Source organism: Microtus pennsylvanicus, chromosome 7, assembly GCF_037038515.1.
Source record: "Microtus pennsylvanicus isolate mMicPen1 chromosome 7, mMicPen1.hap1, whole genome shotgun sequence".
Taxonomy (NCBI): Eukaryota; Metazoa; Chordata; class Mammalia; order Rodentia; family Cricetidae; genus Microtus; species Microtus pennsylvanicus.
The window spans coordinates 124,768,268-124,829,215 of record NC_134585.1 but is presented as its reverse complement, the minus strand read 5'-3'; the positions used below and the strand labels follow the sequence as shown (position 1 = coordinate 124,829,215).

General features: G+C 42.5%; 1 protein-coding gene and 1 long non-coding RNA gene across 6 annotated transcripts; one reads left to right on the top strand and one right to left on the bottom strand.

Annotated features, from left to right (window-relative positions):
* Nucleotides 1-11,459: 11,459 nt before the first annotated feature.
* LOC142853504 (Fc receptor-like protein 5) lies at nucleotides 11,460-37,469 on the top strand. Of its 5 annotated transcripts, none has more exons than XM_075978685.1 (13): nucleotides 11,540-11,622; nucleotides 15,454-15,518; nucleotides 16,156-16,176; nucleotides 16,869-17,114; nucleotides 18,406-18,657; nucleotides 19,439-19,723; nucleotides 21,073-21,354; nucleotides 25,177-25,455; nucleotides 29,751-29,864; nucleotides 30,515-30,542; nucleotides 31,805-31,887; nucleotides 32,079-32,129; nucleotides 35,967-37,469. In XM_075978685.1, exons 2-13 carry the CDS (start codon nucleotides 15,494-15,496, stop codon nucleotides 36,080-36,082), a joined length of 1,782 nt encoding a protein of 593 aa, XP_075834800.1. In that variant the 5' UTR covers nucleotides 11,540-11,622; nucleotides 15,454-15,493; the 3' UTR covers nucleotides 36,083-37,469. The 5 variants fall into 5 exon arrangements, with proteins under 5 accessions (XP_075834797.1, XP_075834800.1, XP_075834799.1 ...); XM_075978684.1 differs by having other exon boundaries at nucleotides 11,553-11,622; nucleotides 15,451-15,518; XM_075978683.1 differs by lacking the exons at nucleotides 11,540-11,622; nucleotides 15,454-15,518 and adding exons at nucleotides 12,042-12,156; nucleotides 32,487-32,558 and having other exon boundaries at nucleotides 35,967-36,054.
* Nucleotides 12,133-58,737, bottom strand: LOC142853511 (uncharacterized). The gene is made up of 4 exons (XR_012911217.1): nucleotides 58,688-58,737; nucleotides 22,711-22,912; nucleotides 19,408-19,660; nucleotides 12,133-13,223 (listed from the first exon to the last, which is right to left on the bottom strand). It is a non-coding gene; the product is annotated as an uncharacterized LOC142853511 (long non-coding RNA).
* Between the last annotated feature and the right edge of the window lie 2,211 nt (nucleotides 58,738-60,948).

The following is a 60,948-nucleotide window of genomic DNA, read 5'->3' as shown; positions in this document are numbered from 1 at the left end:
ACACATTTATAAAGAAGTGTTCAATAAAACATATAAATATATATAAAAAAATCAATACTTACAGTATGTATAGAATTTTATTGTTGATACTTAGTGGGTCGTAACTATTTTCCATCCATCAGTAATTAAATATTCAGGGTCCCTTAAATTCTTTGAAGATGAGTATTTTCCTGTGGAGATAAGAAAAGAACCCTGCCCCCAACCGATCTGTAAACCTTACCCTCAGTATGCTTGCCATCCTTGTGAATGAATTGTTATTTACCTTTTCCAAGTGACTTCTCTTCTTCAAACCGAACCTTTATTAATTTTGACGGTATCCATAATTTTTCTTCACCTGTGGAGATAAGAACAAAACCCCTTCCCCAACGCAGCACATCTCCTGGCTTCCATTGTGAGGTCAGCACATCCTTGAAATAAACTGATTGATTTACTTCAGCAGACTTTTCCATTATCCAATGTCTTCCTGCAGCCGTCGTTCCCTTCTCATTCGAGTTGAGAAAATTCAAGGTTAAAAAAGCATTATGTAACCTATTTCTGGGGGTGTTTTCCACCCCTTTCTGTTTGCTCAACATATCCTTTATAGTTCGATTTGATCTTTCTATGACTGCTTGACCTGTAGGATTGTATGGTATACCTGTAACATTCTTGATATTGTAATAATCAAAAAAACCGGTTCATTTTCCTAGAGACATAAGCAGGACCATTATCCATCTTTATTTGTGTAGGTATACCCATGATAGCCATGACTTCTAATAAATGAGTGATTACTGAATCAGCTTTTTCTGAACTTAAAGCAGTTGCCCACTGAAAGCCTGAATAAGTGTCAATGGTGTGATGAACATATTTTAATTTGCCAAATTCTGCAAAGTGGAACACATCCATCTGCCAGATTTCATTCCTATGGGTGCCCTTCGGATTAGCCCCTGCTGGCAGTGGCATTTGGTTATAGAAAGAGCAGGTAGGGCATTTCTTCACAATCTCCTTAGCTTGTTGCAATGTAATAGAAAACTCTTTCTTCAAACCTTTGATATTAACATGATGTTTTTTATGAAATTCAGAGGCTTGTAGCACACTACCAATCAATAATTGATCAATTTCTGCATTACCTTGTGCTAGAGGACCTGGCAGACCAGTATGGGATCGGATGTGTGTTATGTACATAGGGCAAAGCCTGTTCCTGATCAAATCTTGAACCTGGATAAACAATGAGGTTAGTTCTGTATCATCAGGTATAAATTCAGCAGTTTCAATATGTAAAATTACTCTTTCTATGTATTGTGAGTCAGTAACTATATTAATAGGTTCTTTAAAATCTCTTAGTACCATAAGAATGGCATATAATTCTGCCTTCTGGACAGAATCATAAGGACTTTGTTCCACCTTACCCAAGTCTTCTGATTTGTAACCTGCCTTCCCTGATTTATTGGCATCAGTATAGAATGTACGGGCTCCAGTTATTGGAACATCACGGACGATTTGAGGAAGGATCCAAGAAGTTCTCTTTATGAAGTTAAGCTGCTTGCTTTTTGGATAGTTGTTATTAATGTCTCCCAAAAAATTAGCACAAGCTCTTTGCCATGGTTCATTATCTTCCCATAATTTCTTTAGTTCATCAGCAGTGAAAGGCACTATAATTTCTTCTGGGTCTATGCCTGCTAGTTGACGAAGTCTCAGCTTGCCTTTTATAATTAACTCAGAGACTTTTTCCACATAAGTTTTCAGTTTCTTACTTGGTTTATGTGGTAAAAAGATCCATTCCAAGATAATATCATCTCTCTGCATTAAAATTCCTGTAGGAGAAATTTTTGATGGTAATATGATGAGAATACAATCGAGCTCTGGATTCACCCTGTCCACATGTGCCTGTTGTAACTTCTCCTCAATCATTGTCAGTTCCTTTTCTGCTTCAGCTGTTAATTCTCTGGGACTGTTTAAATCTTTATCACCATCCAAGGTTTTGTTCAAATGAATTATTAGATCAGGTGTTATCCCAATAGCTGGTCGTAGACTGGAAATGTCTCCTAACAGTCTTTGAAAGTCCACACATAGAAATATCAAACTAGACGTTGGATAAAAACTAATGGCAAGTGGATTAAAGACCTAAATATGAAACCTAAAACTGCTAGAAGAAAACATATGCAATAACCTACATGATATATAGATGTTGGAAAAGAATTGGACTCCATTTGATCAAGAATTATGAGAATTGGGACTTCATGAAACTAAAAACGATCTGCACAGCTAAAGAAGCAATCAATTGGGTGAAGAGGAAGTCCACAGAATGGGAGAGAATCTTTGCCAGCTCTACATCCAAAAGAGGATTAATATCAAGAATATACAAATAACTCAAAAAGCAAGATTTTTTTTAAAAAAAAAATGACACATTCAAAAATGGACCTGGGACATAAATAGAGAATTCTCAAAAGAAAAAAAAACATGGTTTACAAATAACTCAAAAATTGTTCATTATCCCTAGCAATTTTTAAAATACAAACCAAAACAACTTTGAGGTTCTCACGCCTCCCAGAAGAGTAAAGATTGATGGAACAAGTAACAACTAATGCTGGAGGTGATACAGGAAATGTGATCCAGCACTCACTGGTGGTGGTTTGCAAAGTGGGACCACCACTATCAAAATCAGTGTGAAATTTTCTCCAAAAGCTAACAATAAGGCTACATATGACAAAGCTTTACCACTCCTTGGCGTATGCCGAATGGCTCCACATCCTTCTTCACAGGTATTTGCTCATTTGTGTTCATTACTACTTTTTTCTCTCTTTCCCAAGTCTACATACATCTTTTAAACACACTGTCTCGCTTAGTGGTCAAGTCACTGAAGCAATTGTAATAGTAATAAGCAACTGTGGAGGTCTCTTGCTGCCTCCAATTCATAATAGCTAGAAAATGGAAACAATCTATGTGGCCTATAACTGATAAATGGATAGCAAAATGTGGTATATATACACTGTGGAATACTATTTAGCTGTAAATAAAAATGAAATCATGAATTTTGCAGATAAATCCATGGAACTAAAAAAGATTACACTGAGTGAGATAATCCAGACTGAAAAAGAGGAATGTCAAATGTTCTCTTATTGGAGGTTCCTAACTGCAAATCCTCAGAGGTAAATACATAGCCTATAGTAATTAAAGAAACCAGGAATGTAAAACTGGCCCATTGCCAGAATGGGGGGGGGGGTTCAGGAACAAGAGGGGGGATTAACAGGTTATTAGTAACCAGATCAGGGAAATGGGAAGGCAGTCTTAGGGAAGGGGAAGGATGTAAATGCAGGAGAAGTGAGGCAGGTAAAATAACAGTATGAATGTCTGAAAAAGTCACAAAGAATCATACTACTAACTATTTACTTTAAAATTTTTATAATGCATATAATTCAGTGTATAAATATACATATATAATTTTAATAAACTTTTCTCATCTAGACTGATGTTGCTCCCTCCAAGAACCAAAGACCATCTAACAAAACCCCTATTACCAGACATGAGAAGCCTTCTTTGAACTGTCACCCGCAGCAGTCAAAAGGACTCCCAAAATGTACAGTCTATTGTTGGTGCCCTTGGGTGCCCCCCAGAAGTAGAAGTTACTTCTCTATTTTTGAAGAAACCATGTTCTTCAGACACAAGGATCATAGGGCTTAGAGATCCTTGATCTGGAACTGACCTAAATGCCCCCCTCTTTGAGGATTAGCTTTCATAATACCAGAAGGCACCATGAAAACTTGCAAAGGAGGCAGGCAACCAACAGTCCCACTCAACTATAACCAACTATATGGAGCAATATACCTATGGGTGCAGTATTGGCACATGTACCTTGGCAGTAACCAACAGCTCTCTTATTGGACTTGAGACTTACTCAACAATAGAGATACCATGTCTGATACTGAAAACCTAGCTAACTACTCAGTGTGAGTGAAATCATGGTTTCACTGAAGAATCTACAACTGTAGAACTCTAAAGTAACTCTAAGCCATTTCTGACAACTCTGAGGCCTCTCAGCAGTAGTGCCCCCCTCCCCTGGAAACCAGGAATCTAACATTACCCACACATGTACTGAAATGTTGAGAAATTTAAATTTCCCTGAGTCTTTCTGAATGTTCTCCAGAAATTGGGGCAAGATAACCTTTAAGATGTTGACTCAGTTCCTGATGTACGTGCCAGGTGGGAGGCCTCCCAGAGACTTGATTTGGCTCAGCCCCTGTTTCCTCTGACCTGGCAACTGCTCTCTAGCCAATTATTGGTAATCTAATAAAAATAGTTAAAGAACAACCCTAGACACCCCCTTGCTTCTGTGGCTTTTTCCTTTAAAAGTAGCCTGTACCAGCTATTTGGGGTCTTTCTGGCCTCTCTAATGCTGAAAGACCCTGTCATGAAAGAATTAATAAAAATCCTCATGCTTTTACATCAGCTGTGGTGTGAGGGATGGTCTCTTGGGGTGACTCCTCCTTGGTGGTTGGACTCTAGGGTCCAACACAACCATTCATTTACTAAACCAGCATAATCTCAAACAGTAAACTTTAAATATTTATTCTTTTTACCCACAGATAATTGTAGTCTTTACCCCCACATCAAAGAAACTTCTCTTTGCAATAAAGGGAGATTATTACAGAAAACCACACCCAATCAAAATGCAGCATTGTAGAGCCCAGTATCAGTGAATACATCTCCAAAACACTCCCACACCTAACACTCAAGGAACATGTCAGAAAGCAGGGCAGAAATATGGGGACTTTGCTGTGAGATTGTGTCTCCTAGCAACATCAGAAGCTAAACCCAGAAAGTCTCACCAACATGACCACCAAAGCAGAATCTGAAGAAGGATGACAGAGGTAGACATTCCAGACTGAGGGGAAAGTCCAGAGGGCTCAACCCTACCAAAAAAACTGTAAGCAACAGAATAAAACTGGAAGAGGGAGAAGCAGTTCTCCCCAGGGAAGTGCACACCAATTGGTTGTCCATTGCTAAATGGTCATACAAGTAACATTCTATGAACTCAACAGGCTATACTTAGGAATAAGTATGTATATGCAAATACATATGTGCATGCAATAACAATTAATGAAAAAAGCCATTAATTTGAAGGAGAATGGGGAGGGGTATGTGGTAGGGTTTGGAGGAAGAAAAGGGAAGGGAGAAACATCTTAATTAAATTATAAACTTGAAAATAAATAGAAATAGAAAGGACATGTCAAACATCCAGGAAAGATAACTATTTTAAGTGTCTTCACATTTCACAAAATAACTTCAAATTTTAAAACAAAAGAAAAGGTATAAACAAAGAGAAAACAGAAAAATTCACAATTATGTTAAGAAACTTTAACATAATTTTCTCAGTTATTAAATAAAAGTTAAAAAACAACTGAGTACAGGATATTGAAACAATGTCATACACAATAAAGGATAATATGGTTAACAAATGAAACTCTGCACCAATATTTAATTGATATTCTTCTAAAGAAAATACAGAATATTTAAAAATCTATGTGCTAGTCCATAAAGCAAACTTTGATGAATTCATACACTGAAATTGTAAAATGTGTTCTCAGACCACAGTGAAATTGAACTAGAGATCAATAATAGAAGGGAAATGTTCCTAAGATATAGTGTTGTATTTTAATAAATAAAAACTGCCTGAAGATCAGATAGTAAAAAGTTCCACTGGTCAGCCTTACAGACCAGATTATGGTAACACACACCTTGAATCTCAGCAGCCACAGTGACACACACCTTTAATCCTAACCCTAGAGAGAAACATAAATAGGAGGGGGACAGTTCGCAGACACACAGTCTCATTCTGAGATTCTGAGAGGCAGGATTGCCATTTTGGACTAAACTCAAGATAAGAGCCTGTGGATAGCTATTTTGCTTTTTCAGATCTTCAGGTTGAACCCCAATTTCTGACTCTGAGTTTTTATTAATCGTGCTTCACTAAGAGTTATAAAATGAAACAACAGCTCAGGCAGTTTGTGGAGCACACCTTTAATCCCAGCACTCAGGAGGCAGAAGCAGGCAGATCTTTGTGAGTTCGAGGTCAGCCTGGTCTACAAAGAGAGTTCCAGGACAGCCAGGGCTGTTACACAAAAAAACCCTGTCTTAGAAAAACAAAAACAAAAATAAGTAAATAAAATGAAATTAAACAATACACTTCAAATTATCTCATTGACCAAAAAGGAAATCTGGATGAAATTTAAAGTATTTTGAAGAAACTGATCATAGAAAAATAACATCTCAAAACTGATGTAATTCAGTTTCAAGCCACACTTATATCAAAAAAAAAAGTACAACATAAGCACATATATTAGAAAAGAACATGGATTAGAAAAAACAGAGATAAATGTCTCTATATTAAGTTCTTTAAAAACAAATAAAATTTTTAAAGGAAGAAATTAAAAACATCAAAGATCAGAAATTAATGAAACAGGAAAAGAACTCACAGCAGAGGAAACCATAAAGCCAGAGGTTCTTTGAGAAAGCTGACTCAACTGAGGAGTTCCTACAGAGACTGATTAGGGGCAAAGGGAGATTTTTACAGACAGGACTAGCAACTAGGAATGAAAAGGGGAAGTCCTGCTGTGTCTAGGTAAGGCTGCAGACCTCACAGACACTGGAGGCACAGCAGGACACTGTGCTGAGATTTAGAGACATAGTTAAGCAAATTCCTGGTAAGACACAATTTACCAAACCTACCCCAAAACAAGGTATATGAATAAACCCATATTAGTTTTAAGATTTAAATCTGTAATAAATCATTTTCTCTACCTCCACACCAAGGAAATAAAAGGCTAATTACCTTAAACAGTAAAATCATCCAAATATTTACATTAATTTTACAAAAAACTCTTTCTAAAAGATCTGTTTTATAATATAATAATTATTATAATAATAATTTTTTGGTTATTCGAGAGGGTTTCTCTGTGGAGCTTTGGAGCCTGTCTTGGAACTCACTCTGTAGACGAAGCTGGCCTCAAACTCACCGGGATCCACCTGCTTCTGCCTCCCGAGTGCTGTGACTAAAGGCGTGCGCCACCGCTGCCCGGTGAGACCACTATAATTTTGATACAGAAATTGATAAGCATGTGAAGTATAGATTCTTTTTTCTTGTGGAAACAAATGCCAAACCAAACTTTTAAGACATATCCCAGACAAGCTGAATGCAGAGTAGACCTTACATTTGTAATGATCAATTTTTTTTTGCCATATTGACAAGAAAAGAGAAGAATCATGTAATCATAACATAAATGCAAAACTGATGCTAACAAAAACTCAATATCCATTATTTAGGAAAAAAAGTCTCAGTGAACTAAAAATAGAAGACAATGTACTTAATCTGATGGAAAAATATTTATCAAAATGCTGGCCCAGTGTTCAGACATTTGTCCCCAGCTGGTTGCACAATTTGGAGAGGGTGTGGAAACCTTTGACATGAGTGACATAGTTGAGGGAAGTGAATCACTTGTGGGACAGCTCTTTGAGGACCCAGAACCCCAGGCTGAAGCTCTCTGCTACCCAAACACCTTCTCCAAAACTGCCAGACCAAGGCCATGCAGCTCCAACTCCTTCCCCACGAGATGGGCTCCATTTAAACTTTCCACCCTGAAGTTGGCTTCTGTCTGATATTTGGTCTCAGCAAGAAGAAAGGTTACTGCGGGGTGACTGACCTAAAAGGCTCAGGTGCTCTGGATGAGAAAGCTGACTAATAAGCCCTGTAGGCTGTTCGGAAGCCTCTGACAGGACGGACATCCTTTGAAACGGCCCTGGAACTGCCCTGCAGGCAGACTCTTCCCTCCACATCCTTTTCTGCGTACCTCTCTACTCCCACGTAGACTGTGGTCCCCGGTCCCGATTAAAGGATAAATCTGCTTCTGGAGATGTTTGTCTCTTTTATTTTCAAGTCGCCCCCATCAATCTAACAGTTGCTAGAACACTCAACATCCGTTACTGAGGAAAACTATAACTGAATTCAGTACAGGAAACTTACTCGCGTTAATGAAGAGTATCTGTAGAATGTGCTGAATTTCAACAAGTCCAGGTGCATGAAGAGTCCAAATCATGGTTTCTAAAGCTTTGTTTACTCATGATCCCAGGTATTAGATATTTGAGCCAAATATATATGTCAAACATTTACTGGTAATAAAGCATAAAGAAATGTATTTTAAAGCACTTCTTCTATATATCGTTTACCACTTACTAACAATTAAAGCAAATTTGAATAATAATGAGAGGATGTGCTTTTTTGTTTTCACATAAAGAATTGCCTCTTGGCTGAATATTTACACACATTCAATATTTTCAGAGCTTGTTAATACTTTTATAATCATCAGTGTAGCGAACACTGCCTCGCATAGCTATGTTGTCCAAAATATCAGAAGTATCTTGGTGACAATTCAGAACCTGGAAAAACTGCACTGATCCCAAAGAGGCATTCATTCAATGAATCAGCAACTCAAGCCGCTATTTAAAAAATATGTACTTACCTCTGGGGGCCATGGAGCATACGTGGAGACCACAGGACAGCCAGCATGGGCTGGTGTTCTCCATCCACTATGTGGGTCCCATGGATTAAATTAAGCTCTTCAGATAGAATATAAGTACCTCTCTCTACAGAGCCATTTGCTAGCTCCTTTAAATAGTGTTGGTTTTTGTTTTGTTTTTAGTCAAACTTCTCAACACAGTACAGTCCAAATGTGTGCTAACCTGACACATGCTGAAGGATGAGAGCAAGAAAATGTCGTATTTTCCGTGATTAAAGTGTTACTTATGTACAGTAAAAACAAATACCGCAGTTTATAATACATAACAGTCTGGTTTCTAGGGTCCAGGAAGAGCTCATTGGTTCTGGGTGGAATGGTAGCATACACAATGTAAGATACAAGAGTTGTGTGTTCAGTACCAAGGCTACATCATGCAACACAGGCAAGCACTGCCAGGAATGTTCTGTATTCATTACATGTTTATTTTATTTTGAATTGATTTGGAGACTGTACACATTTAAAAACATTTTCCTGTTGACCAAGATCTGACAATCCCCACAACCTGTTACATGATCCTACATGAAACTGTGGTACAAATTCTATGCACTAAATGTAAATAAACATGTTCACTTAAGATACTCAAGAAAGTTAGCTATAGTGACATTATAGCTATCTAGAGACAAGCTGAGAGTACCCTCACCACCTTGGAGTATACAAAATTTATGAAAGGGTTGTAAAAATCCATAGTCATAAACAGAAAGACAGATGAATTGTTCTATACAAAATCTGAAAGGGCGGTTTATGAGAAGACACTACCAATGACCAAGAAGGGAAGCCAGAGTAAAGAAAGAAAGACATTTCACAAATATGTCCATAATATTAATGACCAGTATTTGAAAGAACTACAAAGAGGTATGAGAAAGACAGAGATCTAAGCAAATATTTCACATTTTAAAAGTGATCTAAAATACCACTTAAATATGAAAAGTCTTTTAGGTATAGTGGATCACAGATTTAATCCCAGAACTTGGGAGACAAAGACAGGCAGATCTCTATGAGTTCAAGGCCAGCCTGGTTTACAGAGTGAATTCCAGGCCAACCAGAGATATATAGTAAGAGCCTGTCTCCAAAAATTAATAAACCATACAATATTAAAAAAACTAGGATCTCATAATTCATCAGAATGGCTAAAATGTAAATGAGCTCTGTAGCTGCTGAGGGTAGGAGAGCAACGAGGCTCCTGGTGGAGCCAACTCAGTCATATCAGAAAGTTGGTGCAGAATGTTGAACTATCAAAGGTGTGTTACATTTGTTTATGATGCATTTGTTTAACAATGTAAAGATGTGTTGCTTTGCCTGACTAAGGTACCTAATTGGTCTAATAAAAAGCTGAACAGCCAATAGCTAGGCAAAGAAGGGATAGCTGTGGCTGGCAGGAACAGAGAATAGGTAGGAGGAGGAATCTAGGCTCAAGGAGGGAGAAGAGAATGAGGGAGACACCCAGGTCCTGCCAGTAAGGCAGCCACCAGACAGACAGACATGGAGGAAAGAGCAAAAGTAGGACATACAGCACGAAAGAAAAGGCCCCAAGGCAAAAATGTAGATGAAAAGAAACAAGTTAAAATAAGTTAGAAGAACTAGCAGGCTGGCATGGGGCCGACCTAGGCCCTCTGCATCTAGATGGCAGCTGTGGGTCTTGATCTTTTGTGGGGTCCCTAGCAGGGGGACCAGGACCTGTCCCTAATGCATGAGCTCACTCTATGGAACCTATTCCCTATGGTGAGATGCTTTGCCCAGCCTTGGTGCAAAGGGGGAGGGGGGGAGCTTGATCTTTCCTCAACTTGATATGTCATGCTTTGTCGACTCCCATGAGAGGTATTGCCCCTTCTGAATAGAGACAGAGGAGGAGTGGATGGGGGGGGGGGGGGGCTAGAAGGGAGGTGGTGGAAGGGAACAGGAGGAGAGGAAGAAGGAGAACTGTGGTTAGTATGTAAAATAGATAAAAAGAGCAAGTGGTACAAACATAAAGTCGAGCATTCATAACTAATAAGTCTCCATGTCATGATTTAGGTGCTGTTTGGAGGTCTCAAAGAAACCTGCTACAGAAAGTAATCCCCACTTTCTGGATACAGTGTTACATAGTCTACAAGCTAGGAATTCCACCCCAAGTGATGCCCAGTAGAAATGGGTGTGCATATCCACAGGAGACACACAGAACATGCTGTCTGTCTCAGTCACTTTGAGAGTCCCTCCTGAGCTGGAACAGATTAATCTGATTATCCCTATGTTTTTCTCAGGGCACAGGGAGAGTGATGTGACATAAATACCTGAGGCACTGGTAAATATGAAATTAATTATGGTTTTGGGAAGGCCGAGGTTCGGGTCCAAAAAGAAACGATGGGGAAAGTCATCTGTAAGAAAAGAATGAGGCCTTTTATCACTTCTTACTGCAGGGAGCTTTGTTGGCACACTGTCAGTCTGGAAGCTCAACTTTTAAAAAATTAAATTTGAAAGCAATCCACTCACATAAAAATTTGAAGGAAAAAACAGTACAGAAAGATATAATAAAAGCCTACTTCCCCCTTAGTCTCTCAAATACAACTGTTGATTTTGTGCACGCTTCAAGGACCACGTATCCTTAGAGACTGTCACAGACACGTACCTTCCATTGCTTACCTCCGTTCCCTAAAGGGTGACTGCAAATACCAATCTATACCTCAATTTCTCTCTCACTCCCTTTGCATACGTGTAGCTTCACTTCACCACTGATGGTGTCATTGTACAATCCCACAGCCATAATCATGTTTGATGCTTCCCTGTTCAGTGATAAATGTAATTTCCCAACAGCCAAAATGTGGGGCTGGGAGCACATGATTCTTAAAAACCCTCACCTTTCCCCTTTGGCTGTAGGAAACTAATTAAGAGTTAGATTTCGGTACTCCTACTTCCCTTTTTTGGCTGAAGATGCACTCGTGTTTTAGAAGAGCAGTTCCCCAGATAGTCTCACTGGAGCTGGTGAGAGCTGTGCACTGGCTACTGTGAAAGCAAGAGCCAGCTGCTACCTGTGAGGAAATGCCTCCATCAGTCTCGCCCTGGGTGGTCTTCACGCTGCTGTGGCTGACTCCACCGGTTGTGAGTGAGTAGACACTGTGGGTCTGGAGTGGGTCGGGCAGCATCCATCTCTCCCAACACAGGCCTGGTTGTCTCCTGCATTTCAGAGCCACAGAGTTCCCCCATGTGAGGCTGTATTCCCCAACTTTCTACACTGCTCAGGATTTCCCCTCCTGATCTCAAGGAAAACAGTCCCGGGTGAAAAATGCTTCAGCCGGCAGAGGAAGAACTATGACAACAGCAATGATTAAAGTTTCACCTGGTTTTCTTTTCTTTCACGAATGCTTTGTGAAGAACAGAAAGTGACTTGCGCTTGTTTGTTCACTCTTACGTGACAGCTTTATTCGACTCCCTTCTGTGCCGGGCTATTCCTGGTCTTGTGTGTGAGCTGACCAGGGATTCACATAGAGGACAGCTCCGTCTGCACATTCATGCCGGCCAGAAATGGACTGGGCACAGAGAGAACACTGTGGAAGTCAGAGGTGGCCACATGGGAAATCAGGAAGGGGAGGGCACCTACAGCAGCTGACAATGTTACTGCTCATGGATACACACTTCTGTCAGTTCATACCTACAAAATGTTTGCTTTTTACTAAGTTTTAAATATTGGAATTAAATGTGGGTCCACCTAGTAAAAAAAAAATCTTAGACCCCCTCTATGTGCAATATTGTACACAATGCTGAAGACAGTGGGATGTTTCATGCCCACGAAGAAAGCAAGAGCTTTCAGCAAAGCCAGTGAGGGAAAAAAAAAACAGTTGGGAAATGTAATTCCAATTAAACAAAGTCCCAGTGGGTGGCAGAGACAGGCAAGTATCTACACACAAATCAACTGGTAAATAGCTCCTGAAACACAGGGGCTGGGCGGTGGATGGGGCAAGGACCCCACAGCTGCAATGAACTGTTATCTCAGAAACAGAAGCACATCCTGCCATGGCACAAGAGGGGCAGGAAAGGAGAGGGTAGAAGAAAGAAGGGGAGGGGTAGAGAGTGTCACTATGGTGCACGGGGATGCGGGGTCAGAGTTTGGATTCAAAACTGTGTTACTACCTACTAGCCACTTAACCATGTTCTTGCTCCCTCTCTCCCTGCCTTCTTTCCTTCCCTCCTTCCTTCTTTCTTTCTTTATGGAAGATGGATCCTTTTCTCACATATTATAACCTGATTATGATTCCCCCTCCCTATATTCCTCCCAGTTCCACCCCATCTCCCCTCCATGCAAATCCACTCTCTTTCTGATTCTCATTAGAAAAGAACAGGTTTCTGAGAGATAATAATAAAGTATCGTAAAATAAAATACAATAAGGTAAAACAAAAACTATTACATTGAAGTTGAACAAGACAGACCAACAGAAGAAAAGACCCAAGAGAAGGCACAAGAATCAAAGACCCACTCATTCTCATGCTCAGGAATCCCATGAAAACACCAAACTGGAAGCAATAATATATACTCAGAAGACTTATACCCAGTGTAGCCCTGTGCAGGCCCTGTGCGTGCTGCCTCAGTCTCTATGAGTTCATATGAGCTCTGCTCATGTTGATTCAGAGGCCGTGTTCTCCTGGTGTCCTCATTCCCTCTGGCTCTTACACTCTTTCTGCATCCTCTTTTGCAGGGTTTCCTGAGTTCTGGGGGGAGGAATTTAAAGAAGACATCTTATTTAGCGCTCTCTCTCTCTCTCTCTCTCTCTCTCTCTCTCTCTCTCTCTCTCTCTCTCTCTCTCCAGGCTGTGGGTCTCTGTATTTGTTCCCATCTACCGCAGGAAGAAGCTTCTCTGATGATGGCTGAACATGCACTGATCTACGAGGATAGCAGATTACCATTAGGAGTCACTTAGTTACTACATACATACATACATACATACATACATTCATACATTCATACATACACACACATACATACATCCATTAGGAGTCATTTAGTTACTACATACATACATACATACATACATACATACATTCATACATACACACACATACATACATCCATTAGGAGTCACTTAGTTACTACATACATACACACACACACACACACACACACACACACACACATATTAAGGCCAGTAGTATCTCTGGACAACCTAGTCTCTGGTTCTTGGTCACCCATGAAGTTCAGTGTTGGGTATGGGTTCCATCTCGTGGAGTGGGCCTTAAGTCAAATCAGTTACTGGTTCATTACTTACACAAGTTTTGAGCCACCATTGCCCTAGCATGTCTTTCAAGCAGGACACCACTGTATATCAGAAGGTTTGTGGATGGCTTGGTATACACCGGGAAGCGTACCTTCCTTTACCAAAAATGCTAGAACATTGGAGTAAAGGCTCTGTAGGCACCAGTTCAACATCTCAATGTTCAATGAGTTGTGTGGGTATTGTCTTCATCAATGGGGCCTTGCTGCCAGATTGAGGAAAGCAACCTATAGTCTTGTCAGCAGCCTGGGCTGTTTGGAGATTCCCATGGGATCCCTTTGTCCAGCAACTCAATTAGATATAACCCAGGCCTAGTAGTAGAAGCTTTGCTTGGTGACAAAAGATGGCCTGTGGGACTCTGTCTCCCCCATTAGTTAGTAATTTCACTTAGACTGTCTCCATATATGTATATATTTTAGGAAGCTTCTACTGCATTAGTTTCTCATACTACCCCTTAAATGCCATTTAATTTTAATTGTCTCTCCCTGTATTCCCTCCTTTCAACCTCCTACCCCTCCCTCTCCCCACTTGATCCTCCCATTCCTTCCCCCTTCCATCCATCCATCCGTAATACACATTCTATTTCCCCTTCCTAATGATATCTATCTGTATCCTCTAGTCCCTTACTCTATACCTATACACTGTGGTTCTATAGATCATAGCTTTGTTATCATTGACTTAATAGTTAATATCCACATATTAGTGAATACATACTCACTCAAAATGATTTTTTCTAGTTTTCTCCATTTGTCTGCAAATTTCATGATGTTTGTTTTGTTGTACTTTGTTTTTGTTCTTGTTTTAAATGGATGGATAAATGTACCACATTTTCTTTATCCATTCTTCTGTTGAGGAGTTTCTAGATTGTTTCAAATTTCTGGCTATTTTGAATATTTCTGGCAGTGAACATGATTGAACAAGTGTCTGTGTGGTAGGATGAAGCCCAAGAGTGGTATAACTGGGTAGTGGAGTAAATCGATTCCCATCTTCCTAAGGAACAGCCACACTGGTTTCCACAGTAGCTCTACAAGCTTGTACTCCCACCATCAACGAATGAGTCTTCCGCTTATTCAACATCCTCACCAACATGAGCTATCAGTTGCTTTATTGATCTTGGCCATTCCAACAGGTGTAAGATGGAATCCCAGAGTAGTTTTGGTTTACATTTCCCTGATGGCTAAGGATGTTAGACATTTCTTTCAGCTAAACAACTTTCTTATCTATGAAATGGCACTTTAAGTTATAAAGACTCTATGAAATGATATGTGTAATTGCAAACCAAGTAGGAAGTCCTCAAATACAAAAGCTATGGTGACCATGGCATGTGGGTAATGGCGACCACTCACTTGGTCTTAATAAAATACTAGGGTTTAAGTTACCCTTCCATCATCTCCAAGGAGACAGGGGATGTGTCTGTCACTCACAGATGGATTTTCATTGCATTGCCCAGTAAACGACTGGCATTACAGAAAATTCTTTCAAGTGAAAGAATCAAATCCATCCTTTCTCTGGATCATTTATAAATTAATAAACCCGCTAAGTTTTGCCACCTTTCTCTCCTCGTTACTCATGTCTCCAACCTGGCCTGTTTCTACCATCACTAGCCTAGTTTGTTTGTTTAACTGAGTCATTATTCCAAAAAATCTCATAGCTCTTCCGTTCCACAGCAGGCCTTCCGATGGAGAGCAGCCTTACAAGTGAGCAGTGAGCATGCACACAATACAGATAAGCCTGGGTAAATACTCTGAAGAAAGTTAACCTTTGCATCACCCAGCTACAGTATTTCCCTTCCTCTCTGTGGAAGGCTTCTTTCTGCCAGAACACTCCGTCAAAGCTTCACCTTCTGACTTCATCACATTCCTGTGAGCTCTTTCTATGGTTCCCCGTGGCTTCTACAAGAAAACGGGAGCTACTCACGTGGCCCTGCCTTCCTTCCCAACTATATTTCTCTCATCACTGCTCACCTGCCACAGCTGCTCAGGCCACTTCTGAACACCAACACCCTTTCTCCTGTGCCTCTCTTGCCTTGATCACCCTCTCTGTGTTCTTAGGCCAGACATAAGCATCAATCTTCACTTGGATGGTTCCCGTGTTCTTGGTCATAATTTCCTTTGCTATCATTGCACCTACCTTCTGTATTATACTTGTTGCCAGAAAGTAGCACTTTTAAATTTATCTTTAAAGTTTAGGGGAAATATCTTTATATATACAGACATATGACAAACAGTTGTCAGCATTTTTATAAATAAATTTTTCATGAGAAGTAGTAAAATGGATATGGAAAGACATTATCTTTTTGAATAAGAAAAAGAAAGTTCTTACTTGTACTTTCATCTCTAACTCTTGACTTTATTGTTTATTTTTGTTTCCAGCTCCTATCAGTAGACAATATGGTGAGTCCTTTCTTCTGCTTTGTGAGTCCTTGGTAAGAGTTTCTCCCTAATGTCTTGTATTTTCCAGCTAATGATGATGGGTTTTAGTGAAATCGTCTTCTAGGAAACAAGGCAGTTAAGTGCATGATCTCTTGGGTTTTTCTAGTGTCAAAACCTGATCATAAAATTACTTTTTTTTTTTAGGGAAAATGCAAAGCTGTGATTTTAATGATTCTGTAGTTCTTTTTGGGCTTATGAATGATGAGATGGCAAAGGAAGAGGTGTTTTATCTAGGGCCCTCTTCCAGAGCAGGCTAGTGAACCACTGATGTTACAGTAAATCCTGCTATCTTTGCCCCCAGAGATTGTCTTGCCAGATTGCCATCAATGGGCAATCACTCTTCCCTGTGGGTGATGACATTAAGCAGCCTTCAGTCGTCAGTGAACTTGGGGGGTAGGGCTCTTGGAAATGGCCCAAAGCTAGGTCCTCCCTGTCTATCCCACAAGGCCATCAGTGAACTTGGGGGGTAGGGCTCTTGGAAATGGCCCAAAGCTAGATCCTCCCTGTCTATCCCACAGGGCCATCAGTGAACTTGGGGAGCACGCAGCTCCGGGAATGGCCCAAAGCCAGGTCCTCCCTGTCTATCCCACAGGGCCTTTCTGGGGCTGAAACTGTGACTTCTCTGCTACAGACTAATTTTCTCTCATCCTCAGAAACTGTACCCAAATCTGTGATTTCTCTTGAGCCTTCATGGACCACTTTCTTCCAAGAAGAGACAGTGACTCTGACTTGCTATGGATTTGGCTTCAACTTACCCCAGAAAACAAAATGGTACTGGAATAGCAAAATAGTAGAAGAAATCCAAGGACACACCTTCAAAGTCCGCATGTCTGGAGTGTACCAATGCCAAGCTGACAACTTTCATCTAAGCATCCCTGCGCACGTGCGCTTTTCCAAAGGTGAGATAGAAGAGAAATAAAGCTTCCAACCCCATTCAGTGCAGTTTTCTCTACAGGTTTAATTACCGCTCACCACAAATGAACAACCCGTTCTATTTTGTGCCATGAAAACTTAATCTCTGTGTAAAATCAGATATAGAACAGAATTGTCTTAAATTTAAACCAAAAAATTAATAAAATTTAAATTGTCTGTATAAAATCTAGTCTGTCTAGTAGGCAGTGACTTCAAGTAGTATATACATAAGGTATAGTTGTTACTAACAGTTAATTTAGTTCAACATGAGTCAAATACATCCACCCACTTCTATCCCTGTGGTCCTTAAAATTTGGCCTGAATCAGACTCTTTGCGACTACACAGAGACTTGAGACTTACCCTGTATTTACAGACTCAAAACTTGATTGTTTTTAAGATTTATTTATTTATTATGCATAGAATGTCCTGCTGGCATGTATGCTTACATGTCGGAAGAGGGCACCAGACCGCATTACAGATGGTTGAGAGCTAACATGTGGTTGCTGGGAATTGAACTCAGGACCTTTGGAAGAGTAGGTAATGCTCTTAACCTCTTAGCATCTCTCCAGCCCAAAACTTGATATTCTTGAACCCCAAGAATATGTAGTGTTTATAAACTGCTCATGGAGAAGCAATGAAACTATTTAAATATTAGATAGAAATAAATTGATTGATTTTTTTAATAGATACACAAAGGAGGGAGGGGTCAGGGAGGGAGGCATTTTCTCTTTTGGTCTTGAAACCTGATCTGAAGTTGAAGTAGTGTCAGCCTGTGACAACTGCCTTTGATTTAGTAAGCAAGAAAAGACACTATTAGCAAGGAAAGGGGAAAAGCTATGCTTTTTGGTCTAATGATTCCCTTGAACACTTACCTACTGAAGCATACAAATCTACACACCCCAAAATGAAGGACCCTAAATGGACAGGAAACCTTATTAAATTATATTTCTGGTATAGAAGGAAAACTATGGCTACTGGAAATCAGTTTGCATCTTGAGAAATAAAGTACTAGCCAAATAAACTAGCAAGTAGATACAGATTATTAAAATCCCCTAAGAGAGAAAAAAAATACAGAACCTCAGGTACACCAACATGGGAGAAGGAACTGGAAGATTGCATTCCCAATGGTGACAGAAACTTTTATCAAACTGCAGATATGTGTTTGAAACTCAGAAAAAGAACTAAGAACACTTTCTCTAGTTCCACTTCTTGTAAAACCTACTTGGACAGTAATGAAAAAGGAGAATGAAAAAGTGATGGCCTGCTATGTTTCACAGATCCATTGGTGCTTCGAGGCCCACCTGCTGTGTTTGAGGGAGACTCTGTGGTTCTGAGGTGCGATGCAAAGAAAAGTACATCACAAAAGAGCCTGACATTTTACAAGAATGAGGTCCCTCTGCAATCATCTGGTCGAAGTTCTGAGCTCGTTATTCAGCATGCAGATCAGAGGGCCAACGGTCAATACCACTGCACTAAGGAGAAGTTTTGGTCCAAAATTTCTTCCAATACAGTCAGAGTCCAAGTCCAAGGTACAACTTTAACTATTCTGAACAGATTTTTAGTCATAGGCAGGCTCTCTGTGTTTGTAGAGGCAGAATAGGAAGGAAGGGTGGACTAGAAGTCCACTGAGAGAAAAAAACAGTCTTTTGGATGGAAAGATGTTGGTAACCAAAAGCGGCCCCTCTCTTTTGCCAGCATTTGGTGAGCAACACCACTCCACATGCTGGTGCTGAGGATGAATTGGGGTTTTCTGAAGAATACTTAACTGTAGTGTAATGTTTTACTCTTTTGGCTTTTTGGGAAATCCACCACCAAGTTCACAAATAAATCACTCATGGAGGCTTATTCTTAGTTATGAATGCCCGGCCTTAGTTTGTCTTGTTTCTTGCCAGTTTTTCTTAAATTATCCCATCTAGCTTTGGCCTCTGGGCTTTTATCTTTCTCTGTCCCTGTCTTCTTTCCTTCTTACTTTGTGACTGGCTATGCAGCTGTGTAGTTGGTGGCTGGCCCCTGAAGTCCTCCTTCTTCTCTCTTTCCCAAATCTCTGCTCCAAAATTTCTCCTCATATTTCTCCTCTCTGCCTGCCAGTCCCACCTACTCCTCTCTCCTTTCTCCTGTTCCTTTCCCTTACCCTTGTTCCTGCCTCGCTATTGGCCGTTCAGCCCTTTATTTGACCATCAGGTGTTTTAAACTGGCATAGTAACAGAGCTTCACACAGTTAAACAAATGCAACATAAGCAAAAGTAACACAGCTTAACATCATATTCCCCAGCACGGACCTGCTCAGTGGATGATTGTGGTTCTTTCTAGAATTATTCCCACGTCCTGTGCTGATGGTCAGACCCTCTGAACTCATAGATGGAAGCCCGGTGACACTGGCCTGTCAGACTCAGCTCCCTGCACAGAAGTCAAATGTCCAGCTCCAGTTCTGTTTCTTCAGAAACCTCCAGGCTCTGGGGTCAGGCTGTCACAGCTCCTCGGAGTTCCACATCCCTGCCATATGGACTGAAGATGCAATGTGGTACCAGTGCACTGCAGAAGCAACGGATGCCCAAGTAAGCAAACGAAGCCTGCCAATCAGAATTACTGTACAGAGTGAGTATCATTCTGAGATTTCCCAGGTATGGACTGGTTATGCAGAAGGGCACACCAGCTCGGGTCACTAGTCTCTATAGAAAGTACTTCCTCATGCTTGTGGAAGGTGAATGGGGAAAAATATGAAACTCGTGTGGATATCCTTGATGCTCTTTGAACCAAGAAAAGAAGGGGGGTTGTTCTTTGTCTCTCAATGCCTTTAGAGAAAGCTACTTCTTAATCTCCCAGACATATTTTCCTCCCAGTGCTATAGTCCTAAACTGTGAGCTATGGGGCAGCCTTGGATGAATGTTCTGCTCAGCCAAACAGGTTTCTAAAACACTAGGTCCCTGGTACAGGCTACTTAAAGGCAAGAAAGACAAAGGATGAAGTCTTGGCAAATAAACAATTCCACCTTGATGCCCTTAGAGATGGCGCTACACACACTATCACTTTTCCCTGAGGCTCTAAAGCAACATCACTTTATTAAGCATGACTGTCAGCCTGTGACTCTGCCTGACTGAATTTGGTCCAACACACAGGAAATCTAGTTGAGCACAGTAGGGGACACATGGTCTAAGCTATCACGAGTGCGGAGGGAAGGAAAGTGACAGCATTACCTGTAAACTCGCTCCCATTCCTAAGAAAACCTTATCGATCTGCTCATGGCTGGAGGGAATGGCTGTTCCTCTGGCTGCTGGAGGATGGACAGGTCAGAGAAACCAGTCGGCATGCTGTCCAACAGTCATATCAGTGGTTCCCAGCACAGTCTCTCCTTCAACACAACAATGCTTCCCACCCTCTATTCAACTACTATATTTTGTTTTTTAGATTGAAGACTAATTTAAAAGGCCACTGTCCTCAGCCAACATGCCTAAAACTGTCCCCACACAGATACCCTTCCTTGGATTGCGTGTCTATCCTGGATGCGCCTGACAGATATACTAGAGAAGTTAAGAAATGCCAACTTCAGGGCAGCTTATTATTTACACCAATGCCCCATTCCCAATCAACTGTGCTGTCACTAAACTCGGGACAGTCGTGTTTGATGTCAAGTCCCCCTTTTCCCTTCACCTCTCCACCAGTTTTGCTAAGTGTGGAGCACTGGGTGACATCTCTAGAACTGCCCTATCAGGATGGGAAGACATGAGGTTAATTTGGGCAGAATAGCCTATATTCCTGGTCCATATTTTTGACAAGGTCATTGAGGAAAACGGGTCCTTTTCATTAGGCAGAAAACAGTCTCTGCCCTCTTTCCACTTCCCAGAGAGCAGCCTGACTCTACTCTCAGGCCGCTTCTCACATGTTCTACCTCATTTATGAGCATCCTGTCACCAAATGCCTCAGACGTGTCATTTTTATTTATTTAGGAGCTTTTGCAGACTTCCAAATACACATCGTCCCAGCCTCAAGGTTAGTGTTTGAAGGGCAGTTGCTGTTATTCAACTGCTCAGTAAAAGGGGTCCCAGGGCCCATCACACTTTCCTGGTACAAAAGAGACAAGCTGAATAAGGAAACAAATATCACTAAGTCCTCAGAGGCAGAACTCAAGATCTCCAGGGTAAACAGCAGTGACGCGGGGGATTATTACTGTGAAGCCAACAACAGTCGCCGAAGCTTTGTCAGCAAGGCAGTCACCATCACCGTGAAAGGTACGTGTTGCTAGGCATCCTCTAGGAATGGATCCTAACTGCACAGAGCTCCTTAGCGGGACTCAAGACAGTTGGGCGGAAATGGATATTGTCAGTTACCAATAATCCAATGTTCTGAATAAGCTACCAACCATACTCAAAGACTAACAGGAAAAACTTAGGAATAGAAGGGGCTGAGGGAGGTGGGAAGTCTCAGAAAGTCAAGTTGAGGAAAATGCTCAGTGGTTAGGAATACACCTTTCATAAACCACAGATCACTTCTCAGTTGAAATGAAATGACTCCTCATAAAGAAATACCAGAGGGAGGCTAGAAACATACATCTTGGGAGAGATACCTCCTGACAAACCTGCTTACGTGAGCCCTCACTGCTGTGTCTTCAAGTCCTGGCAGCATACTCTTTTCCTATCCCCAGGCTCCTACAGTGAGATGCTGTGGAGAATGTGGTAACCAAGAGAGTCCCTCCCTCCTTCTGACCCAACCTCCATCTATTGATTTTATCATGAGACTGAAATCCTAAGGCCCCCAGACCTCTACACCTCTCTCTGTTCACTGAACATTTGAACTATTATTCCTGTGCCCAGGCAATGGAGCAGGGATAAGCTACCGTCCATCAGAAGTAAGCAGCAGCCTTCAAGATGAGGTCACATCCAGGACAGGTCACACCCAGGACAGGTCAAACCCAGGACAGGTCAAACCCAGGACAGGTCACACCCAGGACAGGTCACATCCAGGACAGGACAGGCCCCATCCAGGACAGGTCACACCCAGGACAGGTCAAACCCAGGACAGGACAGGCCCCATCCAGGACAGGTCACATCCAAGACAGGTCACATCCAGGACAGGTCACATCCAAGACAGGTCACATCCAGGACAGGTCACATCCAAGACAGGTCACATCCAGGAGAGGTCACATCCAGGACAGGTCACATCCAAGACAGGTCACACCCAGGACAGGTCACATCCAAGACAGGACACATCCAGAACAGGTCACATTCAGGACAGGTCACACCCAGGACAGGTCACACCCAGGACAGGTCACACCCAGGACAGGTCACATCCAGGACAGGACACATCCAGAACAGGTCACATTCAGGACAGGACAGGCCACATCCAGGACAGGTCAAACCCAGGACAGGCCACACCCAGGACAGGCCACACCCAGGACAGGTCACATCCAGGACAGGACACATCCAGAACAGGTCACATTCAGGACAGGTCACATCCAGGACAGGTCACACACAGGACAGGTCACATCCTGGATCAGGTTCCATGCTCCAAAAGGCTAGAGCTCCTATCCACAGTGACTCCTTACCTCCCCCTGCTCAGCTGTAAATAGAGAGGAACATTCTGGTTACCTGGGAACCAGAAGGAAGGACCTCAGGACAGCACCCTGGAAGAGCATGTGAATTCAGAAGGGAGAATATCCTGGAGCGAAGCACTAACGACACCAGAGACTGCCATGGAGTCTCAAAATGCAGGAGAGCAAAGAGTTGATCTGGGAAAGGGTGTCAGTTCTGTGGTAGCAAAGCACAGACACCTCCCCTCAAGGCATCATTTCTGTAAAATGGAGGCCAGTCAAATAAGGAGCCAGGAGGGCCAAGGCCCGAGGGTGGGTGGGAAAGGAGCAGATGAACAACCAGCATGACTTTCTAGGGTTTTCATGACCCTCTTTCCAGAAATCCATTAAGCAAATGGGCTTGCATTATGTAGTTTTCTAGACTTTTGTTGAATAGTAGTGGTAAGAGATATGTCAGGTACTAAAGAAACCCAGAATGAATGGCTAACTATGGTGCCTATTAGCATACTAAAGTGTGTGCTGGCCTCCAGGATCTCTCCGCAAGTACTGCTGCAGAGTCCCATCCTGGCTCTTCTCAGTTCTTCTCACCCTGCCCCCTACCCTAAACTTCTCCAGCCCATGGACTTCCCTTCCCCCAACTTCTCATTCCTATATAACCCTGCCATTTGGGCCATTCACTCTCTTGTCTCACCCTTCTTGGTCCTCCTCTCTCACTGCTGGCACTCCTTGCCCTCCTTGAATGGCCCAGTTCACTCTGATGGCCTGTTCAGTCTACTTCCTCTTTGCATTCTTCGACTTTCCCACAGGTCTCTGGCTGTACTATCCCTCATAACAAAAACAAAAAACAAACAAAAACCTTCTCTTCAACCATACCTTAGAGCAAGTGGTCACGCCCTCATTTTATTCAGTATACAAATCCTGGTTGATCATTATCAAGGCCACTTGTTAACATCAGAAAAGACTCACTGGAAGAACAAATTTGCTTCTATTTGTACTTGGATCTTTGTTCAGGAGAAAGTAAAAATCCGGTGGTGGTTGTTGTTTTCCAAAGCAATAGAACATATTGTTGAAAACTACTGGTTCTGATGTGCCAGCCTGTTTATAGCACGAGGAAAGGGGCCAGGAGTCCTAGGTAAGTGAGAATTTGTTGCAAGGCTATCTTGAGAGTAAAGAAAAATAAGAAATACTGCATAGCCAATTCAGAGAAGAACTAGAAGATTTCTCACAATAGAATATATTTCTCAAAATAGAATTGTTGTTTTTTTTGGTGAGGTTTTTGACATTCAGTAAGCCAGAAGTCTCCATTATTCTATTAAGCCCTCCAATTATCTTCTTCCTGTATTTTCCTGTCTCTGTTGCCTTTGGTGCTGAGTGCTTTGATCTCATTTTCCCCAACCTCATGACTTCTGCTTCATAAGGCTTCTGATAGCCCCAGAATCTACTGGGGCTCCACTGCACTGAGTTCTTTATGTATTAGAGTCTCATCACTTTTAGGATTATGCTGGCTTTCCCTGTCACCTGGCAGGAAGAACCCAAACAGTACCCTGTCCCTTTAAGAGACAAGCTCCACCCCCTTCCAATCTCAAACTCATTTTTTGGCCCACAGCTCTGTCTCTCTCCCCTCTCCTCTCTTTGTCTCTGTCTCTGTCTCTGTCTCTGTGTGTGCCTCTCTTTCTCTCTGTCTGTGTCTCTCTCGGTCTCTCTGTCTATCTCTCTCTCTTTCTCTGTCTGTGTCTCTCCCTTCCTTCCCTACCATCCCAATACACTCTTCTTAAATAAACTCTACATTCAAGTTCTTTTTGCATCATGTATTTGGTTTCCCTCCTGAGTTCCTCACCTGCCATAGGACATACCAAGGTCCATCTCACGCCGAATCTTTCAATCACTGTGATAAAGAATTGACCACGACCAGCTTGGGGAGGAAAAAGTTTATTTCAGCTTACAGTCCACAGTTCATCCTCCAGGGAAGCCAACGCAGAAGTTTGACACCAAAGCCACAGAGGAGCGCTTTCTTCAGTAGCCTAGTACCACTTACCCAGGCATGGTACCACCTACAGTATACTAGGCTCTCCCACAGCAATTATTATAATCAGAACAATACTTCAGTTGGGATTTTAACATTGCTAAGGTCAAAAGCAGATTATAAACCAGTGTGTAGATTGTGATCTCACACGCGTCGATGTGTAAGTGTTGATGTGAGTGTACTGACACAGAGGAAAGATACAAAAAATCTAGCTGTGATGGTGCAGAGCTATAATCTCAGCACTTGGAGGACTACAAGTTAATGTTCAAGGCCAGCCTGGTCTATCTAATCAGACTCTATCTCATGGGGAAAGAAAAACAATGGAGAAGGGAAGAAAGAAAAGGAATGGAGGGGAAAGCCATGAAATACTAAACAGATGTGAGCCCTAGAAAATGAAAATACATGACAAAAATTCTCATTGTGAATTTATTTTTTTAATATATTGGGGTTTTATTTAAAAATAAAAGACACTAGTATGAACTAACTCACTCTCTCCCTTAGTTCCAGTGGCCCGCCCTGTCCTCACACTTGGGGTCCCTGGAGCCCAAACTGTGGTGGGGGACATGCTAGAGCTTCACTGTGAGGCTCTGGAAGCCTCTCCTCCAATCCTGTACCACTTTTATTACCAAAATGTCACTCTGGGGATCAGCTCAGCCCTTTCTGGAGGAAGAGGGTCCTTCAACTTTTCTGTGACTGCAGAACATTCTGGAAACTTCTTCTGTGAGGCTGACAACGGCCAGGGGCCCCAGCGCAGTGATACTCTGGCTCTGAGTGTTATAGGTAAGTTAACTTCAAACTAGCCGTGCAGGGGCAGATCATCTCTCTACCATGTCCAGGAGGCAAGGTTGGGATGTTTTTCACAGAAGCAGCTACTGTGTGATGTCACAGCAAGCCTTCTGCCTCCGCAGTCTCTTTGGGTCTTACATACTGAAGAATTTGTACCTTTCCTCCATTAGCCTTATCCTGCCTGATAGCATCACTCTCCATCCATTGTGACCAGAAATACCATCTACCAGAGGATGAAGGCTTGTCTGGCCAACAGTCTTAGGTGGAAAGGGAAAGTTCAGTGTGTTCTGTTAACTGTGCTACTCCTTACGATGAATCTGTACCCATCATCTGGGTATCCTGGTATCCCTGGGTATCCCTGATGGTCCTAAACTGAAGACCCCGAAGACCTGTGTGTGTTGTATCCCACTCTTCTTGAAAGCTCCTCAACTGGACATCTCTGGAAGGGATATTCCACTCAGGGTTGGGCTTCTTCAGGCTGTCTCTGCACATGAGACTCTTTCTTTCATCCAGATCCCTAGGGAAGAGTCCCAGGGATCTTCCCTGACACTTCTCTCCCTCCCTCCTCACAGCAAGTCCTACTGATATTCCTTCCCAGGTGTTCCTTAGATTTTTCTCTATTTCTCCCTGCCATCAGCTAGCCAAATTCACCATTAATTCAACGACGGAAGTGCCACTCAGCGCCCCGTCTGCTCTTCTCCTGCCCCACTTCCATACATTTCCATGCCTTTCCACTGTTTGATGAAGAGTCTCTGGCCTCCTATTGTATCACACTTATTGGGCCCTTTAACTGTGCCTCTACCTCTGCACCTACTGCCCGCTCCATAACCTCTCCATGGAGTCCCTCCGCTCTAGATCCGACCTGCTATTCCACAGCAGGTCTTGGCTTTTCTGTCAAGCCCACTTCTTTTCCTAGCAGTCCTCTCATTTCTCAGAAGCCCAGCTTTCAGTTGTGTCTCTATTTTCAGATTCCTCAAACATGTTTGTGTTTTTGTGTTGTTACTTCAAAACACATCCAACATTACACATACGTTCTCGTTCCCCAAGACTGGAATAAATTATAGATGAGTTTTGAGAAAGCCTCTAAAGAATAATATAAAACATTTTGCAGTCCAAAAGGCCTTCACTGTAGAGGGCTGTGTTCAGACGGAAGGAACCAAGGGCTGCTTTTCTCCCTCAGCTTCAGTGCTGTGTCCTTCCTGCCCTAATCCCCAGGGTCTCTGGGGTCCCAGCTGTGGTAGGGGACATGGTAAAGCTTCATGGTTTCCCCCTCTCCAATCTTGTACCATTTTTATCACCCTAGGGAGCAGTGCAGCCCCCTCTGAAATAGGAAAGTCCTTCAACCTCTTTCTGAATATGAAACACTTAGGGAACCACTCCTGTGAGGCTGGCCATAACCCGGGGTCCCAGCACAGTGAGGCATAGTGACAGTCGCTGTCACAGGAAAGCTGGAACAACCAAACACTGGTCAGCACCCACTCCTTCCAGCAGCTGACCGCAGGGGCTGTTTCCTGACTTGGGGTCTCAATACACAGCTGACCGCAGGGGCTGTTTCCTGACTTGGGGTTTCAGTACACATAGTTCCTTTCACCTTTCACTATCCATTCAAATCTTTTGGCCCCTCTTTTCTTTACCCCCTCTTTCTTCTTCCCAACAAGTCTCCTCCTACTTTCTTACCTTTATTTATTTTTTGCTCTACACTTAATCAGGGTTCCTGCACAAACATGAGTTAGGATCATTTACTTAAACAAGGGTAACTTACCAGATGCCACACTACCGGGAAATAAAGCACAAAGTATTTTTATAACAGGATCACATTGCACATTTAGCTATAAAACCTCTATTTTTAATTTATAATGAATTCTTTACCCAGTCTCTCAGGTTGTCTCCAGGTTTTATTGTGTAACAGAAACATTACCATAGAAATCCTGCAAGAACTGTACACATGTAGTTATATTTATAATATATAATATATATTGCTATATAATATATTAGCATATTTATAATAAATGTATTATTGAAAACAAGTTTTTTTCCACATACACACACTAAATAGGCCTTAAAAACACAAAACCAGAAACCATAATACATGAGCAAAAGGTCAATAAGACAAAAAAAATGCCCCCCCCCAAAAAAAAACAATTTTAGATTTAAAAAAAAAGTCTACAAAAATACCATGGAGTTCTTTTGTGTTGGTCATCCGCTGCTGGTCCTTAAGTGTGGTTGCCTTAGACTTTCTTTTATTGCTGTGAAGAGACACCATGCCCAAGTAGCTCTTAAAAAAGAAAACATTTAACTGGGACTTGCTTACAGTTTCAGAGACTTAATCCATTTTTATCATGGTAGAAAACACAGTGGCAAGCAGGCATGGTGCTGGAGCAGTAGCCAAGAGCTGCAGGCTGATCTGTAAACAGAGAAGCGGGGCCTCGGCACGGGCTTTTGAAACCTCAAAGTCTAACTCCAGTGACAGTTTCTCCAAGTCCAGTGAGACACAACCTCCTGATCCTTCTAATCCTTTCAAACAGTGCCATCCCTGCTGGCTAAGCATCCTACTGAAACTACCACAGTGGTTAATATACCTCGTGAGACTCCAATGGAGAAAACTAGCTTTTCCTTTGCAAGCAGATATCAGTTGGAGATAGTTTCTTGCTCAGGGCTGTACGTCTGTGTCCATTTCCTCCTCCTCAGTGTGGAGTCCTATCTGCTGGCACCTGTGCAGGCCCTATACCTGCTGCCACAACAGTTCTCATGCTTATCATTGCTGTTGTACCTGGAAGACACTGTTTGCTCTTAAAATCTTTCCACCTTTTCTCCCCATAGCCCCCTGGCCCTGGCAGCACAATGAAGACACCACTTAGGAATGAGAGGTCCACATTCCCTGCACATTGACCAGTGTAGTTCTCTGGGTTTGTTCCCATCTACTAAACTGCAAGAGGACGTTTCTCTGATGATGGCTGGGGGAGGTGCTTCTCTATGGGTACAGCAGAATGTCATAAGGACTCATCTGATTACTGTGTTACGTTAGCAGAACAATAGTATGCCTGGTCTCAGGTTCTTGTCCACCAGAACAGTGTTGCATATGGGCTCCATTTCATGGAGTGATCAATTACTCCCACAAAGTTTGTGCCATTATTGCACCAGCATATCATGAAAGCAGGTCGCCATTGTAGACCTCAGGTTTTGTAGCTGGCTTGGTGGTCACCTTTTTGCCTCTGGAAGCACTGAATAACATTTTTTACCTACTTGATCTCCAAGAAGATTGTAGGCTCAAAGTTTATGTGTGTTTTAATTTTGTAGACGTTGTCAAACTGTCTGTCATTCAAAAAATGTCTTCAGTTTGCATTGCCACAACTTCATCGTTATTGTCAATTTATTTAAACACGAAAGAAATAATAGTTTATGGCTGGGTTTAATTGCATATTTAATTAATAATGAAGATGAGTCTTTTGTATATTTATTTGCAGATGCTTTCAGGAATTTGTAGAACGCTTTTTGCTTTCTATTGAATATTTTTGTACATGAAAAGGTATTTTTGGGTCAAAGCTTTCAAATGTGTCAACTGTCTTATTTATTTTATTTGCCAGTGATACTATTTGTCCCTTGTAAGGCTAACACATGTGTGAGAAGCAGAAGCTTCCACTGAGGTTTCATTTTCATTCAGCTCCCGTGTCCCACCCTATCCTCACACTAGGGTCCCTGGGGGACATCTCTGCTCTCCCTGGAGAACGGGTGTCTGTCGACATCTCTCTGACTGCAGACCATTCTGGAAACTTCTTCTGTGAGGCTGACAATGTGCCTAAGGCCCAGCACAGTAAGGAAGTGACACTTTTTTAAAGCACTGGTAAATCTCTCATGCTCAAGCCAGAGGGGACCAGAACATATGCTTCAACACACAGAGCTCATGATGAGTGACCAGGAATGCCAAGACAAGTCCCTGAGCTGATGGTTCCCAGCACCCTTATACTCCGAAGTGGTTCTTAATTGGTGCAGAGGAGTGGGGCTTTAGGGAACATCTGGGAACTTCCAGCTCATCAGCGCTGCCTCTCCTCTCCGGCCACAATCTGTCTTGACCCTTAGCCTTTCCCTGGGCACAGAGACGCAGTACCAAGACAAGCTTCCTCACCAACAAACAAGCAGAGCAGAGCTGTCTCCTGCGCCACAGCCTCAGGCCTTCTGCTCACAAAGGTTCCTCTCCTCCCCGATGCCAAAACACCAGTTTGAAGACTCAGAGTCATTCAAAACTGCACACCTTTTCCTGGTCTTATGTTTGGGTGCCCTCTGCTCCCCAGACACAACCAAGAACAGAAGAGTTCCTGTGGCTGCTGGAGTCGCCGGGGGACTGCTCGCCGTGGCTGGCATGGCTGCTGGTGTGCTGCTTTATTGCTGGTTCTCTAGAAGAGCAGGTGGGTGGCTCCCTAACCGTGCCCTTCCTATCTCGACTCTGGTCCTGCATGCCCACACTGACTATGTGGCCATCCCTCGGCTCTCATGAGCGCCTCCTCCTCCATCACACGATCCCTCACCCTTCTCTTCGGTCCTTCAGAAGTCCTGTTTACCAAATATAAAGTTGCTCAACCACATCGAGAGCAATATGGCTCGATGGGATGTCATTTGTAAAACCTCAGAAAGGACGGAGGCTCTGTGTTCATAAGATTTCCTAAGGAATGGGAAGAAAAAAAGGACTCTAAGAGATGGAAATCAAAACAGAATCCAAATAGAATTTGGTCCTTTGCTGCTTTTTTTAAAATGTGTAGCAGTTTTATAGATGATCAGGTCTATTTTCCTGTCTGAGGCTATTAAACTCTCTGTAGTCATTAATGATCACCGCCATTTCAAACCCAGGTTAATGGGAGACAGATTAAGAAGTTTCCTTTCCCTTGAGGCCGGCATCAATAATTCAGTTGTTTCTACTGCTCCTCCATCCATCAGCAAAGCAAAGACTCAAATCTCAGTAACGGAAGTTCCTGGCAGTCTCTGTGTGAGCCGCATCTGAGCTGTCCCCTAGTCCCCACAAAGGTCCCTTCTTCCTAAAACACAGTGTCTTCCTTTACAGGGGGAAAGTCTGCCTCTGGTGACTCCAGGTAAGAACATGGCCTTATTTCTGGAAGTAATGAAACATCCATGGGACAAAAAAATTAAAACAAATCTTATTATCACTAAGAGCACAATTTCTGCAGTGTTGCTGAGGTGGGTTGTGCCCAACTGATGCTGCTCCTCCCTTGGGTTATCTCCAGCACATTCCCTGAAGCTCTACCTTAGCGACAGACAGCTAATCCTCCTTCCCACATCAAGTAGCAAGTGTTTCTCATTTATTAACCCACTTCCTTATACCACTGTTAGCTTGGCATCTAAATGACCACTTTGGCAGCTAACAGGGAAATTGAGGTTCCCTTTGGGGGTTCTTATTCTCATTAATAAAAGAATTTAGAAACAAGTTCAGAAGGAAACTCAGTAACAGTTTTATTAGAATTTAAGAAAAAAATATAGACAGGATAGGTGAAAATCCTGGTGCTACCAAGGTGGGCAAAGTCAGGCCTTTTAAGGTGAGCAGCATGGAATAGAAATCGTTTATTAAAAAAATAAATATCACACCCAAGAATGGAAGTAGGCTAGTGAGCAGAGAAAAAAGCCCAAAAGCCAGCCGACCATGTGGTAGATGGTCTTTAGAACCCCTCCCTCCCATTTGTAAGTCTTGGGCTACGTTTCACACATATTCTCTTTGTTGGATAATGCCAAGGTGAGAAAGGGCTTCTAGTCTTCCTCTGCAAACTTGGCTACTTTCACAATAATCATGAAAGTGCTTTTTTAGTCATTTTTCTCCTATCACAGAGACGTTGACTTCATCCATACCCTAAGGTGATATAGCTTAATTAGCCTAGAAATCTGTGGGCATGGCTGGCAGAGTCAAAACCCATGCCAAGAGAAGTGACTCTGTCAACAAATAGTGCCTGTGGAGAAGTGGCCACCAGCCTGCATCCTGAAGGCTCACAAACATGTCACCTCCCATGGTGGCTGTGTCCAAACCACCAGAGTTCCTGGGAGCCTAGCTGATCTTTGTTTCTCTGAGACTGATACCTCTGAGAAGGGTGTCAGGCCTGTTTTAAGTCTTGGCTCTTACCCTCTAGTTTAATGGTGTTAGCAAGTTACTTAGCTTTATAGAATGCCCATTTCTTACACATATAAACTGGAAACAATGCAATAAATATATCTAAGCACTAGCTGGGTGCCTCTTACATACCATGTGGCCATAAACCTAAAAAAAAAAAGGAATAATGTTGACTGAAAACCCATTAAATGGATGATCTCACTTCCTGACAAACATCAGTGTTTCTATATCTTACAGGAACCCTTCATATTCAGAATCCCAGGAGCCCACCTATTACAACGTACCAGCCTGTATAGAACTGCAGCCAGTATACAGCAATGGTGAGAACAAGGGCTGTCCAGTCTCTGGTTTGGCAGAAATCACAGGATACATATTAGAACAGGGTCAGGAAGATGGTAAAGCCTCGAGGACTATAATCCTTCCATAGAGCAAACTGGCCAAGGGAGGGGCACGTAGCTGAGAAAAGAGGCTGACTCCTTATCCTCTGACACTTTATCTTCTTCCTAAACAGACCCTAAAGGAGAAGTGATTTACACAGAAGTGCGGTGCGCCCTACAGAGATGTAAGCATGCGGGTAAAATCTAGGGAAGTCTCTATTCTTTGCTATTGCTCAGCCTCCACTTCCTCAGCAGGTCTGGGCCAGCCAGGCACAGAGCCTCTCCTTACCAGCTTCCTGGGGTTTCTTACCTTGCACCTACAGTGTCTGAAACTAATCCAAAGCTACCATACAGCACTGCCTTCTCCATTGCCCGTGAAGGAGCTCAGGATGACTGTTACAAAATCATCGTATAGCTCCTCCTCAGCTTCTGTGTCTGCACCTACAAGGTGGAATGGGGCTGTCGTCCCTGCTTTCCTAGTTTGGGCAGCTAAAACATAGCACTGTAGATTGGGCAGCTGAAATAACAAATATTTGTTACAGTTCAAAAGTCTGAAAGACCAAGACCAAGAAACCAGATGGCTGAATGAAAAATAAAGACAGGTCTGCTCGAAGGTAAGGTTGAGAGGAGGGTTTGTCACAGATATGAGAGAGAACAGCCAGAGGCATCTGGAAGAGTCCAGACTGAACATGGCCAGCAGACTGAACTGAGCCAGGGGGAGGTGGCCATCCAGGGAGGACAAGCAGACTGAGGAGATCCAGGAGCAGAGTCAGCCAGGAGCTAAAATGGCTGGGTTCTACAGGAGAAAAGAGCAGCCAGGGGAAGGGACAAAACCCAGGGGCAGGAGAAGTATAGGGTATGACTTGGATATGCCAGCCAGAATGACTCTGTCCCTACTTGTGAGTAGGGACCAAGAAAGACTGGTAACCAGAGTCCACTTTGGTATGTTAAATAGGCACCTCGGTTACCCATTTGTCCTGAGTTTCTTTGAAATTGAACATCCCTGCTTTTTGTTGCTGAGAAGGGGCAGCATCACCTCTTCTATAACTACTTCTAGCTGAAATAGGGGAGTCGTTGGGGACCCGGCTGGAATGGTGGTCACAGCCAAGAAGGCCAAAAGGAACGCAGGCTGGAAGACAGTTGTTTTGCTTGCTCTTACTGCCCAAGTTCAGAAGGACCATCTGGGGCTCGTGAAGAGCAGGCTGCTTTGGGGCAGTCTAGGACACAGGTTCCAAGGAACATCTGGGGCTGGAGCTTTGCAGGTAGTTTTGGAGCTGTCTGACTCTTCAGCTGACTGGAAATCTGCTGGGACAGTCTAGGGACCTAAGGTAAAGTTAAGGAATTTAGGAGAATTTTTATCTTAGCTGTACACTCGAAACTTCCATGCCCATGGTCTTGGTAATTGGAAGAGGGAAGAAGTCCCAAGACCAGGGAAATGGGAAACCCACCCTCAGGTGGAGGAAACAGTATGTTGATTAACAGGAGTACTTATCTGGAGTACATAAACTTTGGTCTGTAACAGGTGGATACAGTCATGACTTCCTGAAGCTTATAAGAATTTTTTAATTTTAAAAAAGATAAAAGTTTTAGACATTTTAGCATTACCACTGTTCTGAAATCCACATTGTAGAAAAAGTAGTAGACTCACACCTTCAAGTCAGAGTAAAAGCTTGGGGACCCAAAAATATTATTCTAGGTTAAAAACATTAACACTTTTCCTATATATCCAAGAAACTGGAAATATAGATTGGACAGAGATGTTTTCAGCATGATTGAGAAGCACTTTTATCTCTATATTTAGAAGACAACCAAAGGAGACTTAAATTTGAGCTTGTGACTATGCTAAGAGTAGCAGTGCTTACCAGAGCCTAGATTAACAGTGTATCAGAGCTCCACTGATTAATGGGAAAGTCTGAACATTTCTAGACTTAGCATGATAACAGCATACTGACGGTAAGGATGCTGAAGCATTTGTCATCCCTTTAAACTGCCTTCTCATATCTTTACGATTTGCACTGATACACATTAAATTACTTTCTTAGACCCTCATAACTTACATAAACTTAGAACTTTTTCTTTTCATCTAATTGTTTGCCATAAAGCACGGGTGCTTGGTTCCTGAGAGATGTCATTGCAAGGCAGGTTCCTTTAAATGAAGGAATAGTAAAAAGCTACATTGAAACCTGTTGTGAGTGTATCTTTTTATCAGTGTGAACTCTAGGTGCCTGATTTTATGAAATGAATTGAACTGGCAGCTGCAGCCTTGCAGGGAGGAGCTGGGTGCCTGTCGCTGTTAACATAAAGCTACAGTTAGCCATCAATATCATCAGAGACCTGCAGAGAATAAATTACAGCAGGAAGTATAATCCAAATGGCTTAGTTATCAAGCCAAATGGCAGAGACTTACTGCTGGATGGTTATCCTCGGCTCCTGTGGTATTTGGGTGTTGAGGCTAGAAGCAGTTGGTCTTTGGGTGTCACACAGGACAGACTACATTACAGCTTTGGCTGCTGCATGGAACAGCATTGGCCGTCAACTGTCAGACCCAGAAAATCTGAGAGATTTTTCTGTGGAGAAGGAGTTTGGAAAAACCGACCCACTTTGGCAAGGCAGAGTAGAGCAGTTAACCCAACCATGCCCGCAGTTTGGGCAGAGTCCTGGCAGCAGGCAAGGCAGGGGGGCAGTTTTTCCAAGTGGTTAGAGTTACACTGATCCAGGTGAAGTTGCCTGTGCCCTGGCATCTTCTTTGGAACCCTTAGGATTGCAGCTAGGCACTGGCGTTTCTGTATATCATGGGAAGATTTTTCCATTAAACAGTTAAGTGCCATATTCAGCAGATCTCTGAAGAGTTTGAGGATACCTGAGTTAAACAAAATTTGCTTGTTTTTAGTTACCAGTTTTAGACATAACCTTGAAAACAAATATAGGATAGTAAACAATGCTTATCTCTGTACATGAATTACATTTGTACTTAGCATGGCTTATGAGCGTAGTGCATTAAGGAGCACATTAAAAATTGATCATTTATAAGGTGGCTGAGCATTCACTTGCACATCTTAATTATCTTCAACGGTTTACAAGCTAGTATCTTTATAAGATCAGCATTTACAGCTTCATCTCTGTTAAGTTTGAGCCTTAAAAAATTTGAGTGAAGATTTAATTGAAGATCCTTTAGCAACTAAATAAAACTTGAAGCCATAGAGAGACTGAAAACTTTACAAAGCTATAGATACCGTTCACATAGAGACTGGAAATCTTAATTGCCTTCATCCTTTCATAGTGCACTCTTACAGAACATACAGTTTCTTGTATGACTCAGTTTATCCAAATAGTTAAAGTTTAGAAAAGTTAGCAAAGACAGAGAGGCTAGACACAAATCTTCAAGTCAGTTACTAACTGACTACTTGAGTAGACCTTAGGAATTTATAAACCTTATTTATCAAACATATGCTGCTCCTTACTTAAAATTTTTCAGAAGCCCAGTATTGAGCAATTAGCAAAAAAAAAATAAGTGGTTAAACACGCATCTCTGAGTCATGTTCTGTTCACCTGAATAGACCTTTATAACCTTAGGAATTTATTATCACATAAAAATCCATCCTAATCCAAAATATTTTGTAGACCTACTGTTGCCTCCTTGATCTAAAAGGGAGATACAATATAATTTAATTGTAGGGCTCAGTAGGACTGATAAGTTTTATAAGTGTTGCTTTACAACACATGGTCATCTAAACCCAAATGGTGGTGAAGTTACATTGCACAAACTCTTTTTTAACCTTAGTAAAGATGGCTGTCAGCCATATAGTTGCTATTTTAAGACATCTATTTTCTAGTAGATCTAGTTTTTAAACAAGAGTTGAATCCAAGTTACATATACTTCCCTTGACAGCCCTTGGCAGCATGCCAAAGCACTGTTAAGAAGGCTGGCCAGGGAGAGGAGGGAGGGTGGAGGGAACCTCACTGAACAGGACCCTGAGATCTCCAAGCAGCACCCACATTTTAATCTCCCTTTCTTTTGACAGTGGCCACAAATACAGTGAGTCTGCGATACCTGTGGCTCCCCCTGAGGACCTGCCAGCTCTGCTCTTACCCTGATGCTGTGGCCTCTTGGAGTCTCCTGTTATCTACTCTCAGGTGAAGCTGGCAAGTACCCTGGCTCCTGGGATGCAGAAGTCAACCTCCTCAGCACTCAGATGAGTTCACAAATCTCCCAGCTCCTGCCTCCACAGTGCAGCCCAGCATTCTCCGTGGGAGAGAGGGCACACTGCTGTGGACTGCAGTGCATCCTGAGCTCTGTGCACCGAGTGGCCAGGACTCGGAGCCCTCCTGGATTCCCACCTGTCACTAGACCAAGTACTGCACATGGTATTTTTTTAATCTAGTATTATTTTTTTATCTAGTGATAAGCTGCTCTTGACCTAGGGAAAGTCATATGTACTGGCTTCCTCAATGAGCTTCAGTTTCGATGGCTGTTGCTTCTCCGCGATTAGAACTGTTTGACTGTAGCTGGAAATCATGATCTCAGGGTGTCAGCCTAAGGCCCTCAGTACTGCTCTACCAAGTGGGAAGCAATGGACAATGGACTCATGATGAACTCTTTACAGCAGAGCTGCATTTCACAATCTTTTCATTGTTTGAACTTAAGGTCTGTACCTGATATTGGTGTAACTCCTTTCCCGCTCAAGAGCTAACCACCCAACTCAAATGAATACCCCATACCCTAAGTCTTTCCTAAACTGACAAAAGGAACCCCATAAAGTCCAGATTAGGAGCACCAAGGACAAGCTAATGCATCTTCAGTCATAGAAAGTGCTATGTAATTGTGAATGAAGAATGACGAAGAAAGCAATATTGGACTCTATGTGCCTCCCAAGAAACTGAGAATCACCCTGTTATTTCTTTCCCCTGAGTGAGAATGAGAGAAAATCTGGGTGGGAAATCCTGTTCACCAGGAGTTAAGGCTTCAGATCTCCATGTGCTTATGATCGCCCAAGAGCCTTCTGGACATGAAAGAGATCACCATCCGGACCTGGGTAGAACCTGGGACTTCATCTCTAATAAGCTTCCATACGGTGCTGATCCTTTAGTCCTGGGATCATACTGACAGCTGGGGCTCCATAGGTCTTGACAGAGACTAATGAAGCAGATCTGGCTACCCTCTGACAAACGCCACAGGGTGTGTTCACAAGGATAACACTCACATTCAAAGCCCCTGAACCATCCTCTGGCCAAAACCACTGTGGTGGTTTGAATAAGGACGCTTGGTCATCAGGGAGTAGCACCATTTGAGAGGGATTAGCAATTGTGGGCTTGTCGGAGGAAGTATGTCACCAGGAGTGATTTGGGGGGATTCAGAAGCTCAAGCCATGCCCAGTGAGTCTCTCTTTCTGCTGCTGATGTAGAACTCTCAGCTAGTTCTTCAGCACCATATCTGCTTGCATGCCACCATGCTCCCTGCCATGATGATAATGGACTAAACCTCTGAACTGTAAGCAAGCCCAAATTAAATGCTTTCTTTCATAAGAGTTGCTGTGGTCATGGTATCTCTTCACAGCAATAAAACACTAACCAAGACAAGCACCCTCAGAGAACTCTGAGATATCTTGGGTTTTGCCAGCTCTCCTGTCAGGGAAAGGAGACTGATACCATCTTTGTTTCTCTGCGGGCCTCATACTCAGTTAACAATTGGTGAGTGAATATACCTTCTATTGCTCTCTCCACTCCTGAGATGCTGCCCCCTTTCATCGTGCCCATCAGACGTTCTCTTGACCTCTAACCCTGTGGATCATTGTTTCAGCTCTTTTTCTCTAAAGAAGCAAACTCCAAAAAATGTGAGTTTGTAGGAGAAGAGAAGACAGGGAGATAGGAACAAAGGGATGATGTCCATGCTCCAATTCCAGGAAAATGGGAGGGGCATAGTAGTGTAAGAGGTTAAAGAGATTTTAAGGACATGTGGGCAGATGAAACACACATTATTTACTTCAAACAAAGGCTGCTAGACAGACAGCTACACACAGGCACCCAGGCACAGGCAGGCACATGGGCTGCACATAAGCAGGTAGCACACGGGACCCATGGTGGTAAGCACATAGGCTTGTCAACAAACACATAGGATTGCTGTCAAAGGTGGAAGTTGAGGTCTCTGGTCATCTTTATATAGAATCCACACAAAGGTGTCACTCTGACCTGAATAGTTATACAACAGATTACAACAATGTTTACTTTTGAGGTTCCCAGACTATCCAGTGTCAGCCACGTTTTGGCTGACTCATAGCATATATCCATATCACCACCATGTTGTCTAAACAGAAACTGATAGCTTCTGTTTCTTATAAAAGGTAGGGAAGAGAAGGAGAAAGGAATCTATGGAAAGAGACAAGTCACATGATCTACACTTAGCAAATTAAAGCCCTAGAAGGGCCATTTTTTCCATGTGAATTTAAAGTCAGAAGACCTGTATCCAATTCAAGCAGGCAACCCAGTAGAGCTCCTCTTTGCCCAGGAGAAGAGAGCCCTTTTCTACTTAAGCTTCCAGCTAATGGGGTGTGTGGTGATGCAGTATTTTGAAAATATCTCTTACATTCTGTGAGATTGGAACTTTCGCTGGATCTCACAGCTGCGTACTCAAACTGTTTAACCTTCCTTTAAGAGAACAATGGGACAATCAACCTTATTTGTCTTGAATTCTGCATGTAATACACTTTTACAACATAAGCTACTGCATAATCACAATCTTATGTTATGTATTCTTGCATGTCCCTGACCCAGAGTAAGACATATGTATCATTTGCTGAAAGCAATGTTAATAAAGTTTAAATGAAATCATTTATTGATATTTATTGATAAACAGTGATATTTGTTATCTGGATCAGCCAGGATTATTTGGAGACCATGACTTAATCCCTTGTAGAATTCTGTTTAAAAGTTTTATAAAGTAAACTCCATTCGTTCCCCAAGTGATGCTGTCTATGCCGTTAACAAAATAAAGAGTGGAGTTGTTTGTTACGGACAGACGGATACCACCCCCACACAGACACAGTTCAGAAAACAGACACAAGAATACACACAGAGAGACAGAGATCCATAAGAGGGCCTTCAGATAGGCACAGATTCAGACTAATATAACAAAAAGGCTGAGAATGGAAGACACAGGGGACATAAAAGAGAGAATTTAGATCTGAACTCATTCTTGATTGAGAGACTCCAAGGGGATGTGCTTCTATCCCTTTCCTTAATGTGACACAGATGCATTATTGGTTACTTGGAGTTAATTACTGTTGCCTATAATTGGTACAGGAAGAGAGCACTCATAGTAGGTAGGGCAGTCACTTTATTCTGTTAATTCACATCTTAATGTAATCCAGATATACTTTTACAGAAACACCCAGAATAACATTTGGTCAAGTGTCTGGTCAACCTAACACACATTATAACCAAGGGGAGGGGGCCTCTGTGATTCTCAATTTTGTAGTTCAGACAAAAAAAAAATCAGGTCCATTGTGATTCTAGCGGTTGAGATCTGGTTTTGTCTTTGTTATGTGGGTGTTCTTTTTGGTTTTGGAGGGGTTATTTGTTATTTGCTTGTTTGTTTGTTTGTTTGTCTGTTTTTTTTGAGACACGGTCTCACTATGTAGCTCTGACTGTTCTGGAATTCACTATGTAGACCAGACTAGCCTTGAACTTACAGAGATATGCCTGCCTTTTTCTCCCAAGTGTTGGGATACCACTCTGCCTGGTACATGGGTGTGGACTTCCTTTGTTAGTTTGAGTCTTCTGGGCAAAAAGGTTGGGGTAAAAGAGATGTGGGCAGGTTGGGTCTAGAGGTTGGAGATGTCTTGGTGGAATGAAGTCAAGTGGACCGAGAGGATTGGGCTGGCGTGCAGGATGTACTTCCTGTTAGAGTCGAGTGTATGGGTAGAACTGTTTGGGTGAGAAGGTTGGATATGGCATGGTAGAGTTCTGTAGTTTGGGGAACAGTTTGGGAGAGGATCCTACCCCAAGCCTAGAACTCCTTAGAAAGGAAGGCATGAAAAACCAGATGAGGCTAGTGTACTAGTTGAGATAGCAAGGCTAAAATTTCTGGATTGTGGTAAAGGTATGACTAGACATGCGGTAATCTAAATGAAAATGGTTCTCTGTTGGTCCTAGCCCCTTGACTTTCTTTGCCTGCCTCAGACCCTTTGCCTGCTGGAGTGAACTGAGCAAAACACCTGTGCCTGCAGCTACTCTGAGAACGAGACCTTGATGGCAGGGGAGTGGGTTCTGATGAGGCCTGCAGCTGAAAGATCCCGAGAGCTGGGGCGTGGCTATCAGCTCTATCAGTTAAGGATCCCTATATAAGCTTCCCTGGAGCACAATAAACTTGGCACTCTTGTATCAAGGATGACCCATGTCCCCGTGTCTCTGTCTGTCTGTGTGTTCATGTGTTTTTAAGTCGCCAGCCTAGTTCCCGGCTCGCATACCATCCTGTAGTGCAGGCACTACAGTTCCCATAGACTCACAGGGAGTGGCATCTTTGCAGGTGTGGCCTTGCTGGTGTAGAAGTGGCTTTGTTGGAGGAAGTCTGTCACTGCAAGAGTAGAGGGGGATGGAGGAGTTAGGCTTTGAGGTTTTAGAAGATCAAGCCAGGCCTAGTAGCTCACTGTCTCTTCCTGCCACCTTCAGATTCAGATGTAGAGCTCTCAGCTACCTCTCTGGCACCATGTCTGCCACCATGCTTCCCACCATGATGATAATGAACTAAACTTCTGAACTCTAAGCCAGCCCCAATGAAATGTATTACCTTTATAAGAGTTACTCTGGTCATGGCATCAATTCACAGCAATGAAACCCTAAGACGGGGGAGGACAGGGATATTCACTAGGTTAGATCCTGGCAAACATGGGAAGTCTGGATACCTATCAAGTTGGCAGAGTTGGCCCGTAGGAACTGGGGTGGTGAAGACTGGGCAGATTCCCGGCAAAGACTAGAGCTTGACTCTGATACAAGTGGGAGCGGTCAGAGTAGGCCAGAGCACAGGATGAGGCCCAGGCCAGATCCTGGAGGAGAACATAGAAAGTCTGGATACCTAGTGGGGTGGTGGAAGAAACCCAGATGGATCCATGCATGGCTTCAGGTAGAGCAAGTCCTGACAGAAACCTGGGTGTTGGCTGCAGTGCAGGTAGGAGTCTCTGGTCTTTCATTTTCCCTTTTTAATATTTCAAGCCTGGTGTATGAGATCCTTCTGTCAATGTGTTGCTTTCATTGGTTAATGAGTAAAGAAACTACCTTGGCCTGATAGAGCAGAACTTAGGTAAGACAGAACTGAATTCTGGGAGGAAGAAAGCAGAGTGAGAGAGATATGCCATGGATCCACCAGAGACAGACACTGGGAATTTTACCTGGTAAGCCACTGCCACGTAGCAATACATAGATTAATAGAAATGAGTTAAATCAAGATGTGAGAGTCAATAAGAGGCAAGAACTAATGGGAAAAAGCAGTAATTAATACAGTTTCTGTGTGGTTATTTCGGGTATAAGCTAGCCAGGTAGCCAGAACAAACAAGGGGCCCGCTCCTTGTAGCACAAGCCCAATGCCTTGAAAACAACTTTGTTTGAAACTAGATTTCAAGACCAGAAACCTGACCCCTGTTCAACATACCATGTTCAGCCACTTATCCCAAAGAAAGCAAACAAAATAACATTTGGAGAAGGCACAAAACTCTGCAGCCCACCTTCATGGTACTGGCATGAGTTCTAACTTTAAATAGGGAAAGAATTGAGGCAGGGATAAGAAGCATGGTCAAAGTGTGTTCCAGTTGCTCATTCTCTAAGTTCTGATTCAGAAATATGGCTCAAAGAAGTCCCTGTGGTTTAAGGGAGCAATCTTGTTCCCCATGAGATGATTGCTCCTTTTTGGGCAATCCCATCATGAGGTGTTATGAAATATTATTTTAAGATTTCTTACATTCTTTTATGCTGTGGAATATTTGTTTCATGGTGCAAAGATGTGTTGCATTCTTTTATGCTGCATTTGTTTAACTCTGTAAAGTTACATGTGTTACTTTGCCTGTCTAAAACACCTGATTGGTCTAATAAAGAGCTGAATGGTCAATAATTAGACAGGAAAGAGAAGTAAGTGGGACTGGCACATCGAGAGAATAAATAGGAAGAGATGAGAGAAGGGGGGAGCAAGAAACGGAAGAGAGGAGAACACCACCGAGCCACCCAGCCGCACAGCCAGCCACTGAATAAGAAGGAAAGAAAGAGATAGAGAATAAAGAAGGGTAAAAGCCCAGAGGCAAAAGGTAAATGGGACAATTTAAGTTAGCAAAGCTGACTAGAAGCAAGCCAAGCTAAGACCAGGCTTTCATAAGGATAAGTCTCCATGTTTTTATTTGGGAACTGGGTGGTAGGCCCCCAAAAATGCAAAGAGAAAAAAAAACTACGATGGGGTGATCTCTTTGTAGGTTCTGCTATGGGCACAGATTTTGGATCTTGATGGGGATGTGAACAGGGCATTGTTGACAGCAAGATGATTCAATTCTCTCATCTTTGCTCCTTTAGCCTGAAAGAGGGCTGAGATAAGTAACTTATCACCATTTTTAGAGAGTTTTAAGGCTGTCTGCCAACGGAGGCGATTCTCCTGCCTCAGTTTCCCGTGTCTAGAATTATAGATGCACATCACAGGACTGCTCAGCCAGACAATCACTGGGTAACTAGTGAGGCTCTGTGCAGGGTTAAGCACGGAGTCTGACACAAAGTTTGAAGTAAAAGGGAAAAGTCCAATGCAAAATGGAGGCAAAAATGCCAGGCTTTCCCCCACTCCTGAGCAAGGAACCTATGCTTTCCAGCAAGAGCAATTTCTAGGCACCTATTAGAGATTCCCTTTAATATATTCTTCCCACTTAAACAGCATTCCAGAAATGGAAAACTCTTCCTTTTGTCACAAAATTAAAATGAAGCTGAAGGATTCACTGTTAATTTGACAATTCCTATTTCACAAATGTGCTCTATACAGTCCACTACATTGCATGAAATTCACTGAAAGTTCATAATTGGCCGGGTTTTCTTAATACAACAGTCAAAGCCTTCACTAACATTCAGTTTATGAGACCTTACTACTTCATTTCCTTTCTCTTTAAATCATCATGTGAGCCTATATTGTATGCTAGCATCTCCTCCGCCCCACCATATGACTCAGTGCTTCCCTCTATTCAGTCCCCCTTTTTCCCCAGATAGTTTCACTTCCACTTCCATGCCACATATATAATTTATGCATCTATATAAAATCTAGGGATCACAAATGAGTAAAAGCAAATTTGTCTTAGGAAAGCTTAATTTACTTTATATGATTATCTTGATTTACAGCCATTTTCCAGCAAATGGTATCATTTTGTATTTCATTGTATAAGATTTATTTATTTTATATATAGTGTTCTTCCTGCATGAATAACTGCAGGCCAGAAGAGGGCACCAGATCTCATTACAGGTGGTCATGAGCCACCATGTGGTTGCAGAAACTGAACTCAGATCCTCTGGAAGATCATCCAGTACTCTTAACCACTGAGTCATCTCTCCAGCCCCATTTGGTATTGTTTATGACTAGAAGAAAAATGATCATGTCTACACACTGAATTTTCCTTATCTGTCCATCTGTTGTTGGACACCTAGTTTGTTTTCATGACTTAGCTATGGTGAACACTGGTGGCTAGTATCTCTTGCATATGTTCATTTGGGGGCCCAGTAAATACCTAGGAGCGATAACACTGGGGGACATACAAGAGCCCTGTATGGTGACTAGTTTACATAGCTGGGCTAGTTTATACCCCAGCCAGCAGTCTATGAGGATTCCCTTTTGTCCACATCTTCATCAGATGTGATTGTCATATTTTTTAAATGTATGTAGGTATTTTACCTGCATGTAGATGCACCATGTATATGTGTTCATTGCCCACAGACACCAAAAAAAGGGAATTAGATCCCCTGGAACTAACTGGAGTTACAAATGAGTGTGAGCCCAATGTGATGTTCCTTTGGAAGAGTAGCAAGTGCTCTTTACTGCTGAGCCACCTCTTCAGCCCTGTTATGTCTTCTCATAGCTGACTTCCTCTCTGGGGTGAGATGGACTGCAATGTAGTTCTGATTTACATTTCTCCAAAGCTTACTGAGGTTGACCGATTTTGATATGTATATTGGCCATTTACATTTCTTCTTTTGAGAACCGTCTCCTTTCATTTAGTTAGGCCATTTGTTCATCGTGTCATGGTCTTCTTCCAGGCTCTATAAATATAACATATAGCTAGGAATATGGTTTGGTGATACAGAGCTTGTCAAATACTTAACATAATCAGATTGTATTTGCATGGGATCTTTTAGGTCTAGAAACTGTCCTTTTTAAAGATAAGGACTTCGTTCAGTTTCCTTAATCTAGCTGACTTGGAGTTTAAAACTCCTCCCACACAGCAGTCAAATTTGTTTCTTTAAATCTGCATCTTACTCCACAGCATGTTCACTCCTGCACTGGTTCAACACTCCTGCCCAGAACCATTATGGAACAAGGTTTCACCTGAGGTCCTCTGGGCCAGGTAGCATCTCAGGCAATGCCCATGAATGATAAATAGTTTTCCCTACACTATTCCTCTCATCAAAAGGCCAACTTTTTCCATATTTTAAAAGAAAACTGGTGATAAAATTCCATGCAAGGTTTTTAAGGCATGTAGGACCTCCAGGGGCCTCTGCTTAGTGGTGATTTGCCTGGAAAGGAGCCTCCTGCCCAGAAGAGGAGCACACACTACCAGCTCTCCTGTCTCAGTGGAGAAGCCAGGCCAGTGCAACGCAGACTGCAGAAGTCTAGTCTTCCATGGTATAGCTTCAGAGGCAGTGTGATCTCCTGCACCCCAGGTGTGGGTGCCACGTCCTCATGCCTCCGCTCCAGGACAAGTTTTCACATCTGTCTCCATCCTTTTCCCTTCAGCCCTAGTTCCTTCCTGTTGAGATAGCACAGGGGCCTATTGGTGGATCCCTTTTGCAGTCTAGAGTGTCCTATGTTGGATCCTCAGCCTCCTCTTCACCATAAGCTAGTTGTCTCTCTCCCCTCATCCTGAATTTGTAAATTATAACAGAATGTGGGCTCTTTCTTTGAGTTTCCCAAAGATGTCAATACTACCAACCCTTCCAGGATGAAGGGTCCAACTCTCCCACTGTCCTCCCTTCCAAGTAGCCCAGCAGCTCACTAAGGAAGCTGATGATACCCAAGAACCCAGAATCCCAGCAGAGGTGGGGGTCTCTGTAGTAAAAGCTCATCCCAGCTGCCTTCCGCTGTTCAGATGAAGAGGAAACATCACCAAGACAGCCTAAGAGAGGAAGAAAAGGGTCTCTGCTAGAAAGCCTCCAGTACAAGCAATTGTGGGGAAAGAAGGGAGGGCAGGAAGTATTCTGTTCTTCCCTGAATCCAGTACACAGAACGGCTGCCAAAAGAACTGCAGAAGATGGCCGGCAGCCTGGCTCTGGGAGCATACACCAGACAAGAGCTGTAATTTAGCCTAATCTCTGTACCTGTCCCTCCGCCCCTGCTCCCCTCGGGACCCCTCCTGCTCAGCCAGCCTGCGGTTAAGCCCAGAGCCTTACAGCCCACTGGGCAAAACCCTAATGAGCTGTAACTTTCCCTGACCCTACTTCATTCAACATGACAGTTTCTTTTTCCGATTTTCCAGAAATATAAAACGAGTTGAGAAAGAAGTTGAAGAGGAAGCTGTGGTGGGTGGGGCTCTTTATAGACAATGCTAATGTAAATCCACAGCTAAAGTATTTACATAACAATGACACTAAGGGTCCTCTGTGTAGGCTCAGGCCAACCTAGGCTCCTGGCAGTCCCAGCGCTGGCAGCCACCCTGTGGACTACTGCCAGCTCCATCCTCCTGCTCAGAGGGCCACACAAAGTCACAGCGCTCCTGGCTGCAGGAAGGTCGACTCGGGCTCCCCACCTTGGCTGAGGTGAGGCACAGGCCCTGACTCTGGCTCTTCCTTCCCACCTGGACATCCCATGACAAACCTGGAGGGGCAGCATACCATTCTAACTCTGAGCAATGAGCCTTCCCCTTTTCACAAGGCTGCCCAGTCAGAACACCCCAACCTTGGGTCTGCATGACTGGCCCGGCCCTGCCCCCAGGGAGTCATGTCACCTGCCCCTAAACCATTTTAGAGACGTGAAGACACTTGCTCATTCAAGAAGCAATGTGGTTATCATCATGTGAGAGCGGTTTCTTTGAAGCACAAGAGGGAATGAACATGTGGGAATCATGTGTTTTAGCTGTCCAGAAAGGTGATCAAAATGGAATCTGAGGGGGATATAAAAGACCATAGAGGAGAGGGGGAGGGAGGGAGAGAGGGAGGGAGGGAGGGAGGGAGGGAGGGAGGGAGGGAGGGAGGGAGGGAGGAAGGGAGGGAGGGAGGAAGGGAGGGAGGGAGGACCTGGGAGAAGGAAGAAGAGGAAGTAGTGGAGGCACAGGCAGCTGTGTAGCACTACCATGCTGGGTTGCACTTTGTGGCCGAAGGCCTGACCAGCAGATATGAGGCAGTCTGTCAAAAATGACGTGACTACCAGGTGGTGGCGCACGCCTTCAATCCCAGCACTCGGGCGGCAAAAGAAGGTGAATCTCTGTGAGTTCTAGGCCAGCCTGGTCTACAGAGTGAGTTCCAGCACAGGGCCCAAAGCTACAGAGAAACCCTGTCTTTAAAAAACAAAAAACATGAAAGAAAGAGAGAGAGCATTTCTGGGCACACTAGTCTGTACGCTTGGTTTATGTGCTTTCTGTCAACTTGCCACAAGATAGAGTCATCTGGAGGGTGAGAACTTCAGTGGAGAAAATGTCCTCAGGCAGGCATTTTCTCAATTGATGATTGATGTAAGACAGCCTAACCCACTGTGGCTGGTGCCACCCACGGGTAAGTGGTTCTGAGGTGTTTAAGAACACAAACTGAGCAAACCAGAAGGAGCAAGTCCATGGCTTCTGCTTCAGTCCTTGCCTCTCTAGGTTCCTGCCTTGAGTTCCCTACATGATAGACTATAGGCTATAAGATTGAATAGACCCTCTCCTCCTCAAGTTGAGGAGGTTGCTTTTATTACAGCAATAAAAACAGTAAGGCTGTTTATATGTATGTTTTGTGCCAGATCCATGCTTGTTTTGTTACTTTGTTTCTGTAATATAATTTGAGATAAGGTATTGTGATGCCTTTACCATTGATTCCTTTTTCCTTATAGTATTTCTTTGGCTATTCTTGATCATTCTCTTTCTGAAAAGAATATCTTTATTTGTTGACAATTACATACTTGTACACAATGTCCACTCCCAAGTCCTCATTCCCCACAGACACCTTTTCCAACACACCCCCTCCCACCTTCAATGGCTTCTTTTTGGGGGGGGTTGGGTAACATACTGAGTCCAGTTAGTGCTGCCTGGTATAATGTGGACTGGTCTTGTTGGCTTGATCCTGTGTGGCTAAGCATAGATGCAGTGAGCTCATGAATTCAATGGTCACAGCGTGTCACAGCCTCCCAATCCTCCAGCTCTTACACCCGTTCTGCCCCCTCTACCGTGATAATCCTGAGCCTTGTGGGGAAGGAACATATAGATGCCCATTTAGGGATAAGCACTCAGCAATCACTTATTCTCCGCACTTTAACCATTATGATTCTCTTCATTAACTACTGCCCACTGCAGAAGCTCCTCTGGCCAAGGTTAATAACAGCACTAATCTATGATATAAACAAATGTATAGAAGATAGTTTAATAACATATTCATTTAGCAAAGCAATAATAGTAAGTTTGTCACTAGGGCCTCCAAAGTTATGAGCTTTTGACCATGTTTCTAGTCCTAGGCATGAATCATCTTCTTTGGAGCAGGCCTCAAGCCAAACTAGAAAGCTTTTGGTTACCTCTATAACATTTATGCCACTCCTTGCTCCAGTGGGCACATCTCACCTGCTGTGGCAATATTGTAACATTAAGGCTTTACTCCTGGGTAATACCACTGACTGTTTTTCTTCCCCGGTGTCTTACATAGCACCTTCCAGTACTATAAAAGCTACTAACTAGCAGGGAGAAATTTTTCACGAGTTATGGTTTGATTTCTCGTCTTGCAACTAAAATGTCATGTGTCTTCAGCAATAGGATCTTACATCTAGTATAGTGGGAAGCCAGGAGAAATGACAATAGCCTGCATCATTTAGGATGTCTCTACAGCCAGCCTAACCCAAATAATTCACAGAGAGGTATCCTATTGTTGGCACTGAGATTTTCCTTTATGTCTCTCAAAAGAAGCATTATCTACTCATGCAGCATACCTATTCTTAAACTCTTATTCTTTTTAATGTAACTTTTAATTAGCTTACAAAGTAGTTTGTTTCCGAAGGGTGTTTTACACATACATAAGTTTTGGTGAAAACTACATAAAGACATTAATAAGAAAGAGAATTGCAAACCAATCTCACTCGTGAACATTGATGCAAAAATACTAAATAAAATACTGGCAAATCAAATCCAAGAACACATCAGAACCATCATCCACCATGATCAAGTCGGCTTCATCCCAGAGATGCAGGATGGTTCAATATACAAAAATCTGTCAATGTAACCCACCATATAAACAAGCTGAAAAATAAAAACCACACGATCATCTCATTAGATGCCAAAAAAGTTTTTGACAAAATACAACATCTCTTCATGATAAAGGTCTTGGAGAGAGCAGGATACAAGGAACATACCTAAACATAATGAAGGCAATATACAGCAAGCCAACAGCCAACATCAAACTAAACGGAGAGAAACTCCCAGCGATTCCACTGAAATCAGGAACAAGACAAGGTTGTCCACTCTCTATGGAGTTCTTGAGGTCCTAGCTAGAGCAATAAGACACCAAAGGGAGATCAAGGGGATACAAATTGATAAAGAAGTCAAACTCTTACTGTTTGCTGATGATATGATAGTTTGTATAAGCAATCCTAAACTTCTAACAAGGAACTTCTACAACTTATAAACACTTTCAGTAGTGTAGCAGGATACAAGATGAACTCAAAAAAAATCAGTAGCCCTTGTGTACACAGATGATAAAAGTGCTGGGGAGTAAATCAGAGAATCAACACCCTTCACAATAGCCACGAATAGCATAAAATACCTAGGAGTAACTCTAACCAAACAAGTGGAAGACTTGTATGACAAGAACTTTAAATCTTTTTTTTTTTTAGAACTTTAAGTCTTTGAAGAAAGAAATTGAAGAAGACACCATAAAGTATAAAGATCTCCCATGCTCTTGGATAGGCAGAATTAACATAGTAAAAATGGCAATCTTACCAAAAGCAATCTACAAATTCAACACAATGCCCATCAAAATCCCAGCAAAATTCTTCACAGACCTTGAAAGAACGGTACTCAACTTCATATGGAAAAGCAAAAAAAAAAAAAAAAAAAAAACCAAAAAACCAGGATAGCTAAAACAATTCTGTACAACAAAAGAACTTCTGTAGGCATCACAATCCCTGACTTCAAACTCTACTAGAGAGCTACAGTACTGATACAGCCTGGTATTGGCATAAGAACAGACAGGAGGACCAATGGAACCGAATAAAAAACTTGGATATTAATCCACACATTGTCGAACACCTGATTTTTTACAAAGAAGCAAAAAATATCAAATGGAAAAAAGAAAGCATATTTAACAAGTGGTGCTGGCATAGCTGGATATCAACATGTAGAAGAATGAAAATAGACCCATATCTATCACCATGCACAAAACTCAAATCCAAATGGATCAAAGACCTCAACAAAAAGCCAGCCACACTGAACCTCATAGAAGAGAAAGTGGGAAGTACACATGAATGCATTAGTACAAGGAACCACTTCCTAAATATAACCCCAGAAGCACAGACACTGAGAGAAGCAATTAATAAATGGGACCTCCAGAAACTGAAAAGCTTCTGTAAAAGCAATGGACATGGTCAACAAGATAAAACGACAACCTACAGAATGGGGAAAAAAAACTTCACTAACCCCACATCAGACAGAGGTCTGATCTCCAAAATATACAAAGAACTCAAGAAATTGGACACCAAAAGATCACATAATTCAATAAAAAAAAAATGGAGTACAGACCTAAACAGAGAACTCTCAACAGAGGAATCTAAAATGGCTGAAAGACACTTAAGGAAATGTTCAACATCCTTAGTCATCAGAGAAATGCAGATCAAAACAACTCTGAGATTCCATCTTACACCTGTAAGAATGGCCAAGATCAAAAACACTGATGACAACTTATGCTGGAGAGGTTGTAGGTAAAAGGGAACACTTCTGCATTGCTGGTGGGAATGCAAGCTGGTACAACCCCTTTGGATGTCAGTGTGGTGATTTCTCAGAAAATTAGGAAACAACCTTCCTCAAGACCCATTAATCCCACTTTTGGGTATATATCCAAAGGATGCTCAATTGTGCCACAAGGACATGTGCTCAACTATGTTCATAGCAGTTTTGTTTGTCATAGACAGAACCTGGAAAACACCTAAATGCCCCTCGACCAAAGAATGAGTAAGGAAAATGTGGTACATTTACACAGTGGAGTACTACACAGCAGAAAAAAATAACGACAGCTGGAAATTTGCAGGAAAATGGATGGAGCTAGAAAACATTATTTTGAGTGAGGTAACCCAGACCCAGAAAGACAATTATCACATGTACTCACTCATAAGTAGTTTTTAAACATAAAGCAAAGAAAACCAGCCTACAAACCACAATCCCAGAGAATTTAGACAACAATGAGGACCCTAAGAGAGACTTATTTAGATATAACCTACAGGGGAAGTAGAAAAAGAGAAGATCTCCTGAGTAAATTGGGAGCATGGTGACCTTGGGGGAGGGCTGAAGGGGGAGGGGAGAGGCTGGGGGGAGCAGAGAAAAATGTAGAGCTCAATAAATATCAATAAAAAAATAAGATTTGGTGAAACCACTCCCCACCTGTTCCTCAACCTTATTCTTCACTTACATGTTTAACCCCCATCTACTTTCATATGACATATATTCTACAGTTTCCTCTCACCCCTTAAGATTCCGTCTCCCCATATGAAAGGCCCTTTCTAGAGTCTTGGTCTGTAATGACATTTCAAAATAAAATACAATCCAAAAATTTGAAGATGAGGTCCACATAGAGTTTGTGGTGCTTGTGTTGATGGGCTTGGAATACTTTCCTTAGTATAATAGTTTTTATTTCACCCATTTACCTGAAAAATGCTGTGATGTCATTCAACTTTACAAGTTAAAAAATTACATAGATGTGCCATATTTTTATTATCAGTCATCAATAAATGGAAATATAAGCATATTCCATTTCCTATTGTGAAAAGAAGGATTTCAGGATATTTGTTTAGACTGTGTGAAGATATGTCATTGTGATTGGTTTAATAAAAAGTTGAACAGCCAATAGGTAGGCAGGAGAGGTTAGGCAGACCTTCTTGAGGGAGAGAGGAACTCAGGATTAGAATCTAGGTATGCAAGAGATGCCAGTAAGAAACTGAGAAAGTCACACACACATTATGGAGGATAGGTAACTAACCATATGGCAGAATGTAGATTAATAGAAACAGGGTAATTTAAGTTATAAGAGCTAGTTGGGAACAAGCCTAAGATAAAGGCTAAGCTTTCATAAATAAGTATCCATGTTATTATTTGGGGGCTGGCTATCCAAAGACAGTCCGATGAGAAAGACTTCCTACATTTGGTACTCCAATGTGTGGCATGACCACACAGATAAAGAAGTCACACCAGCTAGCCGGATGCCGCAGTCACCACCTCCGTCTCTCTATGAGCACTTACAACAGCTGGCTGCTGCTCATAGGGGCATGAGGCTAGGCTCTCATGGAATCAAGTGGGGTGGAGCCAGCTGCCAGTGCCATGTGCATAGATGTGCAGCGGGTAGCTTAACTGGTTGTGGTTTGGCTCATTTGGTCAGAGAAACACTGCAGATACAACAACAACAACAATAAAAGCCAGGTCTAGGTTTTTCTGACATGTCTCATTGACATTATGACCTGTCTCATTGTCATAAAAACCAGGTATGTCTGCTCCTGACAGCATCAATCTCCTTCAGAAAATATGATGGGCATCAAAGAACCTCCATATGGAGATGGCTTTCATTTGTGAGAAAGCTGGCAAATTGGCAAGAAAGTGCTCTTGCCTTGACTGTGGACAATTTGCTGTCCTTCAAAATTCTTGCTTCACAAAAAAGTCTGTCAGATAGTCTAGGTGTATAGGCCAAACATGGATGCCCCAATGTTGCAGAGGAACCTTGGGCGACAGTTTTGGAAGCTGTTGGTTCTGCATTTCCTCTCAGGTCTCTGATAGGGTTGAAGACTAGAGAGTTGTACCATACTCTTTGCTGCCAAATTCAGAAATATATTTATAAAAGAGATATAAAGTTTATAAGATTGAGGGCCATAAAAGCTCAGTTATGTTAATAGCAGTATTATTTGTAATAGCCAGAACCTGGAAACAACCTAGATGCTCCTCAACCAAAGAATGGGTAAAGAAAATGTGGTACGTTACACAATGGAGTATTACTCAGTGGAATACAAAGGCATCTTGGAAGTTGCGGGCAAATAGATGGAACTAGAAAAAAACCATCCTGAGTGAGGTAACCCAGACCCAGAAAGACAAACATGGTATGTACTTACTCATAAGTGGATATTAGATGTAAAGCAAAAATAACCAGGCTACAATCCACAACTCCAGAGATGCTAGGGAATAAAGGGGGTCCTAAGAGGGATATGCGTATAGGGAGGGCCCCAGGAAGGGAAAATAGATAAGATCTCCTGAGTAAACTGGGAGGGGCTAGAAGGGAAGGGATGGGGAATGGGAATGTGAGGGATCAAGAAGACTGAGTTGGGGGAGAGACGGAGCAGCGGGGGAGCAATGAAGGAGATATCTTGATAGAGGGAGCTATTATGGGGTTAGGGAAAACCTGGTGCTACAGAAATTCTCAGGAATCCACAAGGATGACCCCAGCTAAGACTCCTAGCAATAGTGGAGAGGGTGCCTGAACTGGCCCTCCCCTGTAATCAGATTAGAATACATCATAGAACCTACATCCAGTAACTGATGGAAGCAGATGCAGTGACCCACAGCAAGCACTGGGCTGAGCTCCTGGAGTTCAGTTGAAGGGAGGGAGGAGGGGATCATATGAACAAAGGGGGGGGGGTCAAGATCATGATGGGGAAAACCACAGAGGCAGCTGGCCTGAGCTAGTGAGAGCTCACAGACTATGGACTGACAGCTGGAAAACTTGCATGCAAACTAGCCCCTCTGAATGTGGTGACAGTTATGAGACGTGATCTGCTGAGGGGGACCTGGCAGTGGCACCAGAACCTATCCCAGGTGCATGAGCTAGCTTTTTGGAGCCCATTCTCAATGGAGGGATGCCTTGCTCAGCCTTGATACAGCGGGGAGGGGCTCAGTCTTGCCTCAAGTTGGTATGCCAGACTTTGCTGACTCCCCAAAGAAAGCCTTACCCCTTCTGAGGAGCAGGTGGGAGGTGGGAAAGGGGGGAGGTGGAGGAGTGATAGAAGGGAAGGGTGAAGGAACTGGGTTGTTATGTAAAATGAAAAATAAATTTTTAATTAAAATATATATATCAGAAAACTATAGCAATCACATATACAATTATATTTACATTATTATCTATAATGATATATAATGTTATATAATATAAAGTACATGATATATATATAATTATATATATGACTGCTATATCTTTCTTATTGATAGTTCCTATCATTAATATTAGGAGCATTCTTTGTTTCTTCAGACTAATGTGGGTTTGCAGGCTACTTTTTTAACTGTTAGAAGACTTAGGCCAGCTCGTTTCCTGCCCTCCATGCTCTTGGCAGGTTGACGTCCACCCTTTGACTGTCAGTCTCGGTGTCTTTACAGATGCGGGTTATTTCTGGAAGACAGACAGTGGGTCTGTTGTTCAACACAGTCTACCAATCTGCGTCTTCTTGTTGCTTAGCTGAGGTTATTTGCATTTAAGGTTATTTTTAGAGATATTAATTTCTATCTTTTATTGATGATTTTTGTTTATTCTTTCCTTCTCTCCATTTTTAGTGTTAAGGGCTGACGGAATAATGTTTGAGATGCTGAATTCTTTATTAAATCTGCTTTGTTCACCTGTGCTCTCATGATTGAGGCTATCTTCTGTTCTCCTCTGTGCATAAGATTCTGACACGTTTTCTGTAGTGGTTCTTAGTGGTCATGAATGATTTTATTTGCGCTTGTTTTCAAAGTCCTCACTTCATCAGTTTTTCTGGATATAACAACCTAGCTTAATGGTTATTTACTTTCAAGACTTTAAATATATTATCCCATGCTTTCCTAGACTTTAGAAACCTCTGATGTTACTCTGATGAGCCGCCTCACAGAAGAATTCTTTCTTCGTTTTGCTGTTTTGGCACCCTAATTACAGCACATATGGAGATGTCGTCTCTGAATTCTAATGCCCTCTCTAGTTCAATGTCGACTTCTTTACCTAAACTTCAAGAAGTCTTATCGTTGTTGTTTTCCCCCTCTCTGTTCAACATCCCCTGGGTATAATGTATGGGCAATCAGGTAAGAAACATAATATGCATTCAAATTGGAAAGAATGGGTGAAATTATCTGGTTTTGCACATGACACTCTTTTGTGTGGAGAAAATACTAATACTTGCATTTTAAAATATCCTACTACAACTAATCAATGAATTTAGAAAAGTTGCAAAATAAAAAATTAGCTGGCAAAAATCGGTTGTTTCTATGAGACTGACATGCTGCCTGCTGTGCTGAAGGCTGACCAGATTTTCCTATAGTCTAAAGTTTATATGAAAAAGAAATCATGTAAACAATGACATTTACCATGGAACCACAAAAGAATAAACTTAAACAAAGCTTTGAAAGACTGGAACACTAAAGATACAATGAAATGCTAAATAAAGGGAAAAATGGAAAAGTCTTTGAAATTTTATGATTGTGGACTATGAGGCTATTCTTGGTTGCCAACTTGATCATATCTGGAATTAACTGAAACTCAAATGGTTGGACACACCTTTGAAGAATTTTTTTTCTTAATTAAATCATTTGAAGTGGGAAGACCCATCTTTAATCCAGATCTCTTGAAGAGGGAAGATCCTCCTTGAATATGGCAGCCTGTGTAAAGGACATGGGAGAAGAAGCTTGCTTTTTGCCTGCTTGTCCTTACCAGCTGCTCAATCCATCCCTGGCATGAGAGCCACTTCTTCAGGGTTCCAGTGTATTCTGAAGACCAGCTGAGACATCCAGCCTCTTGGACTGATTCCTACTGGATTCATGGACTTTTGGTTGGCAGACAGCCATTATTGAACTAGTTGGACCACAGCCTGTAGACCACTCCAATAAATCATAGATAGATAGATAGATAGATAGATAGATAGATAGATAGATAGATGGATGGATGGATGGATGGATGGATGGATGGATGGATGGATGGATGGATGGATAGATAGATAGATAGATAGATAGATAGATAGATAGATAGATAGATAGATAGATAGATAGACAGACAGATAGATGATGATAGATAGATAGATGATAGATAGGTAGATGATAGATAGATAGATAGATAGATAGATAGATAGATAGATAGATAGATAATAGATAGATAGATAGATAGATAGGTAGATAGATAGATAATAGATAGATAGATAGATGATAGATAAAGATAGATAGATAGATAGATAGATAGATAGATAGATAGATAGATAGATAGATAGATAGATGATAGATGAGATAGAGAGATAGATAGAGAGATAGATTGATAGATAAAGATAGAGAGATAGATGATAGATAGATAGATAGATAGATAGATAGATAGATAGATAGATAGATAGATAGATGATAGATGATAGATAGGTAGATGATAGATAGGTAGATAGATGATAGATAGATAGATGATAGATAGATAGATAGATAGATAGATAGATAGATAGATAGATAGATGATAGATAGATAGATGATAGATAGATAAAGATAGATAGATAGATAGATAGATAGATAGATAGATAGATAGATAGATAGATAGATAGATAGATAAAGATAGAGAGAGAGATGATAGATAGATAGATGATAGGTAGATAGATAGATAGACAGATAGATGATAGATAGATAGATAGATAGACAGACAGACAGACAGACAGATAGATAGATAGATAGATAGATAGATGATAGATAGATAGAAAGACAGACAGATGATAGATAGATAGATAGATAGATAGATAGATAGATTATGTATAGATAGATAGATAGATAATAGATAATCTGTTCTGTTCTCTAGAGAACCCTCACTAATACATGAATTGAGAGATTTAATGATGTTTAGATGACAATGCAACCAAAATAAATACACAATTCAATCATTTTTTTTCAGAAAAAATACACTTAAAATGCATAATGCATTTCAAAAGGACCGTTCATTTGTCCTGTCTTGAGAAAATGTCTATTACCTATTACCGCACAAATGCTTGTAATCTAGCAGTTTCCTCTGAATTGAAAGGGTCCTTCCAGGAGGGTGGAAAAGACTCGGGAAGTAAACACACTTCCTCTGTCTGGGATAACTGAAACCCCCAAGATTTACAAGAGGCCCTGGACAGAGGGACAGAAGCAGTCAACGCAGCTGGGGGAGGAGACTGATAACTGAGCTGCTGAAAGGACCTACATGGACCAGCTCCATGTGGACCTGTAGAGCTGCCTGCAAGTTGTGCAGACAGCGCAGGAATGCAGTTTTCCTCAGTCACCACCCACTCTGGGGTGGGACTTTGGATAATGCAGCTGCAAAATTGCTGTCAGTAACCCCAATAAAAACTCACTGGCTCACTGAGTTGGACTTTGATGCAATTGTGGCTTTGGTGTATTATTAGTTGTTTCTGTCTCTCTGCCCAGGCCCTCCATATACTGTGCTGTCCACATGCTCACAGATGTGGGACCATTCACTAAAGCATGGTCATGCTACCAGGGCCCACACACCCTGAAAGACAACAGCTGACTCTCCCTCCCCAGCAACTATCAGCTGTCAATAGCTCCCCAGCTACCGTGGGGGCTCAGGAGCCCCTCCTTACTTTGTGCTGGGTTGTTCACAGACTTGCTCTTATACCGTTCCTGCACAAGCCACCACAGTTGGTGCATGCTCGCGAATGCCATAGTCCGGTCGTATTTAGAAGACATTACCTTTCTCTACTCCTCCCTGATGTCCAGCCCTTATAATCTTTCTGTTCTGTCTTCTCCAATGATTCTTGAATCTTGAGGTAGGGGTATAGGTGTCCTATTAGCATTTGCTGAGCGTGCAACAGACACTTATTTCCTGCATGTCAGTTGTGAGTTTCTGCACTCATCCCTGTTACACTGCAGTCTGATCAGGTCTGAGAGCTGCACTAATCCATAGGTACAGATAGGAATTTCCTCCTACAAAATGTACCTATGTTGTAGGAGGGAAAGTCAATCTGTTCTAAAGCAGAAGGAAACACAGGCAAAGAGAGTACTTGCTTTCCATAAAACAGCACCATTGAGGAATTCTCAAGTACTAAGTTTAACTGCATTCATTTCTGCCTGCAACGCTTTACTCTTCCTTTCATTGGCCTTGGGAAAGAATTAGATACTACCCAAGGTTTCTCAGGGTAGAGCTAAGGTTAGGGTTACAATATTGCGATGGAAGACATTTCTAACGCACTACTTTCTACTTCATGCCCCAAGATTTACCCATGTTAGTTTTCCACTGTCTGCCTCCCCTGAGCAGTTTAGTCCCGACGACTTGACTCACTTTCCACTTCTACTACTAAACTCTGTAGTCCTAAACGGATCTTTGACGGGAAATGAGTTTGGAAATGAGTTCCTTTGAAGGTCTGCTGGGAAGATGCAGGAAGTGAGGCGAAACGGCAGCTACCACTGCTCAACATGCAACAATGTAGCACCTACCTTTCCATCTTCCAGGACCAGATGTGCTGAGCCATAGGCATGCAATGTTGCCATCTTGTGGCTTCTCTCAGAACTGCCCAAAAGGCAAACATTGTTAGGCGGTCTACAAGGAGCTATTTGGAGTGTGGGGAATGCAGTCTGGAGTTATAAGAACCAAAAGTATGACTTATGAGAAATCAAACAGTATCAAAGATAGAGACTGACCCCTATCAACCACTGTAAAACTGATTTTCTTGTTTTGACAATTATCAGCTGTTTGACCCCAGAGACAAAAATGATCTAAATTCCAATTTCCTCCACTGTACAGTGAAGGTAATGGTTCCCACAGCATTTCCAGAACACTCGTGAGGTGTCAGCTGCCCTTCACATCATTCTTAACCCCACTTCCCTTTCCCAGATCCCAGTAGGTGACACTTTCCAGATTCCTGCACCTCTCAGGAATTCTGGCCACATCGTCTCAGTTTTCAGGGGAGCTATGAAAGATGCCCCAATACCCTACATCTCTTAAAAGAAAATTCTGTTTCCAACCTCTTGGTGCCTCAGGTTCAAACCTCTTAAATTTCCTATTATTTAATAACAGATTTGGTTGCATTCTCTAGACAAATTTAAGTCAAGAACCCTCGAGTAAAATGGCAGACTAGAAAATGTCTCTATGCGATCCTCAGAAGAAGAGACATAATAGGAAAAATCAATATTTCTGAAGAGAAAGAGACAGAGTTGTAAAATGCACCGAGATGATATTAAGATACCCGAAAAGTGCAGAGGAAAAGGCAGGTACCACACGGAAACCGGCTCGCCCCAACATGGATCCAGCGGCATGCTCTCTGGCAGGCAGAGCACAAACAGTCTTCTTAAAGGTAAAGGAAGTTGCCCTGGCCTCAGAACTGTGGCAGGTTTTCGTGAGACAGTGATTCCTCCAGCAATCAGAGAGGACTCCCACTAGGTCAGAAGCCACCTGATTTGAATGAGGATGTCTCCCCTAGGGTAGTGGGTTTGAACTCTTGGTCCCAATCGCTAGCACTGTTTGGGGAGGCTATGGAACCTCTAAGATGTAGAACCTTGCTGGAGACAGGCTTCGAGGATGTTGCTGGAGAGAGGCTTCGAGGGTGTTGCCTCACCCCACTTAGAGCTCACTCTGCTTTCTGTTTGAGGTTGAGGACTCAGCTTCCTGCTCCAGCTACTGACTACCTCTGCCTCCTGCTCCATTATGGACTCTTCCTTCGGAACCAAAAGCCAAAATCAGCATTTTCCTCCCTAAGCTGCTTCTGATTATGGCATTTTTATCAAAGCAATAGAAAAATCTCTAACCCAGAAATCCCCAGTAAAAAGAGTGGGCACTGCTGTGGAGAACTTGACCATGGTTTTGGAGGAATGTGGAAGACTTGGGAAGTCTGGACGGGAAAAGTGGTTGACTGCTCTCAACAGAGCTTAGCAAGCCTTTCTAGTAGGAGCTTGGAAGACGGCAAAGCTGCGATAGTGCAGATGCTGAAGACAGCCAGGCCCTTTATGCTGCCTCTAGGATGATCTGAGAAGTCTAATGCTCTCCCGCTTCCTGACTGGATCACAGACAGAGGCGTGGACCAGGCTTTCTCTCCTAACCAAGCTCGTTTGTTTCATCTCCTTTCTGGACCAACCTGCCTCCCCAACTCATCTCTGATGCACAAATGATAAGAGGACAGCCCCATGCATGTTACATCTTCTGGGCAACAGACTGCTTACTCACACTTCCAGGAGGAACCCATCAAAGCACCAGAAGACAGAGTACGGATTCTGTTTCCCGGACAATCCCCTCACTGTGTTCTTACATGGCTGCAGGTGGAGGTTTTCCCAGATCCCTGTGACAAGTCCCTGTGTTTATTACTTGTCTTGTGGTGACAGAATACTTCACAGAACAACTTAAGTGTGGAGAGGCTGCATTTCAGGTCTCAGTTCCAGCACCATCAGGGCAGGGAAAGCATGGTGGCAGGAACTGGGGCAGCTGATCACCCTGTGTCCACAGTCAGGAGGCTAAGAGCAGGGAGTGTGGGGCTCAGGTCACAGCCCATGAGACAGCACCACCCACATTTAAGGGAGTCCATCCCACCTCAATGAACTGAACTTACAAAATCCCTCCCAGACATGCTCAGGGGTGTGCCTCTAGGGTGATTTTAGACCCTGTTAAGTTGATGCCAATACAAAACATCATAGCTACTAATCCCACTCATGAAGCCCCAAGCCAAATGTGACTTCACACCCTAAAGGGCCCACTTCCAATGACCTCCATACTGGAGACCATGTTTCATGTTATGAATATGGGAGAGGGCATTTTTTTAAATGCCCTGGCAATGCTGAAGCATGCATGGGCAGCCCATATATGGTGATTCTGTTGAACTCACCCATATTGGGTTTCATGGTCTAAGTTGATGAGGACGACTGACCAGGTCTCTGCCTCAAGAGGACACCAGATCTCATTACAGATGGTTGTGAGCATCCATGTGGTTGCTGGGAATTGAACTCAAGACCTTTGGAAGAGCATGCAGTGCTCTTAACCACTGAGCCATCTCTCCAGCTCCCTAAACAATTAATATCAATCAGCAAATTTTCAAATTCTATTACTTGTTAAATGGTCATTTCTACTTCTGACACTTGTCTTTCTCCAGTCTTCTATTCACTGTTGTTTTTTTTTCTTTATTGTAAAAACTCTTTATATATTATGGAAATTAGCTATCTGACTGCCCTAAATGTTAGAAATGTAAATAGAGTTTCTGGGCAAAAGACCCAGTTCCTGGAGTCCTAGTCCCAAAGAATTAGGCTTGGCCACCCAACCACGCACACCAATTAAAGAACTAGGTAGTGATAAAGGGCAGAAAGCAAGATTTAATCAGTGTGCACACTGGAGAAAGGAATGTTTCCAGAGCACTGACATGAGCTCTATGTTGGGAAAGAACTGGGAAGAGGCTGTGCATGAAGAGCTCAGCTCGGCCAGGCAAGGTGCAGTCCGGTGATCATTGTCTCAGCACGGTCAGACAAG

Bases quoted from the DNA above. Each gene is read 5' to 3' on its own strand.
- LOC142853504 (XM_075978681.1), top strand. From the start codon at position 12,042: ATGGACTGGGCACAGAGAGAACACTGTGGAAGTCAGAGGTGGCCACAT. The intron at 21,355-25,176 runs GTACGTGTTGCT...TCTCTCCCTTAG, and splicing joins AGTCACCATCACCGTGAAAG to TTCCAGTGGCCCGCCCTGTC. The intron at 30,543-31,804 runs GTAAGAACATGG...TATATCTTACAG, and splicing joins TCTGCCTCTGGTGACTCCAG to GAACCCTTCATATTCAGAAT.